Source organism: Chenopodium album, chromosome 2 (assembly GCF_948465745.1).
Source record: "Chenopodium album chromosome 2, dcCheAlbu1.1, whole genome shotgun sequence".
Taxonomy (NCBI): domain Eukaryota; kingdom Viridiplantae; phylum Streptophyta; class Magnoliopsida; order Caryophyllales; family Amaranthaceae; genus Chenopodium; species Chenopodium album.
This window is the reverse complement of record NC_137835.1, coordinates 31,525,940-31,598,028: the sequence shown is the minus strand read 5'-3', so window position 1 is coordinate 31,598,028 and position 72,089 is coordinate 31,525,940. Positions and strand designations below refer to the sequence as shown.

Below are 72,089 nucleotides of genomic sequence, written 5' to 3'. Positions count from 1 at the left end.
GAATCTTCTGGGTCTTTAGCTATAACGCCTCCCCTTCCTATTTCTTCTCCTAGGATAGTTAGTGATCCAGTCCCTAAGGACATATCGCTCTTTGATGTAATGATCTCAGAGTATAATAATATCGCTCATTCTCCTTACTTCTCGTGTTCTTCCCTAACCCAAGACGATAAACATTGCTTAGCTAACGATGAAAAAGATAAAGAATTTATTAAATCAATGGAAACACTTGAAAAGAAAACACCAGTAATTGAAGAGAATAAAACAGTTGACATCTCAAATGATTCAACTCATAAAAGAGAAGTTAAAATCGGACTAACATTGAATAAACAAGAAAGAACCGATTTAATTAACTTGCTTAAAGAATTTATCGATGTGTTTGCTTGGTCATACGAAGATATGCCAGGCATTAACAGAGAAATAGCTTAACACACTATACCATTAATCCCAGGAATGAAACCGGTAAAACAAAAGTTGCGTCGAATGAAACCCGACGTAGCACTTAAGATAAAAGAAGAAGTTCAAAAACAAACAACTGCAGGTTTCATCAAGTTATCCAAATACCCCGAATGGGTCGCCAACGTCGTCCCAGTTCCAAAGAAAGACGGAAGGGTAAGGATGTGTGTCGACTATCGAGATCTAAATAAGGCAAGTCCAAAGGACGACTTCCCTTTGCCACACATCGATATTCTGGTAGACAACACGGCAAATCACGCGCTTCTCTCATTCATGGACGGATACGCAGGGTACAATCAGATTCTCATGGCGGAAGAAGACATGGAGAAGACAACTTTTATCACACCATGGGGCACTTACTGTTACACGGTAATGCCATTTGGGTTGAAAAACGCAGGTGCTACTTACCAACGTGCAGCAACTGCCTTACTCCATGACATGATGCACAAAGAAGTTGAAGTATATGTCGACGACATGATTGTGAAATCAAAGGACCGTCCAGACCATCAAGTAGCCTTAAGGAAATTTTTCGAAAGGTTAAGAAAATACAATATGAGGTTGAATCCATCAAAATGTGCTTTTGGAGTCACCTCAGGCAAACTCTTGGGGTACGTCATAAGCTCTAGAGGAATAGAGATAGATCCAACCAAGATTAAAGCAATCATGTCGATGCCACCGCCCAAGACCGAGAAACAGATTCGAGGATTCATTGGCCGGTTGCAATACATAAGCAGGTTCATATCAAAACTAACAACGATATGCGAACCAATCTTCAAAAAGCTCAAAAAGAATGTACCAGCAATATGGGATGACCAATATCAAGAAGCCTTTGACCGGATCAAAGCCTATCTCGCAAATCCTCCCGTATTAGCGCCAGCACTTCCCGGATTACCTCTTAGGTTATATTTGACGGTTACCAAAGAGACAATGGGAGCCATGCTAGCACAAGAGGTAGAAAACAAAGAGAATGCAATCTATTACTTAAGTAAGAAGATGCTCGAATACGAAACACGCTATACACCACTCGAGAAATTGTGCCTCGCTTTGGTGTGGGCCACAACTAAGTTAAGACATTACATATTGGTGCATACCGTTTTCGTGGTATCTCGATTGGATCCACTCAAATACTTGTTCGAGAAATCAACACTCAATGGACGTATTTCAAGATGGATAGTCAACTTAGCCCAATTCGATGTGCGGTTTATGCCACAAAAAGCTATTAAAGGATCCGTGGTGTCAGACTTTCTGGCAGATTTTCCAATAGAAGACTCGACACCAATACAGGACAACGAATTTCCAGATGAAGATTTGATGGTCACCGAAGATGATACTTGGACCTTGTATTTCGACGGAGCCTCAAACCAAAAGGGATGTGGTGTTGGAGTGCTACTAGTATCACCTAAGGAAGAACATGTCCCAATCTCAATAAAGCTTGATTTCGACGTTACCAACAATGCTGCTGAATATGAAGCATGTGTGGTAGGCCTTGAAACAGCTCTGGCATTGGGAGTAAAGAAGTTAAGGATATTCGGAGATTCCTCTCTAATCATCAATCAAATATCTAAAAGGTGGAAAGTAAGGAGTGAAAGCCTAGCCCCTTACCAAACTTATCTGGAAACTCTTACCGATCAGTTAGAGAAGGTAGAATACACATATCTACCTAGAGAAGAAAATCAATTTGCAGATGCCTTGGCAAGATTAGCCTCAATGGTTAGGATTCCCAAGGATATCGAGCAAATGCCTCTAACTATCGAAAAAAGGCACAAACCGGCATATATACAGGCTATAGAAGACGACGACCCAGTCCAAGACGAAGATGAAGAACAAGAAGAAGAACCATGGTACACAGACATTCTCAACTATGTCACCAATGGAGAATACCCTCCTCATGCTGACAAAAGAGCAAAACGAGCCTTGAGACTTTTGGCTTCTCAATATGTACTCATAGACAACGAGGTACATAAAAGGGTACCTAAAGGTCGAGCTCTCCTATGTGTAGGGAAGGTGGATGCACAAAGAATAATGAGAATGGTCCACGAAGGAATCTATGGAACTCATATAAATGGCAAAATGTTAATCCAGAAAATAATGCGAGAAGGGTATTATTGGACTACCATGAATAGGGACTGCCATCAATATGTGAAAAGATTCCCTAAGTGTCAAATTTAAGCCAATTTACAACACGTTCCTCCATCTTTGCTCTACACCTACACATCACCATGGCCATTCTCTACATGGGGAATTGACATAATTGGCAAGATCGCTCCTCCAGGGACAGGAGGCCATGAATTTATTCTAGTAGCAATTGATTACTTTACAAAGTGGGTTGAAGCGCAATCATACGCTAAACTCACTGCAAAACATGTAGCACTCTTTATCGAGAGAAATATCATTTGTCGATATGGAGTCCCACATGAAATGATAAGTGACAATGGAACTCACTTTCAAGCCGAATGTGAAGAATTGCTACATAAATATGGTATCCAACATCATCATTCGTCCCCTTATAGACCTCAAGCAAACGGAGCAGTCGAGGCAGCTAATAAGAATTTAAAGACTATCATCGAGAAAATGACAGAAAATTATAAGGATTGGCCTGACAAGCTTCACTTTGCATTGTGGGGTTATCGCACGTCAATCCGTACGTCAACAGGAAATACACCATTTTCTTTGGTATATGGAATGGATGCCGTACAACCTGTCGAACTAGAAATACCATCTCTACTTATTGCGCTAGAGAGTAAACTCGATGAAGTTGAATGGACTAGGGCACGATATGAAGAATTGATCCTACTCGACGAAAAACGACTAGAAGCTCTACATCACACTCAGTGCTATCAAACTCGTATGGCTAGACATTTTAATAAGAAGGTCAGGACAAGAAATATCAAAATAGGAGATTTGGTATTAAAAGCGCTAAAAAAAAATGTTTTAGATCCAAGGGGAAAGTTTAGACCTAATTGGTCTGGCCCCTACATTGTCAAAACAATCCTGTCAGGTGGTGCAGCAAAGTTAACTGATATGGATGGCAATGAATTCTCAAACATGACCAATCTTGACCAACTTAAAAAATACTACCCATAATTACTTGAGTAGGACACTCAAGAGAGCTACGTTCGGCCTGATTCCTAAGGAAAGGATACGTAGGCAACCCATTACGGGTGCGGCCACTTTGTTTTTCGACATCTCCGCGTCCCAGAGTCAACAAAAAGTTAACAAAAGTCGGAAAAGCAACTGGCGTCACAGAACAGAGTCTGGCGCCAGCCAAAAGCCATTAGCGTTAGACGATGGAATTGGCGCCTGGCGCCAGACCTCAATAGCTGGCGCCAATCTGCAATTACTGACGCCAATTCAGTCATAAAATCTGGGCGAATTTCGGTGTTTTTCGAAAAATTTTCGACTTCCGTACTCGAAAGGTTTCCGAAAATTAATTTTTTTCGGTTTTTCATTGCTTTAATAAAATAAATTTAAAGTAACAATTTAATTGAAAGCTGAAATTTCATTAATAAAATAAATTGCATTGTTAATGGAATTTAAATAAGGCTGAAATAAATTAACTTTAAATAAAAATTAAGAATCTAATAAATCTAAAGCTAAGCAATGTGCTAGTCTATCTTCTCCTTCTTTGCCCTTTTCCAATTCTTTTCCGTTTCCTCCTCTTCATCCATTACTTTAGCTAGTAGGCATCCTTTAGAGGACCTACATTCAATCTTAGAATAGATTTTTTCTCCTTCAGCTAGCACTCCATGCTTCTTTTCCACCCAAGCCTTCTTGTCTGTAGCTTTCCTTTTCCCCTTGTCTTTAGTAGTATTTTTCTTCTTAGGCATTGTAGGTGTCTTGAACTCAATTCTTGCACCTAAGCGTTCCTTGGCCGGTGTCACCCTGTCACCTAGACGATTCTTCACATCGGTTCTACCCTGATCAATTGAAGACTTCTTCAGCAACCACTTCTTTACATCATTAGGTAAAGAAGGGGGAACCTTTTGGGTAATCACCTCCCATAAAGGTCTAGCGCTCCAGTAAGTGTCAAATTTATCTACTTCTTGAGATATGGGATACTCATAGGGAGGACGAAGATCCCCGAAAGGAATATTTTGAAGCAAGCCATATTGTCTCTTTACTCTGCAGGGGTAATAATATGTCATGCGAGACAAGCTTGGAAGACGGCAGAAAGGTTGCTTGTTAACACCAACCATCCTTTTTATTTTCCACCATGGGATGACCCACTTGATAGCGAAATCACGTGATTCAAAAACTTTCTTCCACCCATGGCGCCCAATTTTAGGGATGCGCTTCTTTCTTCTCACAAAACAAGTGGGCGTATAACTTTCAATGTCGTCCGGAAGGCTAATTAATCCTAGCCTCTCCATTAGCCACATCTGTAAAAAAATTCCAATGCAAATAAGTTAATATTACAATACAAAAATATATTTTTTGATTTATGTAATTAAAAATATTATTTTTCTACCTGTAATAAAATTGGAGAACCGCGAAAAGGTGCTTTTGGGTCCCTTTTCAATTCATCTAGACTAATCATAGTCTCTCCAACTATTAATGGCATTGGATTTCTCCCTGATTCAATTTGTTCTAGCACAGTGGTTATAATTGATTGACCCTCGTTAATTTTACCACTACTAAGACAATATTGATTAAGCATGCAGAATAAGAACGCCCTTCTTCTATATATGTGAAAAGACTCAGAAAGCGGTTTATCAAAATAATAGCGTGCGAATTCTTTTAAGTTCACCACATTGCCATCTACTATTTTTGATAAATCCCTTTCCTTCAAGTTAAAAAAGCGCTCAAAATCCTTATAGTAATATGCATCTACTCTAGGGATTACTACCAGGTCTATTGCAGGGAAGCCTAAAATAGCACCAAATTCCTCTGGCAAAGGGCTAATTTCATCATACCCTATTCTGAAACAATGTGTATCAATGTTCCAATATTCTAAAGCGGTATGTATGAAGTCTATGTCTAGATCTACCCCTTTAATGCCATATATTCCCCCCAAGTGAAATAAATCCAATTCTTTTCTTTCTCTAGCATTAAGAGATCGACACCATTCATGAGAATATTGGGTGAAGGTTTTAGTAGCTAAAGACATGATTATTATTTTTTCTAAAGAGAAGAATAATTTTTTCGCTGGAATTATGTGAAGAATCGGCTGAGCAGGGGGCTATTTATGCTCGAATTGCGAGGAATTTCAATCTGGATAAAATACGGAGTCAGCGTCGATTGGCGTCAAAACTCCGATATTGGCGTCACACAACAGCTCTTGGCGCCACACGCTAGAAATAGCGCCTGGCGCCAAGCGCTACAGGCTGGCGCCAGCTGGCGCCAAGTCAGCAGGACAGCCGCGCGTGCTCAGTTTGCGTTTTGATATTAAATTGGAGTCGGTTAATAACTTTATGGCCCCGTTTTAATTTCTTCTAAATATCTTTCTATCCTTTTCTTAATTAATTAAATATAGAAATTATTTTTAGTTAATTTTTTATTTCCTTTTTGGATTTTATATTAAAATTCAAAAATCAGCCTTTCTCTCCGTTTTATTTTTCCTTTTTTATTTTCCTTTTGGGGGAGAGAGTCGGATAATACCCTCCATCAATAACGAAAATGACGGAATTTTTGCGCAAAATTGTTATCACATTTGCACACACTAACATACACTAACATAATAATCGATAAATTTACAATAACAATAAAGTACAAGTGTCTAAATAATAAGTCAAAGGCAAAGTTCTATAAAAAGTCAAAATAAAATGCATATACATAAATAAACTACGGCGCCGGAGGACGTAGGCCCATCATGCCATAAAACTGCGCCGTCCGAGGAGTCACCTCTCCACCAGCTCCGGCCTCAGCACCAGCTCCAGTCTCCGTAGGAGGAGGGAAACTCAAAACAGGACCGCTCCAGCCAAGGTCAACCTGAGGCTGAGACCGCGGAGGCTGCTGCGATGACGAGCCAACCTCGTACATTCCACCACCTCTGAAAGCCGAGGTAGCCTCTCCTACCGGTGCAGCAGGAGCGCCCTCAGAAGAAGACCCTGAGCCCTCAGCAACATCGGCTCGAGCAGCCTCAGAACGACCACCTCTATCTCCTGACGAAGTACGACGACGTCTCGAGCTAGACCTCGCCGGCTCTCTCCGCCCCTCAGGCCTGTTACGGGTGTGAGAAGCAATCGGCTGACCCTGCAAAAAGAATTAAAAACAAGGTAAAAAACTGAAGCCATAATGCAGATATAATGAGTAAAGAAAAGTTACCTCTCGGACAGCGTCGTCTCGATGACAGGTAGCCGCGTTCCCCATCCGGACGAGTTGGCTCCGGAAGGCATCTATGCATCGTGCCATAGCCGAAACCACCTCGCGTGAGAACTATCAAGGAAAGTTAAATCAGTAAAAATGCATGATAACTGAATATAAGACTCTGAAGTAAAACTAGGCTTACCCTAGTCTGGTGACGAGGAATCGACCGCTCTACGAAGCGCTCGCCCTCAGGAGCCGGAGAAATCATCTCCTCGATCGGCCCGTACATCCCCTGGTAGTGGATGGACATACGGGGTGGCACAAACTCAGTGGGACCATCCTGCTAAGACAGAAAGAAATTAGCAAGGTATCACTTGGGGCTACTCAGCGAAAAACAAAAGTTAAGGATCTTACCCTCACATCCTCGGCCGGTACAGGGGCTGGAGCTAACAAAGGAAGTAGCTCCTCAGCATAACTCCGCCCAAGGATCACATGGGACCGCCAGAGGGAACCAGACTCCTCAGCCATGCTTGACAACTCTCTCTCGTCGAACATGTGGCGTGGTGGAGGAGCAGGAACGACAAAAGCATCAGAAGAGTGCTGTCTAGCAACTCTCTCTCCTAAGTACGCAACCGCTCCATAGGTCCCCAAAAAGTAGTGACGCTCAGCAGAGTATTGTGCGGCTAATCCAGGGACTGTCCAACCACCCCATGGTCGATATACTACCTCGGGTCCCTATAAGAATACCAATCAGGTAAGAACATGTCTAAAACGTCACAGAAGGGCGAGATAAACACTAAAAGTCGTACCGAGATGATCCGACTCCGGACACGTGCAGTAGACAGGTCCACATGGTGGCCGCCCCAAGAGGCGCTCACCGGATACCCCCTCGGCGATGGTCTCGCCGGCGCAATGGAAGGAAAGTACTCATAGAACCAGATCTACAAAAAAGCTAAAGCGTGAGTAAATGCTGCCTAACATATAGGGCTAAACTTTATAGGGAATAATGTTTACCTCTACGACTTTCCAGAAAGCAGACAAAGCAACGTTCTTCCTAAAGGACCGGTGGCGACACGAGTCCCTCAGTGCGCGAACGAAGTCAGTGTAGGCCAAGCTGGCCCAGTCATAAGTCCCGATCCGCCGGAGATCGCGAACAGCAGGGAGGTAGTAAAGCAATGCCCTACTACCCCTGTTAGGGGAGAATGTCCCTGACAACAACATCAACACAAAGATGCGCACCCGCTGCTCTCGGGTGGTCGCATCGTCATCAAGAGCCGCTGCCAGCGTCGAGCGGCGAATCCCTCTAGCGCTGAACTGAGTCATCTCGACCTCAGCTCGGGCCCGAACAGCAATCGGCCCCAACAGTTCCTCGACCTCTGGAGAAAAGACGTCGATACTACCGTCGAATGGCAGTGGCACAGAAGAGAACTCCAGTCCGGTGATGAGACTGAAGTCTGTAGGAGTGACCATCATCTCACCCCATGGAAAATGAAAGGTGTTGGTGGTATCCCAGAAGAACTCCACCAGAGCGCGTACTACGTGGTGACCCCCGCTGGAGGCAACCATAGCCTCGGAGGTCTCAAACAGGGCAACCAGTCCGCAAGACTCCCATAGGAGTCTCGTCTCTCGATCTCTGGCGATATGCATCCTATACAAATCGCCTAGACCATCACAGCCAGAGCCGTGATGCCGTGTCCTCTCAGGCTCGGTTCCCCGTCTCACCCTCTCAGAAATGTGGTGGATAGGGGCAAAGAACAAGGTCTGCCCATCCCACTCTGGGAATTGACCAAGCGAAGTGGACGGTGTAGTGTCGTCCTCCACGGGCTCATGCTCCCGTCTAGTGTTTCGGGACCGTGAACCCGAGACTCGTTGTCTAGCCATGCTACATTGTGCAGAATCATCATAAATTAAGGTTCTATAGTATCTAAAGGTTCGCCTAGCTGCATGATACTATGTTCGCAAAAACAGAGTACGTAGTACTAAAACAGAGCACAAATTCAAATTGAGCATGACAGCATTTTTTCAAGCGATCAAACAATTTCTTGCAATACTATAGTGATTATTGTGACAAATTGAACAAGAATTGCTAGCAAGAACATCAAGAACAAGCCGCATTTTTCTTCACGACCTTAAGAGGTCCAACAATGGCGGATTGCTTATTTCTTCACCAAATTGAGTCAAACAAGTCTCAAATTACTCCCAAGGCAATATACAAACATAAACAAGCAATTACATGGCATAAAACTTGATAAACAAAGCAAATTGAGCATTATAAGTTTCGAATTTTCATGAAATTCGTGAATGAACATGCCAAAAATTCATAAAAACCGGTGTGAGTTTGAGGAAAACTTACATAGATCGGGAATATAGATGAAAAGAGCTTTTATTTGCAACAAATTTGAGCGAATTTGGTTAAGAAACGAATGAGCAACGATCAATTGAAGTTTCGACTTCTTTCGAGCAGCGTTCGCAACAAACCAGAGCACGAAATGAACTGAAAACTGGAATTTAAAGTGATTCCCGTGCTGGCGCCAGTCCCTAGGCATTGGCGTCACATTCTGTGCTTGGCGCCAGACGCCAATATCAGCGCATGGCGCTAATGCCGTAAGTCTGGCGCTGATTGATTTTCAGCGACGCCAAAGCAGCCAGCCACCTGTTGGGGTTGTGCTAGCCTTCTGCAATATATTTTGGGTTCCTTGGTACGCCAGTTAGCCCCTCTAAGAAATTTGACATGATTAGGTAATCGGCTTGATTACGTAAAGTGATCGACCTGATAAAAAGATCGTCTCACTTAGCTTAAAGCGCCTAAGCATTGGCTCATTAGCAAAAAGCACCGACATACAGGTTCAAGAGCAAAGAGCACCGACATACAGGTTCAAGAGCAAAGAGCGCCGACGTACAGGCATAGCAAAAGCAAGGTTCAGGCAAACTTTTAAAGATCGACGGGCGTGGATCTTCGGTATTTTCCTTTGGGAGATTATCGCATCAAATGAGGATGACTTCAAGAGAAGATATCTTCGGCGGAAAGTTGTCATGGACAACTGAAGGTAATTTCAGGGCGAAATTGTCTTCGATCATAATTCCTGAGGCATGGAAGATGATCATAATGCGGATGAGAATTATTTCAAGAGAAATAATTTTCGATGATATTCCCTTGGACGTGGAATATTATCATAGCGGAGAGGATAGTTTCAGGCGAAGCAATCTTCTAAATGAAAGCAGTTACAAAGCGTAGCGGTTTTCAAGCGGGATGACATTCTCTAGCTTGCAGGAGGTCATCAAAACACAAACAACAACAACAACAATTGGTTACTTTCAGAGACGTGTGCTCGACGGTGCAAGATACGCGTTTCTTAACTCTTTTATCTGTTTAACTAATGCTAGTTTTGCAGGTATCGGCGTTATAAGATTGATTTAGGATCGCAGAACGTTCTGAATCATTCTCCGTCCCAATCGATACTTTGACTTTCGTTTTCGAAACTTACGTTTCTCCAAACTCAGTCAAAGTGGGGGCTTCTGTAGACACCCATTTGTGTCTCCCCAAAACCAAACCCAGTGATGAGTGCCTTTCACGTCGAATCATAATCGAATAAAACGAAAGTGTGGAAAGGTCTAGTGTTGCGGAAAGTTTTATTTCTTTTCTTTTCTTTTCTCTCTGTTTTTGAAAACTTTATTTTGAGAAAACAGCCAATTCGGTTGGGTTGGTCCATGATATGGGTCCAATAGTGGTGTAGTTGGATGGGGTTTGCAAAGACCTTTCCAACGATATATTATAAGCCCAATTCCGATGAATATTGAGGAATTTATGGCCAATTTACTAAACTGGGCCCGGTTTGAGCTTTAAGTACGGCCCAATGATCTAGGGGAGGGCCTAATATGATTTATCATTCCTAATGCAATTAGGAATGGTTTTGGTATTCTAGAACATTCTAGAAGGTTTTATCATTCTTAATTCAGTTAGGACTCTTCAGAGTTTTAATTAGATCAAATAGCATTTTCGACTAAAATTATATTATTTTATCTTCCAGTACGGTAAAATTATCTGAATTTCGAAAACGCGTTGAAATCCGAATTGGCGTCCAAACCCAGGCCTTGGCGCCTGGAACCAGGATTGGCGCCAGACGCCAGCATTGGCGCCTGGCGCTAGCCACTAGTCCTGGCGCCAATGAGCCAGGGCTGGCCCCAAGTTAGTTTTGTGATCTTCAGACTCTGTTTTGATAAATTATCTTTTTTGGATGATTTTCTCTATAAATATCTTATCGAAAACTCCATTTTCAATCATCAAGAGTCATCAGTTATTCAGTTCTTTTCAATTCTTTTCATCATCTTCATCTCTTTCATCAATAATTCTTAACAATAATTTTCATGCATTCTTTCTTTCTTGTTTTTTAATACAAAATTCCGCATTCACAAGATCTAGAAACACCTAGCCATATTCGAAGTTGCCTTCGCCCTAGACGTGAAAGGTTTTAATTTCTGAGGGTTTGGTCCCAAATCTCTCTTTCAATTATTTAATTTAATTGTTTTGATTATTATTTTCCTTGAAGTTAATAACGCGTGTATTTTGTTATTAGAAAGAGGTACGAGGCATCAAAGTAAGTACTTTATTGATTTGATTAATTTTATGATGTAGAAATCATGCTTAGATTGTTATTATGATTCCTAGTATCATGTCTAGGGTAATTTTAATATTAAATATGATTGCTACGATGCTTCCTATATTCTTTCTAATGTTAATTCATGTTAGTATCATGTTAGGGATAAAGCTTTGATTTTTAATGCTTAGTGACATGCTAGGGTTTGTTATTAATCTTGTTAGTATCATGCCTAGGATCTTGCTATGTTTTAACATTATTATTAATGATATTGATTATTTATTATTATGTTGCTTGGTATTTATTTATTTATTGCTTGATTACCTTTTATTGCATGTTAAAGGGAATTGGTATTTGCAATCACGCTTAATAAGATAATTAATAATCTTGTTAGGTTAATTGTGATTATAATTCAAGTGATCGCCAATAATAGTTTATTTGTTCATTAAATTCAACCAACATAGATTAAACAGGTTTAGGGTTAATCCTATTGATTGTATGTTAATCAGAAAGCGCACATGAATACGAGCAGAATAAAGTAGAGGCCTATTATTAGGGCAGGTTCAATCTCTTTTAGGTTGGATTTGTACCTTCATCCCTGGACCCTTATTTGGTTCATGACCTTATGGAGTTGACGATCTCTTGGATCGTTAAGGGGTGTAACCTTCACCTCTTGAACGGTTTACAAGTTCCTTAAAAACTTGTTGGCGACTCTTTTGCTCTATCTTCTTCCCTTTTGGACGCCACCGTACTTTAGTGTATGATCACAGTGGGGTTCAAGCTAGTGGGATTTTAAAGGCTTGAAATTATTCCCTACACTATGTATGGTCATTTTTGGATTAATGGTGATGAAAGTGATATGTTTGCTGACTTGTTATGTACTATATTTTGATGTACAATTAGGATGCATGTGTAACATGAGGAATGAAGCCTCACATTATGGTTGAATGGTTGTTTAGATACCAAGCTTAATTCAACGCTAAACCATTTGAAAAAAGTACGGGTGGATTTAACCTAGTTGCTATGATATATGATTAGGATCCAAATCACTTCTTTGCCATTGATTATGACCATGTGGATATTTTCTTGTTTTTATTTATCAATTTCAATCTCTATTTATTTATTTAGTTTCACTATATAGAACCTTATAACTTTTTTTCAAATCATATTCTTGTCGTGCAATGGTGTTTCTATCTTATACATAGTATGTACTATGATTTTAAGTTTTTGATGTCTCATTTTATTTAGACTACTTTGTTTAATTTTGTTTCCCGGTTTGTATTTAATTAGTCTTATTTTCAATTCACTACTACAATTTCTGTATTTCAATTTACTACTACAATTTTCGTATTTTATAATTTTTGTTTCTCGGCTTGTAATTAATCTTACTTTTAAATGCGTCGTTTGTTTGTTTTATGGCGATTTATATGGCTTGTTTGTTTGGATTTTCTAAATTTTCTCAGCCTAAGGTAACGGTTTTTTCATTAATTGTTTAGTTTAGCTTAATTTTCCCTGTGTTCGTCACAAGTGGGTTGCTCCTTCTGTGGGTCTTTTCAAGTTGAATTCTGACGCCTCCTGCTGTTGTGATGGAGTTATGGGGCTTGGAGGAGCTGTGCGTGACTGTAATGGCAACGTGCTGGTTGTTACTTGCTTGAAGATCCAAGGCGAGATGGGGGTTGATGTTGCTAAAGCCATGGCTGCTAGACACTCACAATCCTATTTACAGTAGACATATAAAAGCGTCGCAAACATTGAGAGATAGCATGAACCAACCAATTTTTGGACATTCCGTATAATTATCTCGACACCAAAAAGCGTCGTGGTTGTCGACGCTTTTACTCGTCCAAGAAAAATCTCGACTCACTTTTTTTCGACGCTTTTCAAAAGCGTCGAGAACAAAATTTTCGACGCTTTTATACGTCCAAAAACATTCTATAAAGTGTCTCAAAAACACGGAAATTGTAGTAGTGGAAACATACATGATATTAGAGATATTAGTTAATACCCTAAACATGATACTAGGAATCATAAAGACACCCTAACATGATACTAGGAATTAAAATAATCTAAGCATGCTTTACAAAGATGAAATTACTCACTTTGTTAACTCATACCTCTTTCTAGCAAAACAATACGCACATTAGTAACTTCAAGTAAATATAATCAAAGAATTGAAATAAGATTTAGGATCAAACCCTCAGGAATTATCAACCTTTCACGTCTAGGGCGAAGGCAAATTTGAGCTTGGCTAGGTGTGTCTAAAGCTCGTGATGGACGAATGGTGTTTAAAAAGGGAAGGCTTAGAAAAAGAGAGAAAGAATAAGAATCTAGCTTCGAAAGATAGAGAATAGTAAGATGATTGTTGATGATTGAAAACGGGTAAATACAACCCTATTTATAGAAAAATACATTCGGAAACGATTGGAGAAGATTAAATTCTAATCAAAGTAAAACTGCACCCATCGCGGCGATGGACTTGTCGTAGCGCGATGGTGCTGCTGGATAATTTTTTTCGTACGAAATCCTTTTTCCAATATAATTCGATAATTAGAGTTCCGTATCATTTATAGTCAGATTAAATCCTTTAAAACACTTGTTTTATTCAAACTAAAATTCTTTTTCTTTTCTAAAAATATAATTATTAATCCTAATATCTTTAGAACTTAAAATAACCTTTTAGATTATTCGAGAAAATTAAAATAAGGGAATATTCAAGTTAATCTGCTAGATAAACGAATTTTTGTTAACGTGATGACATTTTTGTAAATATATTGAAAAAGCAGGGTAATTTATTCATTACTTTTGAGTCTGATTGTAGGCTGATCCTGGTAAGGTAGACAGTACGACTTTCAGGCACCTCAAAAGAGGTAAACTATGTTCATCTATATCCTCTGGGTGCATTTGGCTTTTGGTACTGGTCAATACATAATTGCAATTGTATTATTTCAACTAATGAAGGTGGTTTATGTGTTTATCAGGATATGCCTATTATTGTTGTCGGTGTGGGGCATAGTACATATGCCAAAGCATCCGTAAGTTAATCAATTTTTGGCCCTTTTTACCATTTAGAAAGTGTGTTGAATGACAATTAGGGGGTTGAGTTGCTTTATATGTATCTTTTTTCTTCCAGTGTCAACTATTGCATTACGATAATTGCAAAGAAAAAAAAATTAAAAAAAGAATCGAATTTTGACACTTAATTAAATAATTGAACAGCGATCAAGATGTCCCATGGGCTATTGTCTTGTGTCCAGCTTCATTAGACTGATTTAATTTCATGGATGATTAATGCTTCATGGTTTGGGACTTTGGCTATTTTAAAGTTCTGGATAAACTCTATTTTCCCTGGTAGAGTCATTGATATAGTTGAACTGAGTTATTAGTCACTGAGATTAGAAACACACGATGTTCCACAGGCAGTCCGCAGTTTTCTTTTTTGTAGCTTCACTAAACTGTTCTAAATTACTGATGATTGATTGTAAGATTAGGTATTTCTGGATAGGTTCTTTGTTTCTTGCCATGGCATGTTGCTTGGAATGCTAGGGAAAAATCTTGTCTGTTTGGCCAAAAAAGGTGTAATGTTGTGATTGTTTAAAACATATTGCTTGGCTTAAAAGGAACTCTCTGCTTTTAACTTGTATACTTTATAACTCTTGTATATAATACTATAATTATTTCTTATTTGCATCACATTTCTTTCTATAGGTCCACTACTACGTGCAGTCACACATCCAAATGAATGTCTTTTCTTTTGAGTGTATGGAAACCCTTACTTTTTGAAAGTTTTTTACTCAAAAAATTGTTATGAAAGTTGGTTGTGATTTTGGTTTGCTTAAATTTTTAGGTGGAAAATATTTTTCAGAGATTGTATTCTCTGTATTTTTTGGCAGATGGCTCCCTAGTATCTTGTTGATGTATTAATCGATGCTTATGCTGAAATGTGTTGTTGGGTGAAAAGATTATGTAGACATAAATGTATGAGTACTGAGAAACGGCAAAAAAAGGGTTGACAACTAATGCTGCAATATTTCAAGGATGAAAGAAAGATATATTTAAGCTATTTAAAGTTGGAATTGTACTTTACTTTTTTTTTTTAGGGGAGTTGGAATTGTACTAGTTGTTAATAGAAAACCCATTACTATGAGATATTGTACATATCCTATAATTTATTTATATGTAATAAAAAAAATTGGCATAAATTTGTTGTACATGTATTTTTATTTTTTTTTTTGGTAATATTAGTATATTAGAAATAATTATTAGTGAATGAAATATTTTGTTTTTTGGTATTCTAGACATTTAAAAAAAATAGACAAGAAAAAGCGCCCCAAATTAAAAAATATGGACAGGAAAGAGCGTTGCCAAAATGTTAAATAGCAAATGTATGAAATTTGGACATAGAAAAGCGTCACCAATTTTAAGAATCTTGACGTGAAAAAGCGTCGCCAAAGTTAAGAAAGTGCGCCAATTGTGGCAAATTGCGACGCTTCATATAAAAATTTGGACACAATAAAGCGTCGAAATTCGCGACGCTTCATATATGTCTCAGTACGCCGCCGTCCCACCTCCATCTTGTCTTCAAAATGAGACAAATGGAGCGCTTGATTGGGATCATTTCTTAGGGAAGTCATAAGACTTATCAAATCTCTCCTTGGATGAAAAATGGCATCAAGCATAACTCGTGGAACATCTTTAAATGGAGTCATGTTCAAAGCCTCCAGAAGAAATTTGGTTCACGAGTCCTACAACTAACCCAAATGAGATAGATCATCTAACTCGTTCTGGGCGAGTTTACCAAGCACCACCAAATGGATCTTCAACTACACAAAATCAAACTCAAGGTCAAGTACAAAACCCAATACCACCTCCACTTGAGGTGGAAGATCCATTGGTCAAACAACTTTGCCAATCCAAGGCGAATGTTAGCAATTGGGAACTCCTAAGTACTTCTAAAGAACATAGGAATTCTCTTATGAATGCTCTAATGGCTTTGTCTGTAAGTACAGACACAACCCCCCAGGATCTTGTTAGCTTGCTTACTAGCGAGAAATCTGACAAATCAATCATTTTCACTAATAATAATTTGCCTTCAAAAGACACTACCCACAACAATGCATTATACTTAATTGTGGGGTGCAAAGGGTACAATATCCCTCTCACTTTAGTAGACAATGGGTTAGTTGTAAATGTGTTCCCATTACGAACAGCAAAAAATCTAGGCCTTAATCCAGAAAAAGATTTTCAATCAACAACAAAAAGCATTAGGGTCTCTGACAACTCGAGGAGATCAGTGTGTGGAACTATTAAGCTACCAATTACCACAGGCCCAATTCAAAAGATGGTTGAATTCCATGTCATGGATATTAAACCCACATTCAACCTTCTACTTGGACGTCCTTGGATACATGAGCTTGGTGCAATACCATCCTCACTTCATCAAATTATTAGGTTGAACTGTTAAGGGCTTCCTAAAACTATACATGCTTCTCCTCTCAGAATAGCCATAAATGACCACTCGCTTCTAGAAATATACCATGATAATGATGAAGAGGACATGTGGGTATTTGCCGCCGAGCCAATTTCCACAATCGAAATGGAAGAGAGCCTTGAATAATCATTCAAGCTTGATCCATATTCCACCCGGATAGTAAACAACATCTTGTTTAAGAGTAGTTACTTTCCTGGGATGCCTTTGGGAATAGGAATGAAGAAATCTCTTTTACTTCCTATCCCAAAGAAAAGTCTCTCTTTTGGATTGGGATACAAACCAACCAAGGAAGAACTAGAGTATCACGATGCTAAAAACAAAGCACGTAGAGCCAGCAACAAGAAAGGGATAATCACTTTGCTCCCATCTTACCATCAATTACTTAATGGAAAATTTTTTAGAGAGTGAGAGGATTACCCTTGCTATGACTTTCCAGAACCATTAGTTCAGGGAGAAATCAAGAAGCCTGGATTTGAGATATTTCATGATTGCTACTTCTTGAATAACGATCTTGAAATCGTTGAATCAAAACACCCAACCCTAGGGTCATATGATAGGCAAGCATTCAACTTGACATTTAGACTAGAGCAAAACCATGTTGCTACCACGACTAATCAAAATGCCATCCAAGATGAAACTTTTAACCTAACCTCGTTGATCACCCCTTCTAATGAAACCTTTGAGCATGGATGGAGGAAATCTTTCAAATGGACCAATCATAAAGGTGACAAGCTAGAAATCTTCACATGCGAGGGGAAGATGTTTGAAGAATCAGATGACGAGTTTAGCTTAGACTTTAAGGAAAGTGTCCTTGTTTTGCTATTCCTTTATTCTTTCCAAGGGTCATCCTAGGAAAGTGTCCTTGTTTCTTAAGAATAGTGTTCACTGTCATATTGTAGTGTAGGTCATAGTGAAGAGGGGTCCTTTCGTCTTTCTCGATTAAGGAGACCTCTTCGTTAAATCCCCACAAGTCCTCGTCATCTTCATCGTGCTCCAAGTTTATTGTGGGATTTTCAATAGCTTTGATCCTTATTGGTGAAGCATCGATTGTGATAGGGATTTCTCCAACTATAGCCTTCACCTGCTAATTAAGGGACGACCTTTAGGTCGTAAAGCCAAGGGCGTCCCAACAATAGGTTGAAAGAAGCCTTAATGTCTACTACTTGAAACGCAGTGGCATGTTCTATGACTCCAGCCGTTACATTCATAGTGATGGTCCCAAGAGCTTGGCGGCGCGTATTTTCATAGGCTCTTATTCCTTGTGTGGATGGAGATAAGTCTTCGTCTTTTATCCCTTACATCCTGGCGGTTCAGAGAGGACAAATGTTTATTGCTGATCCATTATCTACAAGAGTCATTGGGACATTTATTCTCTTGCAGATTACTATGAGTTTTAATGCTTTATTGTGTTTATCACCCTCTAGAGGTAAGTCCTTGTCAGAAAAGGTGATCAGATTTATGGGACTAGGAAGATCACTCGTGAGAAAGTTAGCTAACCCCTTAGGAGTGGTTTCAGAATCTATTCATATATTGTCCAAAGCATTCATTACCACCAACCTATGTTGATAGGAGGTAGCTAAGAGTTTTCATACATTCATATCAAATTTGGTCTTTTTAATTAATTGACAACTTCATTGTCTTCTATGATAGGTATGGGAACTTGCTGAGTTATAGGGATAGGTTGTTGTACAGTAATGGGAGGTTGCATTCTTCCGGACCTTGTGAGGACATCTATGGGTGAATCCTCTTCATCCCAAATGTCGTCCACCGGATATATCGTGAAGAGTGGAGTCTCTTCCAAATCTTTGAGGTAGACATCCTCATCATCGTTGTCCCAAACTCCATTAATGGTAGCATCTTTTTCTTGTGGAATTTGGACTATCTTCTTATCATCAATCAGTTTCTGAATTAAATCTGTAAATTTAAAACAGTGTTCTATTATATGTCCCCCTGATTGGTGATATGGACAGTAAAACATATCCGTCCTCTTTAGCGATTCAAATGGTCTCGTTTCGAGAGGTTTAATCTTGCCACCCTCGGAGAGCATTTTTAACAAGTTTGCATAGGTAGTACCAATCGGAGTGTAGGACCTATGAATCCTTTTAGGTGTTTTAACTACTTGAAGCGAGAATGGCTTCTTCATAGTTGGTGTTACCTCTTTGTTGACATGCTTATTTTGTTCTTGTTCATCGCGTTCAAGAATCTTCCTACACACGCCTACGAATTTTTCCACTGAATATACGAGGAGCAATATATCTTCTTTAGTGGGCGGTTGTTGCATTGGGGACGGTTCGCTCATGGCATCAAAGAATACTTCTTCTTATTCTTCTTCTTCTTCTTCTTCTTGTTCAAGGGCATGAGTTTCTTCAAGTGGTTTAATCAAAGATGAGGAGTGAACAGAACTTTCCTCATCAGAGATAGCCAAGGAATCAGAAAGGGGTGCATTATTGATCCTTGGCTTCTTACTTGCAAAATGCACTAGGAGTTTATTATTGTCTATCAAGTCTTAGATAGCTTCCAACAATTCTCAGTAAGATGCCCCCTGCCTTGATGGTATTTGCAGTGTGCATTGGGGTTCCAGGTACGTGATCTCTTCTCGACTGGTGGATCCCCAAATGGTCCAATGAGAGTTATAAGACCTTTTGCATGGAGATGGTCAAATGCGGTGTCATAACTCATACTAATAGGAGTAAAGTTCCTCCTAGATGGTTTCTTTTGTCCTTGATTGTTCATAGCAAGAACTTCGTTCAAATTAAAGGTGTTAACATTATTTGAGTGGGAAGTTTTGGAAGAAGAAGGATTGTCGTTCTTCTTTCCTTTCCAGCCACTGTTGGAGTTAGTATTAGCAGCTTTTTGTTTTGCAAGGTCGTCTTCAATATTTATTCCAATGTCATAGACGACCTTAAAGGTGTTCAAGTTGCTTTGGTGTTTGAGATGCTTAGAGTATTTTTCCTGGAGATTTTTTATGAACATTCTCACAGACTCTTTTTCTATAGGGACCTCAATCATCTTAGCAGAGGTTTCCCTCCACTTATTAAAGAAAGAAGTAAACCCTTCATTCTCTTATTGTTTTAGTTTTTCAATTTCCCTATAATCAGTTTCAACTTGAATATTGCATCTATACCTATAAATAAAAGCATTCACAATGGCCTCCCAGGTAGAGGTTTTCTCTTTGTCAAGGGAGAACAACCATTGTTGACAGACAATTTCTAACGATAAAGAAAACAGTGTATGGAAAATTTTCTTATCTATCCCTTTAATATTCATTATTGTTTCAAATGCTCTGAAATGAAAATAGGGATTGTTTGTTGCCTTGAACTTATAATCAGTGGCACTAAACTTTTGCGGAAGAATTTCCTTATCCATCAAGACCCCTTGTGAGCTAATTCCTTGGAACCTCTAATCATTGGATATCTTGCTCAAACTTTCTTTCATGAGCTCCATTTGTTGTTGCCTTATAGGATCATTAACTTGAAGAGCTATGTTCTTCATCAAGTCAGTTAGGTTGGCTACATCCTTCTTGAGTTCATTGACTTCTTCTTGAGTGGCCATGATCTTCTTAGCTTTCCTTTTTCGAGTAATGGGTTTCTCAAAAAGGAGTATCTGAACGAAAGTGTTAACTTTGATTAGCCGCCCTTCTTTTTTTGACCAAGCCCTGTAAATTAAACCATTTATTTATTTTAATTACTTGACTCGAATTTGGTTTTGACTTTATTGATTTTAATTAAAAGCAAAAGATGGGATGTAATTTTTTAAGACCAAGTAAGGTTTTAAAATAAATATGGTTTTAATGGAGGATTAATATCCGACTTATCCCCCTAAAAAAATGACGGAAGACGCGCATAGAAGACTCTCTAGACATGGTCAATATGTGACATGTTATGTGTGTGCTTTAATAGTGATTGAGAGTGACATACTTTGACTCTATTGTGAGACCATGGGACTATGTGCCTAGACTCAATTAAGGACTGAACATAATTACTGCCATTAATAAACTGATTAAACTGTATTAGCAAATTAATTAGACTGACATATCGTGAAGACTCGAGCAAGATTACTGGTTGTCATCAGACGAAAGTGCCGTCGCCAGACGCTGGCAGCCAACGCCAGACGACGGGATTGTCGCCTGGTACCGGACACTAGCGTGTGGCGCCACAGTCCAGATTTTTGCGCCGTTATGGAACATAGATCTGGGACTGTTTCCAGTATTTTGCTCTAAAGGGATTTTCCTAAAAAGTCGTACTAAGTCTAGTTTGATCAATTTATTAGACATTAATCATTATTGATGAATTAATTAAATTAGAAAAATCCTTTTAGTCATTATTTTTATTTATTTAACTCATACACAAGTCAAACAAACGGTTAGGAAAAAACACATAGAGTATGCACTGCAAATAATGCAAAAGTAGTCATGTAGTCACGATATGATGCAATGAGTTTGCAACCTAACCATGGCTCTAGTTCTCTAAAGTTCGGGACATGGGTTAGTCAAAGAGGGTCAATGGTTATGAGTTTGGATGCACCGCACGAAATCCTTACCTTTGGAGGGGTTGGCCCATGTGGATGGGACCCCGCGAGTTAAACTCGCTTCCATGGTTTGTTGAATTCAACAATCTAAGATGTACCCTTCGTTGCCAGGAGCGTTCGATTTGGTAGATGGAGCATGAATTCCTAGAGGGTTATGTCCATACGTAGAACACATATGGGTTTATGAAAATAAGGAAAAACTCAATCAGGAAGTAAAATCGAGCAAACACTACTAGAAAACTAGTCGAAACAAGAAGATAGACTTCTGGCTCGGTAGTGGAAGAATTTGGCGGGAGAAAATAGCGTCGTCGCCAGATGACAAGTTTGTCGCTTGGCGACGAAGCCAACGTTAGGCGCCGACGCTGTTCTCCCAGCGCTAATTCCTACATGCCTCAGCAGCTTTCAATTCTTGAATTTTTCAGTTTTTTCGTAGTATTATTTCGATTCTAGTTGTGAAAGATATTTCCCTCGATTCCTACATGTGAAAATCCTATGTTTTTTACTCATTACGGATGGTCTTTCCAATGAGAATCTTTTTTATGCTTATGCCAATAATTTCAATCAAAATTACGCACATGAAATACTTAGAACATTTCGAGTCTCATCCACTCATTCTAAATTATTGCCAAAATAAATTTTAGGAATTAAAATAGAAATCCTCCCTAGTGGTGTCGCCAAAAAACTGTAGGGAATATTTCAAGCTATCCCACACTTGAGCCTCACTGTGATCATACACTTAATCATGGTGGTATCCAAAGGGAAGGAAGCTAGAGTAAAAGAGTCGCCAACAAGCTAAGTTTTAGGAACTTATAAACCATTCACATGTGTAGGGAATAATTTCAAGCGTTAATCCCCTAGCTTGAACCCCAGTGTGATCATACACTAAAGTACGGTGGCGTCCAAAAGGGAAGAAGATAGAGCAAAAGAGTCGCCAACAAGTTTTTAAGGAACTTGTAAACCATCACGAGGTGAAGGTTACACCCCTTAACGATCCAAGAGATCGTCAACTCCATAAGGTCATGAACCAAATAAGGGTTCGGTGATGAAGGTACAAATCCAACCTAAAAGAGATTGAACCTACCCTAATAATAGGCCTCTACTTTATTCTGATCGTATTCATGTGCGCTTTCTGACTAACATGCAATCAATAGGATTAACCCTAAACCTATTTAATCTATGTTGGTTGAATTTAATGCACAAATAAGTCTATTATTGGCGATCACTTGAATTATAATCAAAATTAACCCTAACAAGATTATTAATTATCTTATTAAGCGTGATTACAAGTACCAATTCCCTTTAAACATGCATAAAAGGCGTGATCAAGCAATAACAATATATATCAAGCAACATAATAAATAATCAATAATAATTATTATAATCATAACAATCATAATTAAAAATAATCATCATTATAACAATTATAATCATAAATCATAAAGTATAATCATAATAATAATCATCATAATAATAATAATAATCATAATAATAATAATCATGTTAAAGCATAGCAAGATCCTAGGCATGATACTAACAAGATTAATAACAAACCCTAGCATGTCACTAAGCAATAAAAATCAAATCTTTAACCCTAAAATGATACTAACATGATATTAGGAAAAAAAAAAATAGGAAGCATCACAGGAATCATAATTGATATAAGCAAATCACCTTAAATATCATACTAAGAAAAGCATCCTAACATGATACTAGGAATAAAAATAACATCCTAAACATGATTTCTATATCATATTATCAATAAAAACCATTAAAGCACTTACTTTGATGCCTCGTACCTCTTTCTAATAACAAAATACACACGTTAGTAACTCTAAGGAAAATAATAAACAAAACAATTAAATTAAATAATTAAAATAAAGATTTGGGACTAAACCCTCATAAATTAAACCTTTCACGTCTAGGGCGAAAGCAACTTCGAATATGGCTAGGTGTTTCTAGATCTTGCGAATGCGGAATTTTGTACGTAAAAAGCGAGTTTAGAAAAAAGAGAGAGAGAAAATAAAAAGAAAATTTATGAGAGTTGGCGAATGATTAGAAGAGAATGAGAATGAAAACTGGTTGTAGGTGAATATTGATGAAAACTGGTGAATGAAAACGAAGTTTTTACGACGTTATTTATAAAAAAAAATCAGCCAAAAAGATAAAATAAACAAAACAGAGTCTGGCACACGAAAAAACGAACCAGCGCCTTGCGCTAGTGTTGGCACCTGTTGGCGCCAGGCGCCAACACAAGCGCAAGGCGCTACAGCTGACGTTTGGCGCTGATTTTAGAAATTCACGCGTTTTCTTAAAATTAGATAAAAATTGTCGTACAGGAGGATAAAATCGTATTTCCCTCAAAAAAATGTTCTTTGATTTTAATTAAAACTCTGAAAAGTCAACAAAAGTCAATTTATCAATGCTGATTGAATTAGGAACGAAAAGAACTTTCTAGAAGAATCTAGAAGACTAAGACCATTCCTAATTGCATTAGGAATGATAAATCTATATTAGGCCCTCCCCTAGATCATTGAGCCGCATATAAGGCTCAAACCGGGCCTAGTTTAGTAAATTAGCCATAACTTCCTCAATATTCATCGGAATTGGGCTTATAATATATCGTTAGAAAGCTCTTGTCAAGCCCCATCCAACTACACTACTATTGGACCCATATCATGAACCAACCAAACTGGATTGGCTGTTTTCTTAAAATAAGTTTTCAAAAACAGAGAGAAGAGAAAAGAAATTAAAACTATCCGCAACACTAGAATTTCCACAGTTTCACTTCATTCGATTATGATTCGACGTGAAAGGTACTCATCACTGGGTTTGGTTTTGGGGAGACACAAATGGGTGTCTACAGAAGCCCCCACTTTGACTGATTTTGGAGAAACGCAAGTTTCGAAAACAAAAGTCAAAGTATCGATAGGGACGGAGAATGATTCAGAACGTTCTACAATTCTAAACCACTCTTGTAACGCCGATACCTGAAAACTAGCGTTAGTTAAACATGTAAAAGAGTTAAGAAACGCGTATCTTGCACCGTTGAGCACACGTCTCTGAAAGTAACCGATTTGCTGCTGCTTTCTGTTTTGATGACCTCCTGCAAGCTACAGAATGCCATCCCGCTTGAAAACCGCTACGCTTGTAACTGCTTCCAATATAGAAGACTGCTTCGCTTGAAACGATCCTCTCCCGCTATGATAATAATTCGCGTCCAAGGGAATATCATCGAAGATTGTTTCGCTTGAAACAATCCTCGCCCGCATTGATAATATTCCACGTCCAAGGGAATACTATCGAAGACAACTTCGCCTGAAATCACCTTCAGTTGCATTTTGACAACTTTCCACAATCTAGGGAACGCCTTCTTGCAGCTTGTTTTGACGATCTTCCTCAATCTATGGAACGCCGTCGATCAATGTTGCTACATCTCGAGCCTTTTCTTGAATCATAGTGACAACCTTTCCAATTATAGTAAAAGTCGTCGAAGACCGCCTCATCATGAACCGCTCTTCTCATATCTTGGTGACAACCTCCACAATCTTAGCGAATGCCGTCAAAGACCGCCCATCTCGTGCTATCTTCTCAAATCTTGGGTGACAACTTCCACAATCTTAGCGAACGCTGTCGAAGACCGCCCATCTCGTGCTATCTTCTCAAATCTTTTCTCAAATCTTAGTGACAACCTCCACAATCTTAGCGAATTCCGTCGAAGACTGCCCATCTCGTGCTATCTTCTCAAATCTTTGGTGACAACTTCCACAATCTTAGCGAACGCTGTCGAAAATAACTTTACTTGAAGTCATCCTCAGTTGTTGCGATAATATTTCGAAGAAAACTACCGAAGACCAACGCTTGCCGATCTCTAAAGCTCGCTTGAACTTTGCTTCCGCTAAAACCAGTATGTCGATGTCTCCGTGATGAGACAATCCTTAGGCGCTTTAAGCTAAGTCAGACGATCTTTCATCAGGTCGATCACTTATTTCGATCATGTCAAATTGCTTATAGGGGCTAACTGGCGTACCAAGGAACCCAAAATTGTTGTAGAGGCTTCGAGCTCTGTCGCTGGTGAAATATCTCTAGCGCCAAGAATTGACTCTGTCGCCAGACGCTGTGATCTGGCACCAAGCGCTGAAATCTATTTCCAGACGCTAGATGTTTTCGTCCGGCGCTGGAGTAGGATCTTCCTTGTTCTGTTGCACCTGTATTTATTTTTGACTATAGAACTTTGTTAATCTCTTTAATTATCTTAGGGTTGACCTAAGGTTTAACATTGCTTGACTTATTGACTCGACATGACTCAAGGCAGAAAGTTGACTCGCTGTGATTGACTCGAGGTGAAATGACACGTGTGACTCGAAAATGCAAAAAAGCAAAAATTTTCCGTCATTTTTTGTGGAGGGTATCAACTTTCTCCCGAAAAAGAAAGAAGCGAAGTTTTGAAGGTGCATGTTGAATGAGCTTAGTCAAATATTGTTTGATACTATCTCTCAAGATGAAAGGATTAACCCATCCTCGGTTATCTCAATGGTTGACTCAATGATTAAAGTAGTTGGGTAACTTAGGCACGGAGGCTAAGCACTTCATACTTCGTGATGCAATGACAATTATGAGCGATTTTGATGAAGCATGCTTCAGCGTTACGATTTCATGACAAAGGGTTCCTAAGGGAAAGTATATTTGGTCATGTATCTGTGCAGTGTGTGAAAGTGACACTAAAGTTAGGCTGCAAAGACTAAGTGTGTGGAAAGATATTATTTGTTAAAAGAGTCAAATGGTGGTGACTCTTAGGCTAGGTAAGCTAATAATGTAGGGATCAAGCCCCCAAGTCTAGCTTTAAATGAATAGGGATAAGCATAGGAGATCCCTTGATATGATCATGGTGTAAGTGTGAATATGAATGCATGTTTATTATGGCCGCACCTCGATGTGAGGTTGCCTACGTATCCGTTAGGAATTAGGCCGAGCGTAGCTCTAGCCGAACCTCGTACAAGTATGTGTATACCTCAAAAAGGCCTTTTTAAAGGTTGTAACGTGGTTAGGATAAAGGTTATAGAAGAAGGGGATAAAGGCTCAAGACCCTGGATAAGCCCCCAAGGTGTGCAACCTTGCTTTTGAATATTTGTATTTTTATGCTTGAGGTTTTCTACTCTTTTTTAGCTCTCTTTTTTTTACTTTATTATTTATTTTTATTTTTATAAGTGTGGGAAATCCCGATCATGCGGTCTATCACTCACTTGGCATTCATGTTTCTCAGGCACGGTACCGAGCACTCGATAAGTGACGCAATCTGAGACGCGTTTATATCAAAGATATTTTCATATTAAAGACATTGGAACACTTACCCTTTTGTACACTTTTATTTATTTTTTGCTTTTTGCTTATTTTAATCTTTTGAATTCGCTCAATCCTTCTTTAGAATTTCATAAGCTACACACCATCCCATCCCAAGGTTAGGTAGATATGGGTTGAAAAATGAAAGGTCTATCGTTAGACGAGGCTCAAAGTGGTTTATGAAGAAAGGATTGAAAATTTGAAAGGTGAAAGGAGATATGATGTGGCTACAAGGGGTGCCTCAAATCATTGGTATACCTTGTGCTTAGTTCGACATGGATTTTTTTTTTTTTTGTTATGCAATATAATGAGATGATCATATATATAAGGAAATAAATGCTCATTTTATTAAAAGAAAATGTAACGATCCTACAAAATAAATCTAATGAGAATAAATAGGTGACTATGCTAGACTTATTGGGGAAAGGGTAAATGAAAAGAAAAAGAGAAAAAAAAAAAAAAAAAAAAAAAAAGGTCACAGAATCTTGTCGCTGAAGCTCGCCTCTTGTCTTTTGTTGTTTCCTTTATCATCACTCGCTCTTCTTGTTAACTGGAGGTATGGGAAGCTTTTTATTATCAATCAAATGTTGGATAGCCTCCTTTAGCTTCCAACAACTCTCAGTAGCATGACCCCTACCTTGATGGTACTTGCAGTGTTCGTTTGGATTCCAACTGCCGGGGGATCTTGAAGAGGTCCAATAGGAGTAATGATTCCCTTGGCATGGAGTCGATCGAAAGCATCATCGTAGCTAATTCCAATAGGGGTAAAATCCCTTTTTTGTTTCTTTCTAAATCCTAAGATCTCATTAAGGTCGAAAGTACCAACACTGTTGCTAGAGTAGGCGTTTTTGGAAGGAGAAGGATAGTCGTTCTTCTTCCCTTTACAGCCATTGTTACTATCGTTACTAATCTTGGCCTTCTTGCCGGCGGAGGAACATGAAGGAGATTTGAATCAATGAAGTCTTGAACACGATCCTTGAGGGCGAGACACTTTTCGATAGTATGACCACGACCTCTATGGTATCGACAATAGGAATTTGGATCCCAATTGGGAAAACGTTTTTCAGATGGAGGGTCTTGACTGGGGCAAATGGAGTGAATATGACCATGATCATGAAGGCAGTCAAAAGCTTCATTGTAAGTTGTTCCTATTGGTGTGTATTCTTCAATGGTCCATTTTGCCCGTGACTTAGGAGCATTGAGTTCTTCATTTAACTCTTGGTGAGAATTTTGTTCGATGACCATCACCCGAATTTGCTAATCCTTCTACTACATTCAAGAGCATGGACGACATCTTGCAATTTTCGAACGTCCTCTTTTAGACTTGACGAATCTTCCCTGGTATTATCTAAAAAAAGACTTTCATCCTCCCCAATCATGGCCACTTCATCGAGAGAGGTCATACAAGCTGTCTCGATCATGGGCTCTCCTACAGGTGTGATAAGAAGTGATGGATCGAAGGATGCTTGATGTTGAGGGTACAAATACCCCGTATACGTGGACCAATCCCACAATGACATGTGGCCCAATTGTGGGTTGACACGTGTCACCACGGGAAGATGCCATGCAATCCAGAGTTCTTAAGGTCTCAGGCCAATCCCATAGTGACACGTGGCCCAGTCATAGGGTGACACGTGTCACCACGGGAGGATGCCATGTGTCTAGGCAAAGTGATCCTTCTAATAATCAGCACGCCAAAAAGCCCTAACAACGTCAGGCCCAAATCCCGAGAGATGACGCTAAAAGCCGCAAAACGGCGCCTCCAGAGGGGCACGTGGCATTCGCTGATTGCGCAGCCAATCACATCACGCAAATCTAGGGTATAAACCCTAGAGAGGGGCACGAGTCCCACCCCTATAAATACCCCAATCATTTATGATGGGAGGGGATTTTTCAGACAATTGAAAACACAGAGCATTAAATAAGCTCCAACTTCTCTCTACTTTCTCTCTCTAACCTTTTCCGTTCTGATCACTGACTTGATCGTCGGAGGCGAATATTCCGTTGATCGGAATATTCGTGGTTTTGCAGGTGGGACCAACGCATTGCCAGCAAAGCGTGACCAGTATCCCAGGAAATCCAAAAAAGACCCGAAACATTTGGCGCCGTCTGTGGGGATACTCGTACGTTATGGCGATAGACGGTCAGACACCTAATCCAGGCGAGGATGGACATGTAGAGGATATAATCCCTACGATCCGTACTAGCGATCCTCTAATAGCCACATTTGAAGAAGCTGATGATCCTCCTGTTACTGCAGCCTCTCTTAAGGCCGCGCTTAACAAACTCAGAAAAGAGATTGAAAACGGAGCCTCTACCTCTAGGCAGCCGCCCAGGAGAGAGGAATAGAGGGCTCCAAGAAAGACACACAGCAAAACAGTCCATGCAACGGACGCTGGAAATACTCCATTTCGAAGGCCGACTGGAAGGTCCCCAAGAGTACCGCGGACTAATTTCTCTGACTTGCTGGCGAAAACGCAGTCGGTTGGGGGGAGAGGTAGACAGCCTCGAAGAGAGGAGCCTGAGCCGTCCAGACAATGGAAGGACGCAAGGGATTACCTTCGGCATAAGCAACGGGAGCGCGCCGCCTACTCTGACACGGCCTCAACCCCAACAATGCCGGATGATTTTTCGCATCATTCTCTTTCCCAGCATACCAACACGGCCATCTCCAGCAGAAGTCAGGCAGCTCGCACCCCAACTCCTATTCCAGTCTTTCATGCTCCAACTCCTGTTCCGGCTCAATCACTGCAATATCAACCTCAGGGGTTCAATGGCTTGATGCAGCCAAACCCCCAGGCATACGGCCAATAAGGGCCATATGGGCAGGTGTACGGACAAGCTCCCTATCTGACAGGACCGTCCGTGCAACCGCAACCCATTGATTGGCAGATGCGCCTACTTACTCTGGGAGATAAGCCGCCCCCGTTTTCGCAAGATTCCTAAATGCCCCTCAGCCACCAAAAGTGAAGAGTGTACTTATGGGAGCCTATGATGGCACGGGCAACCCAGAAGAGCATATCACCTCGTACAGGAACCTGATGTACTTGCAAAGTGTAGATGATGCTACGTGGTGCAAATGTTTCCCGGCCACTCTAAAAGGTATGGCCCAGGATTGGTTCAACAGTTTACCGGCCGGTTGTATCAATTGTTTTACCACTCTTAGTTTGCTGTTCGTGGGAAATTTTTCATACAACATACCACCTCGAAAGACTCGCCTTAACTTGGCGACAATCGTCCAAGAAAAAAATGAGGGCTTACGCTCGTACGTCCAGCGATTTAACCAAGAAAAAGCCCAAATTCATAATCTACCGGATGAAATGGCTTACTCTGAATTTCTCCGGGGATTAAGGCACAATGGTTTTAAATTTGACTTGGTAAGGAAAAAGATTCGGACATACGCAGGTGTTCTGCGGGAAGCCGAAGCTTATATTGAGGCGGCGGACTTTTGTTCGCTCACAAAAGCAGAAGCGACGGCCAAGGGGGCTGAGAAGAAATCTTCTCAGCAAGACTCGGCCGGCCAAAAGAAAGAAGGAAGTCTGGGTGGCTGATGGCCAGCCGTAGAAAACCAAGAAGGTCAAGGCGTACGAGCCCCAGTTTGAATTCAACAAGGACTGTTATTCTATCTTGATGGAAATCAAGGATAAGTTTGAGTTTGAGAAGCCACAGCCGCTGAGAGGCCCGGCTCAGTATAGGAACAAGAACAAGTATTGTCATTACCACAAGGACGTGGGACATGACACAAATGATTATATCAACTTGAAGAGACTGCTGGACAAATTGGCCGAGAAGGGCATGCTGAATTCATATGTGATGAAGTCCAAATTCACTTACACGCGGACAAACAACGCGTCCGAGCAAAGACAGAAGAATGATAAGAACAAAGATAAAGAGGATGATGGCAACAGCACTGATTCGGGCTTTGTGGCCGTGATATCAGGAGGATTTGCCTCAGGCGGTCCCACTATGAGAGGGATCAAGCAGGACGCTCGGAACCTGGGAAAGGTGATGCAGATGGATTCAGTGAAGGCTGAACCCTTCCCCGAAGTAATCATCAGTGAGGCCGATCGAGGGGGGTCAAAGCCTTGCACAATGATACAATGGTATTCATTATGAAGATAGCCAATTTGAAGGTCGGACGAATATTGATAGACACGGGTAGCGCGGCCGATATCATCAGCCTGGCCGACTTGAAAAATCTAAGCTTCCCAGAGGATGCTCTCCAGGATATCACTCACCCGCTGGTCGGATTTGGGGGGAATGTCATCCACCCAGTGGGGCGGATAGATTTACCCGTCCGATTTGGGCAAAAAGGGGAATGAAGAGATATGGTCGTCCGCTTCTTGGTTGTGAAAGAGCTTACTGGATATAATGTCATACTCGGCCGTCCTACGCTAAATGCAGCAAAAGCAGTCATTGTGCCACACCTAATGCTGCTAAAGTTTGAGAGGACGGATGGGAAAATAGGTACAATCCAAGGAAGTCAAAAGATGGCAAAGGAATGTAATCAGTTGGCGGTTAAGCCTACAGCGCGCGGACCAAAATCGTCCAAGCCAAAAGAAGAAGGAACCTCACTCCCAACACACCAGGTCGGCCAGAAGCATAAGGCGGCCAAGATAGAGCAAGCATAGCAGCTAATGACTGTCGGTCGGCCAGAAGAGTTACGACCCCAGCCGGCCGGCAGTCACCAGGATATAGTGCTCGACCCCGATCAACCAAATCGGACAGTCAGTGTGGGCACTATAGCTTTGGGTGTGCTTGGGGATGAGTTAATTCAATTATTGAGGGAGTTCAAGGATGTATTTGCATTTGAGGTCGGCGAGATGCCAGGTATAAGTCCAGATCTGGCTGTGCACAAATTAGCGGTAAACCCGGCCGTTAAACCTGTCCGCCAAAAGAAAAGAAATCATGGAGAGGAAAGGAATCAGGCGGCCGCAGCAGAAGTTAAGAAGCTTCTGACGCCGGTTTCATTCGGCAATGCTTTTACCTAGAATGGGTGGCCAATGTGGTCCTTGTCAAGAAGCCGAATGGAACTTGGAGAATGTGCGTGGATTACACAGATCTAAACAAGGCATGCCCTAAGGATAGCTTTCCCCTGCCCAAAATCGACCGGCTGGTTTATTCGACGACCGGGCATGCCCTGATGAGCTTTATGGACGCATACTCCGGATTCCATCAAATTCCGTTATGGGAAGAAGACCAGGAGAAAACGGCGTTCGTGACTGAGCAGGGGTTGTACTGTTACAGAGTCATGCCATTCGGCCTTAAGAATGCCCCAGCTACCTTTCAGCGACTTGTAAACACAGTCTTCAGAGATCAGCTCGGCCGGAATATTGAGGCGTATATTGATGACATGATTGTCAAGTCAAAAGAGCCGGCCGACCATTTGAAGGATCTACGAGAAACTTTTACCGAACTCGGGCGGCATAAGATGATGTTAAAACCAAAGAAATGTGTCTTTGGTGTTGAGTCCGGTAAATTTCTCGGATTTTTAATTGATCAACGTGGAATCGAGGCCAACCCTGAAAAAATCCAAGCTGTCTTGGACATGAAGTCACCAAGGACAATTAAAGAAGTCCAAAGATTGACCGGCTGTTTGGCCGCACTAGGTAGATTTCTGTCAAGATCAGGGGATAAGTGCCGCTATTTCTTTCAAACCATAAAAAAGAAAGCCATGTTTGAGTGGACAGAGGAAGCCGAGGAAGCATTCGTACAGTTAAAGGGCCACTTACATACATTGCCTCGGCTTGTCAGTCCACTTAGGAGTGAGAAGTTGTTCATCTATCTTGCTATCTCAAAGCACTCCTTAAGTGCCGTCCTACTTGCTGAGCGGGACGGCTGCCAGATCCCTGTCTACTTTGTTAGCCACGTCCTACATAACGCTGAGCTAAGGTATCCCCCCATTGAAAAATTTGGCTTGGCATTGTACATGGCATCAAAAAAGTTGCGGCCATATTTCTTGGCACATTCAATTGTGGTCTACACAGACCAACCTTTGAAGAAACCATTTACAACGCTAGAGGCAAGCGACCGTATGCTCAAATGGGCCTTGGAAATGAGAGGTTTGGATATTACATTTGAGCCAAGAAAAGCAATCAAGGGGCAAGCCTTTGCTGATTTTTTAGCTGAAATGACTCGGCCGGATCTTCAGACGGCCGGAGATCAAATCTGGAAAGTGTTCGTGGATGGCAGTGCGACAGCCACTGGTTGTGGTGCAGGTGTTATATGCCAATCACCTGAAGGAGATAAGTTTGAGTACGCCCTGAGATTCCAGTTTCAAGCCTCCAATAACGAGGCGGAGTACGAAGCCCTCTTGGCCGGCCTCAGAATGTGTAAGGCGGCAGGAGCGACAAAAATTGACGTGTGCTCGGACTCCCTACTTGTAGTCGGCCAGGTGAATGGAGACTTTGAGGCGAGGGAGCCGGCCATGGTAAAATACTTGAAGATTGTAAAAGAGGAGGCTGAGAGCCTAGACCATTTTACCCTGCAGCAGGTCCCTCGTTCGTCCAATCATCAGGCGGACGCCCTCTCTAAGTTAGCATCCTCAGCATCATGTGATACTCCCAGGTCAGTGTTTTGGGAAGTAAAAGAGAAGAGGAGCATTGATGTTGAGCCAGTACATGCAATTGATAGAAGCTCCACTTGGATGGACGGGATTATATCTTACCTTAAGGACGGATTACTCCCGGCCGATCCTAAAGAGAGCTGGCTGATGAAAAAGAGAGCGGCTTGGTTTGAAGTTAAGCAAGGGGAGTTGTTCAAAAAGGCATTTGTAAAGCCATACCTGAAATGCATCACTCCTGAGAGAGGGTATGATGTCTTGGATGATATTCACCAGGGGCAGTGTGGTTCTCACATTGGAGGACGAGCTTTGGCTGAAAAGGCTGCCCGCCTGGGTTACTACTGGCCGAGCTTAAAGTCGGACGCAATGGAAATGGTGAAGAAGTGTGACAAATGCCAGAGGTTCGCAACATTAATTCACCGACCCGCCAACAGCCTTTCGGCCATCAGTAGTCCGCTCCCCTTTGCCAAATGGGGGATGGACATCTTAGGACCATACACACCAGCGTCCGGACAGAGGCGGTATGTGTTTGTAGCAGTAGACTACTTCACAAAATGGGTAGAGGCCGAGGCCGTCCGAGGCATCAAATGGACAGATGTTACAGCTTTCATATGGAAGAGTATCATTACACGCTTTGGCGTTCCCCAGTCTATGGTGTTTGACAACGGACCTCAGTTCGAAACGCCTCAACTCAAAAAATGGTTGGAAGACCAAGGCACAGCTCATTGCTTTGCTTCGGTCGGCCGCCCACAAGAAAATGGTCAGGTAGCGGCATACAACAAATTGATCTCCACTGGAATTAAGCGCAAGCTAGAAAAAGCAGGTGGCTTGTGGGCTGACGAATTGATTAATGTGCTGTGGTCCATACGAACCACGGCCAAAAGTTCCACAGGAGAAACTCCCTTCTTCCTAGTCTATGGTGCTGAGGCGGTCCTTCCAATTGAAATGTACGAGCCCACTCTTAGGGTGATGCTATATGATGAAGCGGCCAATTGGGAAGCCATGAAGACCGCCCTAGACTTCCTTCCTGAAGCTAGGGGCAATGCGGTGCTTAGACACGAAATCTATCGTCTTCGGATGACCAGGGCATATAATCGCCGAGTGTCAAAGCGGTCGATAAAATTGGGAGATTTGGTACTAAGGAAGATGGAAGCGGTAGGGCGAGCAAATGAGGATGGAAAGCTGACCCCAAATTGGGAAGGGCCTTATCGAGTTAGGGAGGAGGTCAGAGATGGGACTTACCGTCTTGAAGCCATGAACGGCCGACCCATCCCGCGCACATGGAACACCGACAATCTGAAGAAATATTATGTTTAATTACTTAGCCAAAAAGCTGTGTATACAGCTAGGTCTGTTGACCGAGCAATGTAAGTCGTACGGCCACGACAATGTAATTTTGACAAATTAATGAAAAAGTCAAACATTGTTATAATTATTTTTCCATTTTATTAATGCTTATTTGCCAGTCATAACTTATACGGATAGGCCGCGTAAAAGTTGCAAGTAGGTTACTTGCAACATAGCAACACGGTAGCAGAACAAAAATAAATAAAATAAGAATGGGCAGCTTGATCCCAAAATGCGTCCACCCTAAATTAATGCGGACGATAGGGGTAAGATACCATGTGAAACCCACATAGTGGGGCAAGGGCATACCAAGGCATTCCAGCCTAGCCGAACATGAAAATTTTAAGTTGAGATCACACTTGGAATTTCCTGAGTGCGTCCGAGCGATAGTTTCAACGGGCAAACTGAAATAAAGCCAATCGAACGGCCAATTTATGTGTTGATTCGGCGTACCACCTAGTCCAAGGGCAATCATTATTATGATTTGATTAACTTGGTAAAAGTCATACCACCTAAGGTATAAATTCTACCAAGCCAATCAAAACACCCAAAATATGGACTAGGCGAACGCCGAATAAAGGGGCATACCCCCCAATTGTACGAGGATATAAAAACAAGAAAAGTACGCGTATAAAAATGCAAAAAACTCGTTAAGTATGAACTATGCAAAGTGTGAAGAAGAATCATCAAACTAAAATTAATAAAAGGGCCGCTCAAAAGGCGGTAAAATATCTTACATAAAAACCGCTCAAAAAGGCAGTTGGAAAAGTCAAGAAAACTATACATAAATATAGCTTAAAAGCAGAGAAAGCTGAAAGTCAGGGGGCGGCCGGGGCAGAAGCTGAATCAAGGACTGGGATGGGATCCTGAAGAGCTGCAGGAGAGGCGTCCTCAGCTGGCACCTCTTTGCTCTCCGCTTCACCATCATTGTCGTCCGCCACCTGATTTTCCTCATCCTCTGAGGTTGTTGGTGTGGCGTCCAGCTCAGGAAAAGGCTGGCCAGCCTTCTTAGCCTCTTCCCTGAGGCAGACGAAGTTGAGGCGCTTAGTGAAGCGCTCTTGAAAATAGGCGGCCTCCCCATCCTCCACCATGAGCTCGAACGCTTCGAAGAAGAAACTCTTCAGCCGATCCTCAGCATTCTGCTCAATGCGGACGACCTCGTCTGCGCTAGGGGCCCGAGGTGTCTTCAGCTGGAGAGTCAAGTCCTCAACGGACTTCTTCAAGGTCTCCACCTCGGCCCTCAGAGTGTCCGACTCGTCCAAGGCCTCCTTCAAGTGTTTTTGGGCCAAGGCCACATCACTCTGAAGCTTTTCGGAGGCCTCGAACCCTGCCCTCTAGCGTTCGCCGTCCAGCAAGGCTTGGTCCCTCTCTTGTCTCATGGCCTCCCTGGCCAAGGACTCTTGCGTTAGGGCCTCCCCCAGCTTCACCAAATCTTCCGTCTGCCGCGCAGCCTTGTCGGACAGCGCGTTGATTTGGGTCTCAAAATAGCGGCGCTGGACGGCCACCTCCCTAGTCACGGCATCCTGGGTCTTTTGAATTTGGGCCCAGGCGTGCTTCAGCTGCTCGTTTTCCTTGTCCTTCCATTCCAGGAAGGCGTTCAGCCGCAGGAAGAGCTGCGTACAGGGTAAATGTGTTAGCAAAATGAGCAAAAAATTGGCTAAGTGTATTCGAGGAAAAAATTTACCTCAGCGCTGCAATTGATCATAGGGCCGAGGAAGCCCTCATGAATTCCCCGCAGCTTATCTCGCTGCTCAGCAGGGACGGCCCGGGCCATGGCCTCCCGCATCGCCTTCCTGTCCGCTCCAATAAGGGACTGGCCGGGCAGCTTCATTTGTAGCTCCTCTGCAATGTCTGTAGGCGGACGCAAAGAGTTTAACGTAAAAAAAAAAAAAAAAAAAAAAAAAAAAAAAAAAAGAAAAAGAAAAAATAATAATAAGATCCAAAGTTATTGGAACTGACCGTCAGAGAAGCTCGGAGGAGTAGGGAGATTGAAAGTGAATGGCGGGGGTGGCGCCGGCTCATTACTCTCCTCCCCCGTCCGGCCAGGCTGATCGCCGGCCGACTGATTGGCATCAAGCCAATCAGATTCATTGACTCTTTGGACGGGCGGAGTCACTTCTGGCCCGGTCGGTTTTGCCTGGGTCGACTTACCCCTATCGTCCGATTTCTCGGACCTAACATGATCCGGCATGGCGGCCGGATCTATGGACTTGGAGGCCCCGCTATCGCTCAGCCGGGGTTGTTCTCCTTTGGACTGTCTTGAGACAGTCCGCGACGTCGTCTTAGCCGCAGAAGTGGAAGTGGTCTTGGATGCGACCGTCTTCCTTTGCTTGGAGGCCTTGCCGTCCTGATCCGTCTTGGACGCAGGAGACGACTGCTTCCGCTTGGACCTGGGGGTTGGAGAGGCCAGTTGTAGAAAAAAAAGTTAGAAAAAGAAAGCAAGATAATATAATAGGCCGAGCCTAGTCAGGAAGAAGATCTCTTCCGTAATGCATACACGGACGTAAGGAAGAAAGCTAGATGGGTTTACTTACTCCTTTAGTTTGCTCGTACAGTCTCTGGCGAGCCTTGTACCGAGCCAGGTCAATCTCGGACATGTTGACCTCCCCTTTTTGCTCCTTGTCCAGTATCTCGTACGCCTCAGCTGAAAGAAGAAGAAAAAGAGTTAGAAGATTTTTCAAGATCAAATATTATGTGTAAGTGTAAGAATATGTGTCCGTGCGTCCACCTTGGGGCAGGTTTCTGTATAGGCCATAGGCGGACATGAAGGTGGGATCCCGCAGCCAGCTGGATAAAGGGACCCAGTTACTTGGAACGCGCTCAGTCTTGTCGTTCCTTTTCACCCGCTTGACTTTGAAATATTCAAGCTGGTGCTCCTGGCTGGGGTGGACGGGTGGCTTATCGGGCTTGAGATCCCCGCGTCCAAGTTGAATTGGCTCAGCATTGAACCGATTCATCCGCAAGTTAAATTCGACGTCCTTAGTTTTGATGCGGTAGAATCGGTGCTTCCAGTCACGCCACTTGGAGATGCGGTCCATCACCACCATGTAATCCCTAGTGGTGCTCAAGATGAGCCAGCCGTCCGTATCCGCGTCCAGCCTAGTCAGTGAGTGCATCTCACAGAAAACTGCAAAGTCTGGCTCAAAGCCTTTGCAGATGCACGTCACCAGGTACCCAAAAATGTTCAACCAGCTGTTCAGCATCAGCTGGAAGAGAGCAATATCATACTCGTCCAAGATCGTGCGGACGAAAGGATGGAGGGGGAAGCGCAGTCCAACGTCTAAGGCCGCCCTGTAGACGCTGAAGGATCTTTGGCGGCCAAGGCGCGGGACTTCCTTGGAGGCTGGATCTCAAATCCTTCCCCAAGGAGGAGGAATGCCTTGTATTCCTTAAAGTTGTGGTTCAGGTAGCCCAAGGCCGTGCTACCCACCATGCAGGCGTACGGATCCTTGAAGTTGTCAATGTTGGCAACCTCCTCATCAGTCTCAGCATTAACTCTGTTTGGGTCATAAGGCGGCCTAGGGTTTACCAGACTTCCGTCTGGATTTCTGGCCTCGTGACGGTCGTGCGTTTGCATCGTCCGTGCCATGTTCGACTGCAGGGACAGAGAAGAATGGGTGGATATGAGTTGGTACACACTAGAAATGGACCCACTCCATGAAGGAGACAACTCGTCTCCGTCCACTCCAGACTCCTCAGTCCCAGGCGAACGGCCGGCCTCATGAGGAGAAACGGACGAAGCCGAGTGTTGAGCCAGCTTTTAAATAAACAGAAATAAAAAGACAAGGAAAAGAAAAACAGGCGGCCTACCTCTGTACGTGTTGAAAACTTGGAAAAACTTGAAGATTGACCGGAAAACTCAAACGCACGGCGGAGCTCTTGAAGATTCAAAGGGAAAAACACTTTCTCTCTCTAGAAGCTCTGACTTCTCTCTAGAAAATGTAAAGTTCCAAAGTGCCAAAATGAAGTCGAACCCCTTGTATATATAGGAAAAATTTGTGGGGGTAAGATAGTAAATTCAACTTTCCCGCCCAACTTAGCTAAATGGTTACAATTTGAAAAAAGTGACCTAGAATTTGGAAGGACAAGGAGTAACTCCGTTAAACTAGACGGAAAGGACGACCTAATAAACGGCTCGTCCAAGGGAAAGCTGTAAGAACTAAGGCTCTTTCCGAAATGGCAAGACGGTCGCAAAAATCGACGGCCCAGTTTCGTCCGCGCCGCTTGAATAGACAGGCGTTCGTCCTAAAAATGTCAGGCGGACAGAAAGTTGACAAAACTCTAATACATCTGTACGCGCCAAGGCTATTAAAGGTCAGAGGAGCCGGCCTATAAGCGTACGAGCCATCCCCTCTGAGGGGCAAATGTTGAGGGTAAAAATACCCCGTATACGTGGACCAATCCCACAGTGACATGTGGCCCAATTGTGGGGTGACACGTGTCACCACGGGAAGATGCCACGCAATCCAGAGTTCTTAAGGTCTCAGGCCAATCCCATAGTGACACGTGGCCCAGTCATAGGGTGACACGTGTCACCACGGGAGGATGCCATGTGTCTAGGCAAAGTGATCCTTCTAATAATCAGCACGCCAAAAAGCCCTAACAACGTCAGGCCCAAATCCCGAGAGATGACGCTGAAAGCCGCAAAACGGCGCCTCCAGAGGGGCACGTGACATTCGCTGATTACGCAGCCAATCACATCACGCAAATCTAGGGTATAAACCCTAGAGAGGGGAACGAGTCCCACCCCTATAAATACCCCAATCATTTATGATGGGGGGGATTTTTCAGACAATTAAAAACACAGAGCATTAAATAAGCTCCAACTTCTCTCTACTTTCTCTCTCTAGCCTTTTCCGTTCTGATCACTGACTTGATCGTCGGAGGCGAATATTCCGTTGATCGGAATATTCGTGGTTTTGCAGGTGGGATCAACGCATTGCCAGCAGAGCGTGACCAGTATCCCAGGAAATCCAAAAAAGACCCGAAACACTTGGTCATCTTCGATGGCTAGAATCTCGGAAGTTTCATTGTTATCGATCAGATCTTGAATAGCTTCTTTGAGTTTCCAACACTCCTCAGTGTCGTGACCCTTTCCTTGGTGATATTTGCAGTGCTTATTAGGGTCCCACTTAGGCGGCCTGGCTTCTGGAACTGGATCTTGATGGGCCCTATGGGCATGACTAGTCCTTTGTGGTGTAACTTCTCAAAAGCTGTTTCATAACTCATACCAAGTGGAGTGAACACCCTTTTTGATCTTTGGATTCGTGGTTTAGAGGCATTCATGGCATGTACCTCATTAATGGGAGAGGAAGAAGAAGGACGGTCGTTCTTCTTTCCTCTCGCACTATTATCTTTCAGAAGGTCATCTTCAATGTCAATGCCTATATTATAGACAGCCTTGAAAGTATTCAAGTTGTGTTGGTACTTTAAGTGCTTTGAATACTTCCCTTGGGGATTCTTGATAAACATCCTCACATATTCCTTTTCAGTAGGAACCTTGACCATATTAGCGGAAGTTTCCCTCCATTTATTGAAGAAAGACGTGAACCCTTTGTTTTCTTTTTGCTTTAACATCTCGAGTTGTCTACAGTCTGTTTCATCTTGGATGTTGCACTTATATCTATCTATGAAAGCGTTTATTACCGACTCCCAAGAAGAGGTTTTTACTTTCTCGAGAGAAAAGAACCATTGTTGACAAAAGGTTTCGAGAAATAGTGGGAACAAAGAGGGGAAAACCTTCTTATCGATACCCTTTATGCTCATTATAGTTTCAAAAGCTCTTAGATGAAAGTAAGGGTTATTTGTTGCCTTGAATTTAGGGATGTCAGTGGCGTTGAACTTATGCGGAAGAAGTTCCTTGTCCGGCGAGACCCCTTGTGAACTCATGCCCTGAAATTTTTAGTCACTAGACATCCTTCTCAAACTTTCTTGCATAAGGTTCATTTGTTGTTGCTTCACAGGGTCATCAATTTTAAGGGTTAAAGCCTTTAACACCTCAGTCACGTCATTCAATTGATTCCTAAGTTCATTAACCTCTTCTTGACTTGCCATTATCTTTTTAGCCTTCCTCTTTTGACGAATCGGTTTATCAAAAAGTGAAACTTGAATAAAGGTGTTGTCCTTGATTAATCGCCCTTCTCTCCTCGACCAAGTACTGTGGAAAAGGAATTTGGGGATATTCATTGTTAATTATTTGACTCAAACTTTATTCAACATGCAATGGATGGAGGAAGTGAAGAAAGATTGGAATAGAATGTGAAGAAAAATGATGTAGATGGAGGGATATGAAGAATTAGGAATAGAATGTACCCCCAACTCAAATGACGGAAAAAACCGACTCATGCATGAACCTAAGACATGGTCATGGTGGTATGTACTCGAAGTGTGTGCTAAGACTAGTGAGTATAGGCGACATGTTTGGACTCTTGTGTCATGACCATGCAGCTAGACTATGTGACTAGACTCAATTAATGACTCGGCAAGGTGTTATTGACAGCGAAAATTAACCGAATTTATTAGCAAACTGGTTAATTAGACACTAGGTGATGACTCGACCAATAATCCGAACTGTCGGCAAAACGACAGGACTGGCGTCACACTGTGTAGTGTAGCGCCAAACGACAGGGCTGTCGCCAGGCGCCACACTCCACAGAGTGGCGCTACAGTCCAGACTTTGGCGCCAATGCTGGAGCTTCAATCTGGGACTGTTTTCGGTGTTATTAATCAACAGGGGTATGCCTAAAGTCGTACTAGGTCAATTCTGATTAAAATATTAGACTTTATTGACTCAAATTAATTGATTAATTAATTAATTAGGCAAAGTTCTTCAAGTCATTAATTTATTTAATCTCAACACAAGTCAATCAAACGGTTAAGAAAACATAGAGTATATGCACAACAGATAATGCACAATTAGTCAAGTAGGCACAATATGATGCAATGAGTTTGCAACCTAACCATGGCTCTAGTTCTCTAAAGTTCGGGGTATGGTTTAGTCAAAGAGGGTCCATGGTTAATTGTCCGGATGCACCGCGCGGAAGCCTAACCGTGAAGGGTTGGCGCGAGTGGATGGGACACCGCGAGTTTTAGAAAAAACTCGCTTCCATGGTTTGGTGAATTCAACATTCTCGGATGTACCCTTTGTTGCTCAGAGCGTTCAATCAGGTAGAAGGAGCATGAATTCCCAGAGGGCTATGTCCATATGTAGAACACATATGGGTTTCAGAAAAGTGAGAAAAAATTTAATCAGGAAGTAGGATCGAGCAAACAATACGAAAAACTGGTCGAAATTAGAACGCATATTTCTGGCTCGGTATTGGAAGAATTTGGCGCCAGCAAACAGAGCTTGGCGCCAGGTTTTAGCTGTAGCGCCTGGCGCCAATGCTGGCGTCTGGCGCTACAGTTAAAATTCTGGCCCTAATGCTCTGGCCTCTGGCGCTAATTCCTACATGCCTCAGCAGCTTTCTGTGCTCGATTAAATTTTCCAGTTTCGCGCAGTGTTATTTCGGTCCTAGTTGTGAAAGATATTTCTCAAATTTCCTACGTGTAAAAATCCTATGTTTTTAACTCATTACGGATGGTCTTTCCAATGAGATCTTTTTTATGCATATGACAATAATGTTAATCAAAATTACGCACATGAAATACTTAGAACGTTTCGAGTCTCATCCACTCATTCTAAATCATTGCCGAAACAAATTCAGGAATTAAAATAGAAATCCTCCCCAGTGGAGTCGCCAAAAAACTGTGGGGAATAATTTCAAGCGTTAATCCCCTAGCTTGATCCCCACTGTGATCATACACTAAAGTACGGTGGCGTCCAAAAGGGAAGAAGATAGAGCAAAAGAGTCGCCAACAAGTTTAAGGAACTTGTAAACCGTTCACAGGGTGAAGGTTACACCCCTTAACGATCCAAGAGATCGTCAACTCCATAAGGTCTTGAACCAAATAGGGTTCGGGGATGAAGGTACAAATCCAACCTAAAAGAGATTGAACCTGCCCTAATAATAGGCCTCTACTTTATTCTGATCGTATTCATGTGCGCTTTCTGACTAACATGCAATCAATAGGATTAACCCTAAACCTGTTTAATCTATGTTGGTTGAATTTAATGCACAAATAAATCTATTATTGGCGATCACTTGAATTATAATCAAATTAACCCTAACAAGATTATTAATTATCTTATTAAGCGTGATTACAAGTACCAATTCCCTTTAAACATGCATAAAAGGCGTGATCAAGCAATAACAATATATATCAAGTAACATAATAAATAATCAATAATAATTATTATAATCATAACAATCATAATTAAAAATAATCATCTTTATAACAATTATAATCATAAATCATAAAGTATAATCATAATAATAATCATCATAATAATAATAATAATCATAATAATAATAATCATGTTAAGCCATAGCAAGATCCTAGGCATGATACTAACAAGATTAATAACAAACCCTAGCATGTCACTAAGCAATAAAAATCAAATCTTTAACCCTAACATGATACTAACATGATATTAGGAAAAAAAAAATAAGAAGCATCACAGGAATCATAATTGATATAAGCAAATCATCCTAAATATCATACTAAGAAAAGCATCCTAACATGATACTAGGAATAAAAATAACATCCTAAACATGATTTTTATATCATAATATCAATAAAAACCATTAAAGCACTTACTTTGATGCCTCGTACCTCTTTCTAATAACAAAATACACACGTTAGTAACTTCAAGGAAAATAATAAACAAAACAATTAAATTAAATAATTGAAATAAAGATTTGGGACTAAACCCTCATAAATTAAACCTTTCACGTCTAGGGCGAAGGCAACTTCGAATATGGCTAGGTGTTTCTAGATCTTGCGAATGCGGAATTTTGTATGTAAAAAGCGAGTTTAGAAAAAAGAGAGAGAGAAAATAAAATAAAATTGATGAGAGTTGGCGAATGATTAGAAGAGAATGAGAATGAAAACTGGTTGTAGGTGAATATTGTTGAAAACTGGTGAATGAAAACGGAGTTTTTACGACATTATTTATAAAGAAAATCAGCCAAAAAGATAAAATAAACAAAACAAATTCTGGCGCACAAAAAAACGAACCAACGCCAACACTGGCTGTTGGCGCTAGGCGCCAACACTAGCGCAAGGCGCTAATGCTGGCGCCAAGCGCTACAGCTGGCGTTTGGCGCTGATTTCAGAAATTCATGCGTTTTCTTAAAATCAGATAAAAATTGTCGTACAGGAGGATAAAATCGTATTTCCATCAAAAAATGCTCTTTGATTTTAATTAAAACTTTGAAAAGTCAACAAAAGTCAATTTATCAATGCTAAATGAATTAGGAACGAAAAGAACATTCTAGAAGAATCTAGAAGACTAAAACCATTCCTAATTGCATTAGGAATGATAAATCTATATTAGGCCCTCCCCTAGATCATTGGGCCGAATATAAGGCTCAAACCGGGCCCAGTTTAGTAAATTGGCCATAACTTCCTCAATATTCATCGGAATTGGGCTTATAATATATCGTTGGAAAGCTCTTGTCAAGCCCCATCCAACTACACTACTATTGGACCCATATCATGGACCAACCAAAATAGATTGGCTGTTTTCTTAAAATAAGTTTTCAAAAACAGAGAGAAGTGAAAAGAAATTAAAACTATCCGCAACACTAGACTTTCCACACTTCCACTTCATTCGATTATGATTCGACGCGAAAGGTACTCATCACTGGGTTTGGTTTTGGGGAGACACAAATGGGTGTCTACAACAGGGTGAAGGTTACACCCCTTAACTCCAATAGGTTTGGAAACATGACTGGAAGTTCGGGGATGAAGGTACAAATCTAACCTAAAAGATATTAAACCTGCCCTAAAAATAGGCCTCTACTTTATTCTTCTCGTATTCATGTGCGCTTTTTGACTAACATACAATCAATAAGTTTACCCTAAACCTGTTTAATCTATGTTGGTTGAATATTAATGCACAAATAAATCTATTATTGGCGATCACTTGAATTATAATCGTATTAACCCTAAACAAGATTATTAATTATCTTATTTAGCATGATTACAAGTACAAATTCCCTTTAAACATGCATAAAAGGTGTGATCAAGAAATAACCATAAAAATCATAATAATCATGTTAAAGCATAATACTAATAGCAAGATCCTAGGCATGATACTAACAAGATTAATAACAAACCCTAGCATGTCACTAAACATCAAAGATCAAAGCTTTATCCCTAACATGATACTAACATGTTATTAAGGAAGAAATAGAAAGCATTCTTTTAATCATACTTGATAATAGAAATATTAATTAACCCTAAGTATGATACTAGGAAGCAATAAAACCTCCTAACATGATACTAGGAATCAAAATAACAATCTAAGCATGAATTCTAAATCAAAAGATCAATGAAACAATTAAATTACTTACTTCGATGCCTCGTACCTCTTTCTAATAACAAAATACACACGTTAGTAACTTCAAGGAAAATAATAATCAAACAAATTAAATTAAATAATTGAAATAGAGATTTGGGACCAAACCCTCAGAAATTATCAAACCTTTCACGTCTAGGGCAAAGGCAACTTCGAACTTGGCTAGGTGTTTATAAAGCTAATGTATGAGGAATTTTGAGAGAGGGAAGGTTTAGAAAAAGAATAGAGAGAGAGAGAAAGCTTCTAGATTTTACAGAGAGAGAATAAGAGAATTCTAGGTGTTGATGATTTGAAAACAGGGAGAAACGACCCCTATTTACAAGAAAAATAGCACGAGATCAAAGAAAATCATATTCGGAATAAAACTCCTCCCGTCGCAAACGACAAGAGCCAGCGCCAAACGACGAGCTCGTCGCCAAGCGAAGAGGGCCAACGCCTGGCGACGACTCCGTCGTCGCACGCTGGTCTAAACACAAAAATGCAATGCCACCCATGCTAGGAGGCTACGATACCTGCAGTTAAACTCAGTAAATTGGGGCTTTTAACACCCATAAAAACCATCCTATACTAGTTTCAACTAAGAATTCACGTGATCATGTTCCAAAATCTCAAAGAATCAAATATGACTAGGCAAATAATAGTTACAATAATGCAATTATCGTCTACCAAACAATCTTAAAGTTCGAACATGGCAAATATAAGCTAAGTATACACTTCGCGCCAATTTTCGGATTCAAAATTTTCAAAACATTATTTATGAAGATATAACTAGTTCTAATACTATAATTACTTCATAATCAACAAGTATAGCCAAAATGAGAAACCAAAATAACAAGAAATAAACCAAATTCGGAGAAAAGTGCAAAAAACGTACTCAAATGAAGGAATGCTCTTACAAGGTTCAATACTTAACCATTTTTCATGAAATTTGTTGCAAAACACTCCTTAAACATAGCATAATACCATGGAACAAACAATTTCAAGAATAATGGTCCGAATCATAAACCCCTCCAATTAAAAAATTAGGGTATAATGATTCGAAAAACACCCAAATTTTGCCAAAAACAAACAAATTTAAACAAAAAACTTACATTGGATTATGGAAAATGTGAATTAAGGATGAGATCTACTTCCTTTGGCTTCGAAAATCGCAAAAAAAAAACCGAGCTTTTTACATAGAGAGAGGAATGAAAATGGCAAAGGAAGAAGAAGAGTGCTAAATGAAAATCGCGATTAGCGATTTCTTTTTGCTGACTTAAATGTCACGCGCAACTGAAACAGTTGCGCGTGACAGACCAGCGCAACTCAAAACGATGCGCACGCTTGGCCAGCGTGACCCATTGAGTTACGCGCGGATACTGGTCCATATATGACCGGTATTCAGATTTTGATCCGTTTGATTATTTTTCAACGATTTTTGCCCGTTATTAGCCGTAATGGCGCGTAAATTATCAAAAATTGCTTTGAATTTTGTAGTTTATTTTCTTCTTTGATAGTTTTTGCACCATTTTGCATGCAGACCGTGCTTTGTGCCTTCCCTAAGCATACGTTTTCAACGTTTTTCGTAAAAGTGTCTTAAGATGTTCCGTAGTGGTGCTTTACGTAAAAGCTCCCATAGACAGGTTTGTCACTTTACTGTACTGACGTTATAAATGTCTGGCTTTTCTTCTTTTTTCACATCCACAGCAAAAAGGAAGGCGTCATCATGCAGCGTAAAAATGCAAGGCGTTATCATACAGCGTAAAATTGTATGGCGTAGGTGTTGCGTAAAATTTCAAATCTTCCCCAACTTTGCGAGATCTACCTCTCGGAACTAAAAGGTAGATAATCTTTTCTTTAGGCGTTAGCTCACGAGTCTACATGCACGCCGAACCATTCAGGAACAGACACTTCTTGATTGGAAGCAAATACGGTAGTTAGTACGCTTACTAGCTTACCGGACAATTAGAGTGTCGTCCACCCCCTGTTTAAAGAGCGACGAGACGATGTTGCACCTATGTAGTCACGTGCCCCCAGTCTTGAGACACGTGTACTGATCTTGTGGACAAAACTGTTGAGAGAGTTGCCGATTTTCTTCTTTCTCACTGGATTTGGATATATGCCTCCAGTCTTGAGACATGTATTTCTATCTTGTGGACATCAAGTATTGCGTTTTGACAAGTGAATTGTCAAGAACTCTATCTCGGCTGCGAAAGCCGAAATGTTTAGGGTGCGAAAGCCGGACAGCTGCAAAAGCCGAAACATTCTTTTTATCATCTTTTCAAATTGTTAAAATCAGGCTAAAGTTTCAATGACGTATCGAGGGACTTTAGACCAACGATGACATAATTAGGAGGACCTCATCCCCTTTTAATCCTTTTTAAACTGATCTCTTCTCATGACATGACATCACCCAGAACACCTTTACTTGTAAAAGCGTTCTACAAATGCAAGGATCAATCTAGATTCTTTTGCGTGTTAAGACATAGAAAATACTTTTTCTATCCTTAATAGCTACTTGTTTCAAACACTTAGTGAATCAAGGATTGTTTAGACATCCTTAACATCTCAGAAAGATTCTCTACTCTTTGACAACTTCGCAGAATAAGCCTCGGATTTATTTCCTTGACTACTTTGATCTTCGTCTATTCTAGACTCAATCAAAGTGGGGGCTAACTGTAGACATCTACTTTTGGTCTCCTGTCTCGACAGGAAGTGCAATGACGATAAATAAAACCATCTTCGTGTTGGATCGAAGTGAAGAATGCTTATGGATGACTGGCTAAACCGCAAAGACACAAAAGGACTAGCTTAACCCAAAAAAAAAATACAATACAAGGTCCAATTAACTAAACCCGATCATAATTAGGCTTAAGCCCGTGCTTAAGATCCAATAATGACGGATTTAAAGGCGCCTAGGTTAAATTTAATGCTGACGCAGAAAAATCCGCGCGCATCTCAATGATTCGCGCTGGTATGGCGCACGCAACTAAATCAGTTGCGCGCAACACCCAGCGCAACTTCTAGAGATGCGCTCACGGAAGATTCAGAATTTTGTAAAAATATAGAATCGAATTTTACCATAATACCGCGCGCAAGACATTCAGTTGTGCTGCCCATAGCAGCGCAACTAAATCACTTGCGCTGGGATGCCGCGCGCGACTTATCAAGATGCGCGCGACACCTGCTGCGGCATAATGCTTAAAACCCTAATTGCACCCATTCCCTATAAATAGGGGCTTAATACGAGGCTTAAACACACAGAAATTAACCTACAATCCTGGCAGAAACTCTTTGTGAACTTGTGCTACCAAACTCTCTTGTCCTAAACACTCACCCCTCTTAATCTTTGTGACTACGGTGGAGGTTCTCGAACAAGAAGGAGTCCATAAGTGTAACACCCCGTATTTTCTAACCACCATTTTATGTGCATTTAAATCTATTAAACCTAATTTCTTATTTAAATCCAATTTCGAAAGTGAAATCTTTATTTAATTATTAAAATTGTTACTTTGAGTTAAGGGTCATTATAAACTTTTGAAACCTTAATTATAATATTTTGATAAAGCAATTGAAACTATTATTTAAAAAGGTTTCATACTTGAGTTTTAATCATTTCAACTATATTAAACATGTCTGAATTGATATTAGCTTTAAAGGGTGATTCCTTAAGCTTAAGCGTCAATTCAGTAAGTGTTTCTAAATTATATGTAATTTTAATATGTAACTTATCACAATTGATACGGGTCATCATGGGTGATTCCTTGACTGAAGTGCCAATTTGATAAGTATAAAATGATTCTATGATTTTAAAGATGTTTTACGTTCAATCATATCAATATCGATGTATAAAGTTGTATTGGGTTATTCCGTCGACTTGATTATCGAATTGATATTGTTTACAAACTATTCTTTAATTTATATTTATAAAACTCATTATAGTGTCCTTTTATTAATTAGGTCATTATAAATGAATAATATTATTGGTTTCGCATATCGCCTCTTTATATTGCTTTTCTGTAAAATATGAACTTTATATATATTTTTGTTTCATGATTTAAATTATTGTTTTCATTATTATTATTGTAATTACTATTTATATTTTTATTGATTTATCAATAATATAATCTATATAATTGTTTTATTTAAACATACTTTCAAATCACCTCCTGTTACATTCCTTTCCTAATCTAGTTTCGGGCCAACTAGAATTTATTTATGGGTCGGGTTTTGCCTTACAACTTCCATGACTAAATAGATTAAGATATTCTTGTTTATTAGCTTCCTTATCCCTCTCTTACGCCTAATTAATTATTCAGTCAAGCCCAAAAGAGAAGCCTTGAATCCTAGCTTTGTATGGCCTTTTTGTGAGCCTTATTTGAGCCCATTCTAGGCTGTTTTACACAACATCTTTGAGGGATTAGAAGCTGCCCATATTCCACCTATGTAACCCCCCATATTCAATTTCATTAATTCTAATAAAACCTATTAATTTACAGCCCAAACCCTTTCTCTTCCTCTTCCTTTTCCCCACCTAAAGATGCAGCAACTCACTCCTCTTCTCCCCATCTTTTTCGGGGGATTCAAGGTGGGAATCAAGGGGAAATCAAAGCCTAAATTTCTTTTATAATCGCTGCCAAAATCATGCTCCATCTCTCCTCTAAAACAAGCAAAAACGAAGCAAGGGAACAAGGCAACTTGGGTGGATGTTTGTGCGTGTGTTTGCTGCTGTTTGTGTGTGATGATGTTGTCCTTTTCTTTTGGTTTTGATGGCCTATGCATCGAGGTAACTAGCTTTACTCCCTTAGGTTAGAACTATTGGATTTTAGAGTTGAATTGATAGGTAGAAAACATGGCTAGGATTAGGTTTATTTGTAATTTTCGTTCACTTTGTGGCTGTTGTAATTTGTGTGACATAGAACGTGAATTAGTGATATTAATCCTTGTTTTTGTGCCCAAACTTGATTGATATCAAAGCCTTGATGTTTTATGATCTTTGTATGATGTTTTTAATGAGTTTATACATGGTTTTGAGGCACAAAATGCACCATAGGTACTGCTGAAATGTTACACACCTGTCATGAGTTTTGTTGTGGTTGTGAGGCTTGTTTAACCTATTTTCTTGGGATTATTCTTGCTGGTTAATGTATAGTAGCATATTAGGGATAATAAGGTATAAGTTCCATGTGTTAAACTTTGATTTTGGGGATGTTTTGTACTTGTTTTTGGGCAAGGAAAGCTGTAATCCGCGACTAGAATTACAGCATGTTGGGCGTGTGTTTCAGATCTTAAATCTGATTTTATTGATTGATTTTCTTGCCTAATTTGATTTATTATCATGTTAGTCTATTCTCCAATTAATTTGGCATTATTCTAAGAAAGTTTGATTTGTTTTAATGGCCTAGAAGTAAGTATAGGTGCTGCTGTCATCCATTATGAAGGTTGTGTGATTAGAGAGTTTTTATGATATGTTTTGCCTGATTTCTATTCCTAATTGCATGGTTGACATGACCTATTATGTCTTTATAGTATGTACTATAATGGGCTAAGCTTCATTTCATGTTTAAGGTTGGTTTTTGGGGAGTTTTGTGTGAGAGGTACTGTTGGAACCTAAATTGGGGCTGCTGTGTTTATGATTTTATTTGGACATGTTCTCTCTTGAATTTTATGTCCAAAATGGTTTTATATGATGCGTATAGTGTATATTTATGTTCCCTAATTTTTTATTTCTCATTTGAAGTATGTTTGATTAAGTTTTTATGATATTTTTTGGACACGTATCTTACTGCCCTGTTTTGGTTATTTCATGAAATTGTAGTTTGAATTTTTGGTTTTATCAAATGAATTTACAGAATCTTTATTACAATTATTTTATATTAGTTGAAATAATATTTTAAATAAGTAATGTGTGAATCTATGGGTGTTGTAAATCCCTAAGGTAAAATATTTTAATGTGTGTTTGAATGTGTGTGGGTTGTAATTGTATTGTCGACGTTGTAATGCTTTAGAGAAGGATAACACTGTCTTTAGCATCACTTCGCCAAGACTTGTGAATGCACTTAATTGTTGAATTTTGATAATTAATTATATTCCCAAACTCAGACGATACCTTTGTGATTTATTAAGTTGAAGTGCCGTTTGAAATGGAGTTTCAATTGAATTTAAGAAATATGATTTTCTTATGCAGTTTGAATTGAGTGTAAGACCATTTTTGGCTTCTCTGCAGATTTTTGAGTGAAATATATTATATTAAGTATTTTAAGTGATTTTTTAATTGTGTGTGGGGCCATAGTCGGGTGTGAGGCCGAGTTGTTTCCCGATGGTTAATGAACATGCTAACTACCTGGATTGCGAGTCTTAGGTAGCTCAACCTGGGTTAATTGTTGTCGTCTCGGGGTGTGTAAGACCTTATGGGCATCTACCCATAATCGGGAGTTGGCCAATCTTAGACACGGTCTCTGCGAGATGACCGGGGGTTCGTCGTGACAAACCTTAGGAAGTGGATTGCGAGGCCACTAGCGTTCCCTCAATGCCAGTTATACTGTTTTTAAGGTTTTGGTTTTGAAATGTTTACACTATTAAATTATTACTTATTTGAAGTTATATGTATGATTGAAATTGAGTGATTTAATATCAATATTCCTGTTTTAAGTTTATTTTGAAATATTTCATTATTTGTATGGGTTGATGGTTTTAAGTGATTTCATTGAGTTTTCAAGTTGATTGTGGTTATGGTTTCTTTTTGTTAATTTAAGTCTAAGATCTTCTAATTCTGATTTGAGGGAGAACTGCTAGTTGCTCCCCACTGATTGTGGAACGTTGTTTAAATTTGCAGGTTTCATTTGTTTATTTGATCTATGTGACGATGGGTTGGGGATTGAGAGTTTAGAACCTAAATTTTAGGCTTGGATGCCTTTGTTGTTAGTTGACTGTTTAATTACTTTGAATTTAGTTTAGTTTGATTTTAGTTTGGCCGATAAGGGTTGTTCTGCCCTTGGCTTTTGAATGTAATTGATTTGTCCATGTTAAAGTTTGTTTGCTATTTTCTTTTGGTCACATAGTTTGCGCTTAGCTTAAACAACTTAATTTGGATGTGTGAATAAGTTAAATTTGATTTTTAGACCTAGGTTAAGCTTGACTTTTCTAATCAAAGTTAAGTAGCCTCCCGTTCAAGCGTAATTCCGCTAACGCTTCAAGTTCCAAAAGGACGGGGTGTTACAATAAGTGTTCTAAACGGAGATCTAGCAAAGAAAAGTGGTAAATTCCCGAGCACTTAGATAAATCAGATTTACTTTTCTCGTTTAAAAGAACTTTAATCAACAAAATAGTGTTGTTTGACCACTTTAAAAGGATATTTAATTAATCGATTCCACATATTATCTTGTGTTATATAAGATTAGAATTGAATAATTAATTGATTGATTGATTGATCACCTAAGCCAAGGCGAATCTTGTTTACTTTTGCTCCTTTCACGAATTTGAATTAAATAAAGAATAACGACTTTACAATGTAATTCCTACGTGATTAATGCTTGTAAATAAAATCAACTAACTTAGTTTTAGGTATCGCGTTGCATATATTGTTTGGTGATGAAATTGTAAAAAAAGGAAGAGCTAGTAGAGGCCGCACAAGGGCTAGAATAGTGATTCTCCTTTATAGGGAACGTTATTTAGGTACCCTCGCTCCCGACCTCAAATCTGGTTTATGTAGACCAATTTGGGGCATGGGTGAACTTACAATTTGTGCTAATTATCCATGAACTCCACATGGGAGAAAGGCATGAACGAGGTTTATGGGTTTTCCCAAAACTCATTGGCGACTCCTACTTGTTTCTTATAAAAAAGCGTGATGATAGAATCAATTCTAATTCAACGTCCCCCAAACAGTCAGGAATTCAAATCCTAATACACCCTAACTAGTGTAAAGTCTTAAGCTTTAAAAGGGCCATGGGCATCTAAGGAATGATCCCCTACAATGGGAACACTCTCCTTACAATTACCAAATTGCAAATTTTTATTTCACAAGAACTCATCAAATCATGACTATGGCACTAGTAATTAAATAATTAAATATGAAGCAGATAATAACCTAGTTGTAAAGCAATAATATTACATTAATACACTAACTTTTATAATCTACTTCGTAATAAACTAATAAGATCAGTATGGCTAAACTTGAAACCAAACATGATATTTATTTATAAAATCAATGAGAATTTGTACTGTATATAATATGATGCCTAAATATGAAATGATGAAGTCTTGACTTAATATAAAACTTGTTAACCAACAAAAGGTTAGCAAGTACTGTCAAATTTCAAACCAAAACCATTTAACTGCCCGAATCCAAATGACTCGATAAACAACAATCGATTTTTTGAAACCAAAAATCAACCCGAACCGTAATTTAGTAAACTCAAAATTGAATCAATCCAAATATCGTTGAACCGTAGAAGAACCGAACCAATTATAAACTGAATCGAAAAATAACCGAACTAGTTATAAACTGAACCGAAAAAGAACCAAACTAGTTATAAACTGAACCAAAAAAGAACCAAACTGTTTCTAACCCGAAACCGTTTCCAACCTGAAACTGTTTAACCAGGGATAAAAACCATTTACACCAAACTGTTAAAAAACCGCAACCCATCTACACCGAATCGGTTTACTACAAGGACTGTTTACAACCCGAACCGAATTAAACCGCTCAAGAATAAACCAAAATTTAATCGAACCGATAACTATTTAAACTAAACTGAAACCGACCTGTGAGACAGTTAAACTGATTTCAAAACGACCCGATTTAATATCGAATCGATTTCAAACCAAACCGAACCCGAACTGTCAAACCGTTTTGACAGTGCTATTGATGATTGATGATTATTTGTTGGAGTTCACGCCATAAATTGAAGAATGTATGATTTTTTATGGCTTGATATTTTTAGTAGTGCATTGTTTGACGTTCCCTAAATTAGATGCCTGAGAATGATTTGAATTAGGATAAGATCACCTTTACTTTAATGATTGCATGGAAATGAATTGTTAAGTAGAGTTTTATGTATTGTGCACTTTTAATCTCTCGATTTGATAGTGTCTAATTAGATGCACGAAAGTTATCTCAATTAGGCAAAGACCTCATTCATCGTTTTGCCTAGACAATTGCATGAGAGTGAGTTGTTTAGGTAGAATTTAGTATTCTATGGCATGTTCTTTAAGATAATCATCGTTGTTCACCTTTGTTTAATCGTGCTTGACACCCCGTACCCCTAGCGTTGTTTACCTTTGTTAATCCTTTTTATCTTTCTTTCTTTATAGTTTTAGTGTCCTTAATCAAAGAAACCAACAAAAATATTGTCTCATTTACTCTTGCATTAGTAAAAATTGATGTTTAACTAGTGTGCTTCCTTTTGGGTTCGACCCTTACTTTCCACTAACTAGTTTAGTGAAGGTATAGGTTTATAAATATTTAATTTGAATAGGGTAGTAGATTCAACAACCTACTTTACCGCGATTACATATACAATAGAACTGGAAATTAGGTCATTCGGCGGGTCTGGGTCAGGTCACTTTCAGATCGGGTCATCTCGGGTTAGCAAACATTCGAGTCGGGTCGGGTCATATCGGGTTAGCAAACATTTGAGTCGGGTCGGGTCGATTTGGGTTTCGGGTTAACTTCGGGTTAGGTATCGAGTCGAGTTTGGGTCGGGTCGATTTCAGTTCAAGTATGTTCGGGTCATATTCGGGTCAGGTCAAAATCTTGTCGGGTCATGTTCGTGTTGTTTCATTTGTGAAGCAAGCTCAAATCAATAATTTTATACGGAGTAATTATTTTGTTATTGTTATAATAAAAACTATCAATTCAGTTTATGAGCTTAGCTACGGTTGAAGAGGAACAATTTGATTTATTTTGGTACAAGACATTTTAAGTTCAATTATAAGGTAATTTTAGTTCGGGATATTTTGGGTATCGAGTCTGTTCGGGTCAATTTCGGGTCTCAGAACTGTTCGGGTCAAACACTTTGGGTCAATTTCGAGTCTGGTCAACTTCCGTCGGGTTAGTTTGGGTGTCAGGTCAAGATCGGGTCAACTCCATTTTCGAGTTGGGTATGGGTCGGGTCAATTTTGGGTAATGGGTCGGGTCAGGATTGCCAAGTCTAATATACAATAGTTGTACGTGTGCTAATAAGAATAGAAAAAATATATTCTTTAGAGGAAGAACAAACACTCTCTTTGAATTAAACAATCTAAAGTCAACTAATATGGACTAAATATATGGCGAATATCCATGGATAATATTGATTGAGAAATAATTTTAAGAAGTCAAGGATATTATATTGAAGTATCTTTAATAATAAGATATTTAACAATTATATAGTCTTGTGACAAAAAAAAAAAAAAAACAATTGTATAGTCTACGAGCAAAAAAAAAATAAAAAATTAAAAAAATTAAAAAAAAATTAAAAGAAGATAATAGGGACATGTGTCAGCTTTGGTGTTATCGTGTTAGGCCCCGTTCTCTTCACCTTATTTTTGCTGAACTGAAATTATTTTTAATTAACTGAAATTATTTTTGCTGAACTTAAATTATTTTTACTGAACTGAAATTAATTTTACTAGAACTGAAATTAATTTTGCTGAACTGAAATTAATTTTACTGATCTCGTGTTATATTTCTTCTTTAAATTTACTGATTTTTACTGAACTTAAAATATTTTTACTAAACTGAACTTATTTTTACTGAACTGAAATTATTTTTGCTGAACTGAACTTATTTTTACTGAACTGAAATTATTTTTACTTAATATTATTTTTTTAAGGTGAAGAGAACAGGGCCTTGTAGATAGAAATTATTGATAAATATACGATTATCGAAAAATATTGTGTAGAACGGACTCATTGTGAGTCCGTTCTTCTAGTTTGCCCGCGCGCGGCCCGTTAACAATTCAGCCCGCGCGCGGCCCGAACATTAAATAAACTATTTTTTTTTCATTTTTTAAAAAAAAAAATAAAAATTCATTCCAACGTTCTGCTTTCTCCTTCTTCTTCCCCACGTTTTCTGCAGTTACACTCCATTACTATCGAATTGCCTCCATTTTCCCGAATATTTCGCACAACTCCTTCAGTTTCTAGCTTAAATTTTATTTGCAGTTACACTCCATTACTTAATTTTAATTTTTTTTTTATATAAACCCTAATTTCGTCCTTTTTTACTACATTAGTGGCTGACCTTTCATCTCTAAAAGTTTATAAGAAACAAACTAAACAATCACCAACACAGATCAGATAGTTGCAATGGCTGAAAGGTTTACTATTTTTCAATTATTTTTAGGTTATAATTTTTTTAAAAATTCGTATTCACTAATTTATTATTTTTTTCTACAGGGATCATTCACAGCCTCCATTGAAGAAGCATGGTCCTAAACCAGGTTCTAAACGAAGTCGATCTGTTAGGTGTGACATTCGAAATAAATTCTTTTAAATTCGGAAAAAAAATTTGTTTGTATAACTAGATGCATGCCAGGTGTTCGATAAAATGCAATTTGTTGTTAGTAAACATAGCACTTAAGGTATTTATGTAGAATATTTTTGTGTACAATTAGCTTACTGTTGTATGTAATTATATTGTTGTAATTTGATAATACATTTTTTTGTAAGGATTCACTATTATATGTTCAGGAATTATATTTTTTCTATCAGAAATTAGCATTTTATAATGTTATCTTGAATTTTATTATTTTATTTTGATAATAGTATATGTTTGTCATGATTTAGATGATTTTGATCAGAAATTAAGTTCTTCTTGTCAGTATTGAAATTACTTCAGTAATGAATAATATTTCTTCAATTAGGATTAATATTATTTTGGTCAAAAATTAAGTTATTTTTTTCAGGAAAAAGATAATTTGCCTCAGAAATAACATTACTATTATCAATGATAACATAATTATTGTCAAGAATAAGATCATTTTATTCTTTTCACAATTTTAATGTGATATTTTTGGTCAGAAATTAAGTTCTTCTGAGTATTGAAATTACATCAGAAATGAATAATATTGCTTCAATCAGGATTAAGATTATATCTTTTATCAGGATTAATATTATTTTGGTCAAAAATGAAGATATATAGTTTTGTTAGTAAAATGATAATTATGCTCATAAATAAGATTATTTAAATCAGGCCTAAGATATGTGTCATTACATTTTATAATGCTTTCATCATGATTAAGATTATTTTAGTTAGAAATGAAGTTATTTTTGTTAGGGAAAAGATATTTATGCAAAGAAATAAGGTTACTATTATCAGGGATAACATAATTATTGTCAGGAATAAGTTTGTTTAATTCATCTTATCATCAAAATACATTATTTTTGTCAGGATGCACTATTATATTGTCAGTAATTATATTCTTTCTATCAGAAATTAGTATATGTTTGTCAGGATTTAGATAATTTTGATCAGAAATTAAGTTCTTCTTGTCAGTATTGAAATTTCTTCAGTAATGAATAATATTTCTTCAATCAGGAGTAAGATTATTTTGGTCAGAAATTAATTTAATGTTGTCAGAAAAAAGATAATTAGCCTCAGAAATAAGATTACTATTATCATGAATAACATAATTTTAATGTTATTTTATACTTTTTAATTTTTCAGTGCTCTTACTGAAGATGATATTTCAGACTTTGAACTTGGAAATAAATCTGGTCCTAATTATCTTTGTCAAATTCTGGAAGATTTAAGTGATGAGCAAATGAAGGATGTAATAGACATTGGTTTTGGAGGATTGCTTCATATGAATCTGAAGGAAAATATTAGCCATCAGTTGTACAGTTATATAGTAACTCATTATAATCCTAAGGCTAGAAATCTGATTGTGGGTAAAAAGGAACATGCAATTCATATTGATAGTTCTGATATTGCTGATGTGTTGGGTATTCCTTATACCGATATAGCTGTGAAAGAGATTTCTAAAAACAAGAAATCATTTAATCTTGATGAGTATTTGAAGATAGAGTGGAGGAAGTTTTTGTGTTTGGATGTAGAAGATGATTCAGAAAAGGGAAATGAATCTGAAGCACAGAATAAAAAGAAGAGGAAAACAGAATAAAAAGTTGTTCCAAGTAAGAAGGAATCCGAAAAAGTTGTTCAGAGTAAGAAGAAGAAGACATATGTCAATTTTCTTACTTATCCAATGTTGTTTGAGAAAAATAGACAGGGTGGTTCTGATTTTAAGAAACTATTTGTTATGTTTGCTGTCTCTAACTTTTTGGCTCCAATGGGCGATAAGTCTCCCAATTTTAACATCATCAAGTCTTTAGAAGATGTACGTTTCATTAAGTCTTTCAATTGGGCTGGTTATGTTATGGACTTCTTATGTAGTTCAATAGCAGACTTTCAAGCATTTCTTTTACAGAAGAAGGCAGGAGTGGAGTTGAAAACTAAATCTAAACAAGTAAATGGTTGTCTTGTTGCTTTTGTAATTGCATATTTGCAAAAGTTTGAGTTTGGAACCACTTTGCATCGGAAGCCATTTGTAATGAATTGGAGTTGTGAAAGTCTGAATGAGAGGATTAAGTCTGTTGCAGAAAATATTGATTTTGGTACCGTGAAACTGTATCCTCCTGTCATACCAAAACAATATGCTGGCAAAAGTGAACAAGCTCTTTTAAAAGCTTTACGGCTGGACAGTACTGAGTTTAAGCTTGAAGACACTGATGATGAAGAAGATTTATATGAAAGAAAGTTGAAAAGAAGGAAGACCAAGGTGTACAATTTACTAGCAATGATTTGAAGAAAGTTGAAGATGACAAAGCTAGATATGTAATATACAGGATTCCTAAAGAGTATCCCACTGATGCTGATATTGATAATATGGATATCGATGTAAGTTTAAAATTTTATCTTTTTATTAATTTTTTAAAGTTTATATTTCAAGTTTTGATTTTGTATAACTTGCTTTTATGTCAATCAACATTAATATTGTCAGTCAGAAATTAGATTACTTTTATCTGCAATAAAAAATTGTTAGTCAGGAATATGTTAATTTTGTCAGGAATGAATTAATATATTAAGGACATAAGTTATTTCAATCATGAATTAAATTATTATAGATAGGAAAAAAATTATATTGGTCAGGAATTAAATTACTACACTAAGCATTAACATATTTTCAGTTTTTGATTATATAACTTCTGTTAGGAATAAGAATTAGGATATTTATTATATTTTACTTATTCACTTTTTATTCTATTTTTTATTAGCCTATGAAGAAGAAAATGATGAAATTTGGTCGTGACTTGAAGATCGTATCAGAGAACCAAATAGACTTTGCTATTGATTTGAAGGATGAAGCAAAAACATATTCACAAGATTCTCAATCTCAAGGAGAAGATGATATTTTTTCTAATCCTGAATTCTTAGCAAAAATTGATGCAATAGTTGAAGCTGCTACTCAAACAAAAAGTTTAGCTACTGATTTGGATAAGTTTAATAAAAAGTTTAAGGCTGATGAAATTGTAAGTTTAATTATTATTATTATTATTATTATTATTATTATTATTATTATTATTATTATTATTATTATTATTATTATTATTATTTTATATATTTAAGTCATTTTAAGATTTGTATATGATATTAATCTTGATAATATGTAGGTGAATAATGTTATTTCTGATCTTGGTTTGGAAAAAGATCAAATTGAAGATAATGAACAAAATTTAGAGGATGCAAACCAGAAGTAAAAACAATGTAGAGATTGAAACTGATATGCTTGAAACTGGTGGGAATGAAAAGATACCAGAGAATAATGCAAATGAATTCAATGTTTTGAATGTTGTTCAATGTTTTGAATGTTGTTCAAGAAACTAATGTTGATCAAAATTTGAATAGAGAAGTAGAATTAGTTGATGTTTCAGTTGGTGCAAAAGGTGCTATATTTTCTTACCCTTTGACCATCAGAAAATCTGGTTCATTCAGTTGGTGATGAAGGTGTTCTTAGTTCCACATCACCTCCAAGAACACCAAAGAAACCTAAGGGACTCAATGAAATTTATTCTTCTGGTATGAATGTGAATCAGGCTAGGCTTGTGCAAGAAGGGAGGAGTTTCTTGAAGGGAGATAATTTTATGCCTAGGTTTATTTAATTACTCCTACTCCTCCTACTCCAAAAGAACCACAACTATCTCAAGAACAGAATGCAGAAGTTTCTGAAAAAGAAATTCGAGAAGCTTCCGAACAAGAAAATAAAAACGACAAGGATGATAACAGCACACCTAAGGTGTAATGTTTGTATTTTAACTGAATATTTTATATAGATACTTTTTGTATTTAACTATCATATTTTATATAAATAAATGTGTTTATTGTATTTATTTTTTTATTTGTATTATTCATATGCTTTCGGGTTTTTACTAAATCTGATGATGTAATTCAATATAAAGTTACAGAAGAACCCCTTTAGCTATTGATCAGGCGCATCAAGTAATATTTTTTGTTAAATTTTTTCAGTAATTTAATCTTTATAATCAGAAATTAAATATATTTGGTAATGATTAGAAAATTGATTGTTATCATTGTTTAGGATTTAGTTTATTTTTGTCATATTTTAGATTTGTTTTGTCAGGAATTAAAATATGTATGTCATAATTTTAATTAGTTTCAGAATGTATCATTGTCAGGAATTAGATTAATTTTGTCATATTTTAGATTTTTTCAAACAGAAATTAGATTAAATATATCATGAATAACATTATAAAAGTCAGGTATTATATTATGTTAGTCAAGTATTATATTATTTCTATCAGGAATTTAATTACTTTTGTTAGGAATAAAATTGTTCTTGTCAGGAATAAAAATTTTCTAGTTAGGAATTAAATACTTTTGTTAGGAATTACGTTGATTACGTCAGGAATTAAATTATTTTTGTCAGGAATAAAATTGTTCTAGTCAGATTTAAAATTGTTCTTGTCAGGACTTAAATTACTTTTGTTAGGAATTAAATTACTCTTTAAATTTGGAATTAAATTACTTTTGTCAGGAATAAAATTGTTCTAGTTAGATATTATATTAATTTTATGAAGAAAGAAGATTTTGATTAGAAATTAACTTAACTTAATATTAACAGTTCTTTTTTTCCTTGTAGGAAGTACAACCTCAGCCTAGAGATGCATGTGCAGTTTTACAATTATTGAGGAATAAAAGTGTTCTTGGTGAATCTGTTCCAAAGCAATCTATAGAAAATGAATCTCCTACTGCTGCTACTGCTGATATAATTGAAATAGATAAAACTCCTACTCCTCCTATTGTTGGTGATGAGTTAATGGTATCAGGAAATCAGCCTCCCAAAACAGACATTGAGTTAATTGATATTGTTAGCACTCTTACTACTCCAAATGTTTCCGGTGAACCTACTTTTATTGCTGCTGATAAATATTCTGAAATAAGGGAGAAGAAATGGCATGAATTGAGACAAAAACAGGAGCATAGATTGCAGGCTAATTTGGAAGCAAGTGGTGATTCAGATTGGGATGAACCACCTATTCACAAGATTCCGATTCAAAATCAAGATATTCTTGTCTGTAGGAATTTGCAAGAAAATAAGCCTTTGTATCTGAAAAACTTGAGTGAACATGAAAAATATATGTGTGATTTCCTGTTTTTATGCAATATTTTGAGGAGCTTGAGTTAGATCCTACTGGAGAAGATGAGGGAGTTAAGAGGCGTAACAACAGTCTGTATGTAAGAGATACAGGTACTGTAATTTGTCAGTTTCCCACTCAAGATATTTCACAGAGCGATATTATTTTGGTGAAAGAGGAGTTCTGTTCTCTGCGTCCCTCTGAGTGGATTAATTCTGGTATTCATGATGCTTGGGCTTCTATGCTGAATATTGAAGAGAGAAAAATAACTGACAGAGAACCTTTTCAGTATAAAAGATTTGTTTTTCATACTAAAGTTGCTGTAAGTTTTTTCTTTTTCTATACTTATTATTTTTAAAAATTTTATTTATATAACATAATATATATATTATATTTTTTGTTTTGCAGGATCTTACAAAGATATACATAGAAAGAAGAGATGCTTATAGAAAGGAAGTAAACTACATTAAGGAACAGGAAAAAATTCTGGAGACTTTGAAAAATGATCCAGAAGAATATGAAAAGTTTAAAGAGAAATTGAAAACAAAGGAGCTTGAATTGCAATTGAAACAACATAATGGATTCGAAATTTATAACTGCATGTGCAAGTGGGTTGAGCGTTTTCCATTGATCAACATAGCTGAAACAGAGTTGGTAGTTTTTTAACTTTATTTCTTCTTTAAATCTGGTAATATATATTGGTTATTCAAGAATTAATTAAACTTAGTAAAGTATAAGCTTTTTTTGGTCGGGTTTTATCTTGTTATTGTCAGGTATTATATCATTTTTTGTTAGGTTTATAGTGATGTATTAGCCAGGCATTACATTATTTAAGTCAGAAATTAAATTACTTTTGTCAGTAATAAAATTGTTCTCCTCGGGTATTACATTATTTAGGTAAGGAGTTAAATTAATTTTGTTAGAAATAAAATTGTTCTAGTCAGATATTAGGTTGAATCATTCAGGTTTTAAATTACTTTTGTCAGGAATAACAACTTTCGCTGATATTCATTGTCTGGTGATAATTCATAGTACTCAGATAATAGATTGTTTTAGTCAGGTATTATATATTTATTGTCAGGTGTTAGGTTCTGTTAGTCAGGAATTAGATTTATATTTAACCAAGTATCAGCTATTAACCTAATAATTTATTTTATACAAATAATTGTGTTACTTATTATGTTTTATTTATTTTGCAGATGATCTTTCCCATTGGGTTCCAAAATCATTTTACTCTACTGGTTTTTAATTTCATTCCTGGTATTGAACCAAAAATAGATTGGATAAATAACAGGAGTGATATGACTCGAGATAAATTGCAGGGAATAGATAAAGTGTTGGTAAGATATTTTAAATTAAATATCCGAGTATATCTTTGAAAATTATACTTTTAAATGCTTTTATATATATATATATATATATATATATATATATATATATATATAGATAGATAGATAGATAGATAGACAGAGAGAGAGAGAGAGAGAGTTGTTGGTATTTTTTTACAAAAGAAAGAACATCCACAAGGTAATAATAAAATTTCAAAATTGAAATGGGATGAACCTGAATTTACATGGCAAACAAGCACTGAAAATCAGGATTGTGGGCTTTTTGCATTAATGTGTATGAAAAAATACACTGGATTAGATGGAGGTCTTATTGACTTGAAATATGTAAGTGTTTTTTCTCTTTTGTTTTTGGATATTTACTTATTATTTTATAATATTCTTTTTTTGTATTTTTGTATAAATTTGTAGAAGCAAAATCATAAGTTGTATAGATGCAGAGTTGCTTATGAGTTGGCTAATAGAGAAGAGAATTTTTTGCGGAAGCAATTGTGGAACGATTGCATTGCATTTTCTATAAACAAGCATAAAACTTGGAAAGCTCAGCCAGCAAGAAAGAAGCTTGAGGCCAAATATGAGAAGGAAAGGGCTGCCATTCAAAAAGCAAAAGAGATGCAATGGTTGTTGGAGCAAAAACAACAAAAACAAATTGAACAACAAAAACAAATTGAACAATAGATTCAGGAATATAAAGATAAAAGTTAGATAATTTTATTTTTTATTACAATAATTCATATGTATATATATTGTCTTTTTGTAGTCAGATATTAGGTTTGTTTTGTATAGATACATAAAAATTTTGTTATTGTTAGGTATTTTTACAATTATTTATTTATGTATATATTTTCTTTTTTATAATATATATATATATATATATATATATATATATATATATATATATATATATATATATATATATATATATATATTTTAAAAGTAAGATATTAAGTTTCTTTTCTTTAATAATACCAGTTAGATATATTTAAACATGGGCACGGGCCGTGCCGGCACGCGGGCGGCACGGGCCCGGCACGACTCCGGCACGGCACAGCACAGCGGCCCACCTATGGGCCGTGGGCCGTGCCGTGAACAATTTTCTGGAAAACGGCACGGGCACGGCATGTGGCACGGCGGGCGGCACGGTGGCACGGCGGGCGGCATGGTGGCCGGCACGCTGGCACGACCCGCCGGCACGGCACAAGGCACGGCCGGGCACGGCACGGCACGGCACGAGCTCGCCAGGCACGGCCCGTGCCAAATGACCGTTGGAAACTAGCCGTTTTTAGCCGTTTTCCAACAGCTATAAACGGCTAGTTTCCCACCCCATTTCCCACCCAAATTCCCTATAAATACCTCATTTTTTCCTCCAAAATTTTCACAATTCATCAACTCGTCTCTTCTCTCTTATTCTCTAATTTTCTTACTCTCAAATTCTCAATTCTCAAATTCCTACAAATCCTACAATCTTGCTCTCTTTTGTGAAAAGAAAAAAAAAATCCTACTCTCTTATAAATTTTACATTTTTACTATTATTACTGTTATTAGTCTACTACCAAAAAAAAAATTGTTATATTTACATTCGGGAAATTATAAATTCGGGAAATTATAAGTTCGGGAAATTATAAATTTGGAAAGCATTGAAGCGTCATTGTAAGATCTAACTCAACTTTATTTTAATTTGTTATTGTTATTGTTATTGTTAGTTGTTATTGTTATTGTTATTGTTATTGTTATTATTATTGTTATTATTATTATTATTATTATTATTATTATTATTATTATTATTATTATTATTATTATTATTATTATTATTATTATTGTATTCTTGGAACTACTTAATTATATAAAAACTACTTTCTATTTTAATTGTGGGTTATTTGGATTGTTGAAATCTGTCTAAGGCGGGACCTGGGCTCTGGACAACGTCGCTCCTAACCTCTCCTACCTGGGATCTCATTGATCCAAGTAATCTACTATTATTATAATTATTTTTAAAAATTTAATTTATATAAAAACTACTTACTAATTCTTATTGTTATTGTTATTATTATTGTTATTGTTACTTTGTTATTGTTATTTGTATTATTATTATTATTGTTATTGTTACTTTTATTGTTATTATTATTAATATTAATCATGGCATCAAACCCGAACTCTTCCTCCTCCTCTAGAAAAGCCAAGTCAAAACGTAGGGAATCACCAAACCCAAACACTTCAATGCTTATGCCCCCCCCCTAACATGCCCTTTCCCTCCCCTAACATGCCCTTTCCAAACACTTCCACCCCTTTCTTTCATCCCCAAAACACGGGAGGGCAAGAACAAAGGGATGATATGGCTCCTTGGACCCAATTTCAAGAAACCCAATTTCAACAACATGAATTTCCTATTCCTCCTCCTTCCCAAGGTAGCCAAACACAAGCCTCCGGGTTGAGTGAACCATCCACCCAAATGCCCAACACCCAAATGCCCAACACCCAAAATCCTAACATATTAGAGTGGTGTACCGAAGAGGATTTTGCTCAAACCAAACGAAAGAGTGAAATTTGGTCACATTATCAATTAAGTAAAAATGGACAAAAAGCCAAGTGTCGGACTTGTGGTAAAATTTTCTCGGCCGATACCAAGGGAGGGACGGGACACCTTAGTAGACATTCAAAAAAATGTGGTGGACCATCTAGTGATCCAACCCAACCCAAAATTTCTCAATTCCTTCCACAAGGCTTCATTTACAATTACGAGAGAGATAGGGATGAACTTGGGAGAATGATTGTACATGCCGAACAACCTTTTCTTTTCGCCGAAAATGATGCCTTCAACAACTACATTAACCGAGCACTACAACCAAAACACAAAAAAAATCTCCCGAAAAACCGTTCGATCTGCTACCATGAAGACTTATCTAGAGTACAAATTGAAATTAGTAAATGAATTAGCTAATCTTCCTAGTAGAGTTTCTTTAACCGCCGATGCATGGGATGGTGGATACGGACTTCACTATTTATGTGTTACTTTTCATTGGTTAGATAATGAGTGGTTGTTACAAAAACGCATCATTCATTTCAAAATGCTTGAATACCCTCATACCGGTCTTAACATTTCACATCATTTAATGGAAGCCATTGATGCATATACTCTTAGGGATAAAATCATGTCGATGACTTTCGATAATGCAACTTCTATGACATATAGTGCGAATTTGGTCAAATCCCAATTGACCGATGTTATATTAGATGGAGATGCACTTCATGTTAGATGCATTTGTCATGTTCTTAAATTGTGTGTGAAGGATGGAACACAAGCAATTGGTCCATTTTATCACAAAATAAGGAATGCTATTATGTCTATTAATAGCTCTAACTTGAGATATCAAGAATGGAAAGGTTTTTGCAGGCAACAACGGATAAAAACCATAAAAATAGCACCGGATTGTCCAACTAGGTGGAACTCCACCTATGAAATGTTGAGTCGGGCAATCGAGTACAAGGTTCATTTAACACTTTTTTATAATATGAAATTTCCACAATGTGCTTTACTAGAAGATGATTGGGTTAATTGTGAAAAATATATGCAGTTTTTACAATTACTATATGGTATGACACATTGTTTTTCTTCTGTATATAATCCTTGTTCTTATTCATTTCTTAGCAATGCATGTTTACTTGCACAACTTTTTGTGGAACACCGATCACAACATGTTTATCGTGGATATCTTCCATCCATGGAGGAAAAATGGCGTAAATATTACACCGATATTCCTATGATTTATATTTTTGCTTCTATTTTAGATACTAGGCAAAAATATGATGACACCTTTTTATTAATTGATATTTATTATAGTAACATGAATTTTGAAGATGATGTTGAAACTTTTAAAAATAAGGTGACTAATGAGTTTTTTTTCTTTATATAGAGTTTATGAAAGTAAATATGGAACCGTGTCTCGATTTTCCCCTTCTCAAACATCCAAAAATGTAAGTAAACGGGCCAAAGTTTTATTTGCACAAGCTGCTAACATGATGTCCAAGTTTTCTGGTACGGAATCATCATCAAGAAAGAGAACACAAAGCGATGTTTCGGAGTTGCAAATGTACTTAAGTTACGACTTCATGAAAGGCATGGACGATGAAGAGAAGTTTGGCCTCGACATCCTTGATTGGTGGAAATCACAAACCGTGAAACATCCAATTTTAATTTGTCGGCAATGGCTCGTGATATTTTTGCTATCCAAGTCTCCTCCGTTGCCTCCGAAAGAGCTTTTAGTGCGTCGGGACGAGTTTTAGACGATAGAAGAACAAGACTAAAACCCGAAACACTTGAAATGTGTGTTTGCTTCAAGGATTGGTTGGATGTAATACCCCGTATTTTTATACGTATTTTATTTAAAGTAAGTATTTTATAAAGTATTTAAATAGTTGTAATTATTTTAATTAAAGTATTTTAATTAATATTATTATTAAAGGAAAGTTTATTTAATTATTTTATTTAAAAGTTGGGGTTTTATTTTAGGAAAGTTTAATTTTTCAACAAGTTTATTAGGGGAGGAATTACGAAAACCTGGAAGAGGGTTAGTAGAGAAGGGGTATAAATATCCCACTTATGAGGCAAATCAAACTTTGCCTAGAGTGGAGAAAACCCAAGGTAAACTTCTCTCTCTCTCCTCCTTATTTTTCTTTCTTTTTCTTTTTCCCCTTCCCCTTATTTTTTCGGCTTCCCTCCTCCCTCACCACCGCTGCCAGCCACCGGCAGCTGGTGGCCGCCGCTTCCAGCAGCGCAAGCCGCCGGCAGCAGGCAGCCGCCGTCGCCAGCAGCCGGCAGCCGGTGGTGGCTGCCGTTCTTCCTCCCCTTTTTCCCTATTTTTCAAACTACATATATATATATATATAAAAAACTAAGCTTTCTTGTTTTAATTTAATCTATTCTTGGATCTAAACATAAATTATGAGTTTGGGGGTTTAATTTTGATGTTTGATAATTGTAATTGTATGAATTAATTTTCAGATTTGGTTTTTAATTAAAAAGCCCCAATTTTTGAAACCCTAGGTCCTTGATTTATGAAAATTATGAAAGTATATGAGGTATTAATGTTTAGATCTTCAATTTAAGTGTTTTAAGACTAAATTACAGCAAGTTTTAATTAGAAATAAAGTGCTGGAATTTTATGAAGAGCACTTAATATTATGTTTTTGAAGGAAATTTAAATTACCCATTAAGTGGGACTTAATTAGGGTGTTTTAAATATAATTTCAGCTTATTCTAATTATTTTAAGAGGGGTTTTAGAATAGTATATATTGCTGGAAATTTGTTTAGAGTGGGTTTTAATGCTCTATTATAATTTTAATGTGTAGGAGACTTCGAAGTGAGCAATTTTTACTAGTCGTGACGGATTTTAAGATCGTATTCAAGGTACGTTCGCGTACTTAGCATATTTTGATGATGTAGAATCATGCTACGTTTAATTTCAATCAATTACAAGTAGTATCATGCTAAGGTTTATGTATTGAATTGTGAATTATTGGTGTTGGTGATTGAAGTGTGAAGCATGAATTATTTGTGATGGTTTATGGATTGGAAAATTATATTTTTGGCATGATTATATGGACTACATATTTATTTATGGCATGATAGAGAGCATGTTTAATTAAACTAATTGTTTAATTATGTTTGGAATATTGAAAAGAAATTTTATTATGGTTCATATAATTTTTATTGATGCTTTAAGCATAAGAAAGGAGCTATATAAGTGTCTATGTACACAAGGAATAAATTGTATGTTGGTGCCTTTGTGCACTTCAGGTGTTTTTAACACCGAGGGATAGGATTTTTGGCGCTTTTTGCGTTTAAGGTGTCTTTGACGCTGAGGTAGAATTAAAAAGGGTTCAACATTAAATATTATGTGGTCACTAAATATTCAAGAATTAAATTGGTATGTTTGAGTGATTGAGTTATTATTGATGATTGAATTGTTATGCTTTGAGGGTCATCACCAAGTCTAATAATATGTAAATAACGTAAAGTGAAAGAGATTACGCACCAAAACTCTTGGAACGTATATACCTTGAGTATGAACATATGGGGGGAGTTATGTGACTTTACATTTGATCATAACCTCTAACGGAGTACAGGACGCTGTATATTCCTTTTTATTATTATGCGCTGGAATTCCGCCACCTATGTGTGGCACAGGTTTGTTGCTGGCACGGTTAGCTCCCGTGTCAGTTAACCCCAATTTATTGGGATAGGTATGTAGGGGAATATAGGTACTACGCAGCGGAAATAATCATGAATCATATTCATATAGCACCTAACCAAGGATCTCATGCATAACACATAAAGAGTAAGAATTATACCTTTGAAGCGTGATTCCACTAGCAATCGAGCAAGAACAAGGGAGACAAAGAACCTCAAGCGTGACTCCTCTACTTGGTCCACAGGCACAGATTAAGACCTCCACTAATGCTAGTTAGTCGCGATCGAACTCTTCAATCAACCTTCTACGGAGAGGTATGAGCAACGAACTAGTCACGAACAACCGCGAACACCACCAGGGGTGGTCGGCCGCAAGTCCAGGGGGGGGAGAGGGGTGCCGTGAGAGAGAGAGAGAGAGGGAGATGAGGGTATTGGGATTTTGTTGCCTTGATTCACAATTCACTGTAAGTTGATTGTGACTCTTATCATGCAACCCTAGACATGGATCTTATTTATAGATCATATCCATAAATAAGAGTCCATGTCCAAGCCCAATTCCTAATCCCAATCAAACTACACTAGCCCAATCCTATTCATGATTAGTTAAATACTCATAAGGCCCAATAATGGGTCTTTTACTTGCTTAACCCAATACCTTTGTGTGTGACCTCATAGGATCCATTCTAGCGGGCTTTGGGCTATTTTACTAGCCCAAAGATCATCTCTCATAGTCTAGCAACAGATGATGACGCCCCAAGAGAACGAACTTATTATCTCCATAATAGTGATCCTTGATATATCTAGTAATTGCACTTATCGAAGACATAACTCCTTCAATCTCCCACTTGTCTGAGACAAGTGCGCAATATTCAAATTCCTTAAGTCAATGTGTGTCGATTTGATAATATGATTGCATCTCATGTCCTGATCATATTAGTCCACAAATCTTTTCTTGAAAACTGAGTGAGAATTTCAAAACAAATGATTACTGTGTAATCCATTTGAGCACGGCCATGCATTTTTCTGAATTCTCCCTCTTCAAGGGGCCAAGACACATTCCTAATTAAATAGGTAGACTCAATCCAATCTTGTGGCAACCAAAGCTCCCACTCAATTTCAGAAATAACCGGGAAACACCCTTTATAATATCCAGTTACGGGCAGACGTTTGAGTGTACCACAGCCATAACATCCATTGAATGAAATCAATGTTCCACTCATGTCAAAGGAATCCACTAATATATCCGGAAGCTCTATACTTGAACTTCAAAGTAGGTCTATAGTTCGATCATGCATCATTCATGCATATCCATGTGATTGGCCGAGCCTCACTATGCTCCTATAGCCCATGAAACTGCGCTATCCAATCAATCTTACATGCTAGTCCATTATTAGAAATCATTTATGTCCAATTTAATGATTCTGAACTAGGAACTTAAATAATACATGGATTTTGTTCACCTGTGGGGTTTCATTCACCAGGTCATCAACCTGATGAGCCCATCAACCCATAATTATTTTGGACATTTTATTTAATATTGAAAACCATCATTAAATAAGAGAAATAATAAAATTTCTGATTAAACATAATTCTGCAAATGAGTGTATTACATATGTAACTTATTTTTCTCCAAAAATAAATACAACTTCTAATTACATCATTTGCTTCAATCCAGCTTCATTAGCATGTTTCTCATGCTTAGGTAGTGGAAGGGGTTTAGTAAGAGGATCAGCGATATTCTCATCCGTATGAACTTTGCACATCTTCACATCTCCTCTGTTAACGATTTCTCGAATGAGGTGATACTTCCTCTCAACATGTTTGGATTTGAAATGTGACCTAGGCTCCTTTAATTGGGCAATGGTGCCATTGTTGTCACAATACAGTTCAATTCCTTTTTAAGCACTTGGTACGATATCCAGCTCAGTTAGGAACTTCTTTATCCAAACTGCTTCCTTGGCTGCCTCAACTGCAGCCAAATATTCTGATTCTGTTGTAGAGTCTGCGACAGTGCTTTGCTTCGAACTCTTCCAGCTCACTGCTCCTCCATTCAGACAGAAAATGTACCCAGACTGTGATCTAAAGTCATCCCTGTCCGTTTGGAAACTCGCATCCGTATAACCTTTGACAACCAACTCATCTTCGCCACCATAAACTATAAACATTCCTTTCGTCCTTCTCAAGTACTTAAGGATGTTCTTGGCAGCTGTCCAGTGTGCATCACCTGGATTTTCCTGAAACCTGCTACACATGCTAAGAGCAAATGCAACATCCGGCCTCGTACAAATCATGGCATACATTATCGATCCTATTGCAGAAGCATAAGGAGTGATAGCCATACGTCTCATCTCATCCGGCATAACCGGACATTGAGATTTACTGAGCGTAATGCCATGAGACATGGGGAAAAATCCTCTCTTGGAGTTTGTCATCTCAAACCTGTCAAGAACCTTATCAATATAAGTCTCTTGACTTAGTCCAATCATCCTTCGAGACCTGTCTCGATGGATCTTGATTCCCAAAATGTACTCAGCGTTACCCAAGTCCTTCATGGAAAAACAACTCTTCAACCATTCCTTGACTGACTCAAGCATTGGTATGTCATTTCCCATGAGCAGTATGTCATCTACATACAAGACTAGGAAAACTATGCTACTCCCACTAGACTTCTTGTATACACAAGGTTCCTCTTCACTTTTGAGAAAATCAAACTGTTTGATTGCTTCATCAAAACAAAGATTCCAACTCCTGGATGCTTACTTCAATCCATAAATGGATTTCTGAAGTTTGCATACCTTATTAGGATTTTCTGGATCCTCAAAACCCTCATGTTATGTCATATACACTTCCTCCGTCAAGAACCCATTCAAGAAGGCGGTTTTGACATCCATCTGCCAAATTTCGTAATCGAAAAATGC

The 72,089-nt window shown here is 38.3% G+C and overlaps 1 long non-coding RNA gene across 1 annotated transcript; it reads left to right on the top strand.

The window, feature by feature from the left end:
• Positions 1-49,593: 49,593 nt before the first annotated feature.
• LOC145585007 (uncharacterized) lies at positions 49,594-52,041 on the top strand. The gene is made up of 2 exons (XR_014100505.1): positions 49,594-49,785; positions 51,835-52,041. It is a non-coding gene; the product is annotated as an uncharacterized LOC145585007 (long non-coding RNA).
• The last annotated feature ends 20,048 nt before the right edge of the window (positions 52,042-72,089 follow it).